Source organism: Oncorhynchus gorbuscha, linkage group LG21 (assembly GCF_021184085.1).
Source record: "Oncorhynchus gorbuscha isolate QuinsamMale2020 ecotype Even-year linkage group LG21, OgorEven_v1.0, whole genome shotgun sequence".
Taxonomy (NCBI): Eukaryota; Metazoa; Chordata; class Actinopteri; order Salmoniformes; family Salmonidae; genus Oncorhynchus; species Oncorhynchus gorbuscha.
Window position 1 is genome coordinate 16,067,759 of NC_060193.1, and position 71,591 is coordinate 16,139,349.

General features: G+C 45.0%; 3 protein-coding genes across 7 annotated transcripts in view; all 3 read right to left on the reverse strand.

The window, feature by feature from the left end:
• Positions 1-526: 526 nt before the first annotated feature.
• Positions 527-47,122, reverse strand: LOC124008449 (alpha-actinin-3-like). The gene is made up of 22 exons (XM_046319734.1): positions 46,814-47,122; positions 18,493-18,607; positions 18,040-18,159; positions 17,756-17,842; positions 16,393-16,480; positions 16,059-16,137; positions 15,311-15,392; positions 14,591-14,676; positions 14,295-14,387; positions 13,791-14,021; positions 12,963-13,110; positions 12,611-12,761; positions 11,439-11,547; positions 8,207-8,347; positions 7,596-7,778; positions 6,841-6,975; positions 6,182-6,361; positions 4,907-5,053; positions 4,534-4,599; positions 3,517-3,675; positions 3,303-3,379; positions 527-2,442 (listed from the first exon to the last, which is right to left on the reverse strand). Exons 1-22 carry the CDS (start codon positions 46,946-46,948, stop codon positions 2,361-2,363), a joined length of 2,694 nt encoding a protein of 897 aa, XP_046175690.1. The 5' UTR covers positions 46,949-47,122; the 3' UTR covers positions 527-2,360.
• Positions 47,123-49,282: 2,160 nt separating this feature from the next.
• Positions 49,283-68,873, reverse strand: LOC124008735 (RNA-binding protein 4-like). Of its 5 annotated transcripts, XR_006834147.1 has the most exons (10): positions 68,752-68,873; positions 60,173-60,323; positions 59,607-59,811; positions 58,540-58,667; positions 56,997-57,982; positions 56,430-56,492; positions 55,818-55,889; positions 55,336-55,602; positions 52,838-52,921; positions 49,283-52,044 (listed from the first exon to the last, which is right to left on the reverse strand). XR_006834147.1 is itself a non-coding variant. In XM_046320260.1 (9 exons), exons 2-9 carry the CDS (start codon positions 60,314-60,316, stop codon positions 52,912-52,914), a joined length of 1,875 nt encoding a protein of 624 aa, XP_046176216.1. In that variant the 5' UTR covers positions 60,317-60,323; positions 68,752-68,873; the 3' UTR covers positions 49,283-52,911. The 5 variants fall into 5 exon arrangements, 4 of the variants coding, with proteins under 4 accessions (XP_046176216.1, XP_046176213.1, XP_046176214.1 ...); XM_046320260.1 differs by having other exon boundaries at positions 49,283-52,921; XM_046320257.1 differs by lacking the exons at positions 49,283-52,044; positions 52,838-52,921 and having other exon boundaries at positions 53,035-55,602.
• Positions 68,874-68,950: 77 nt separating this feature from the next.
• The window catches only part of LOC124008736 (copper chaperone for superoxide dismutase-like), a 7,650-nt gene continuing 5,009 nt past the window's right edge, over positions 68,951-71,591 (reverse strand). Inside the window, exons 4-8 of the mRNA XM_046320261.1 lie at positions 71,532-71,591; positions 71,167-71,227; positions 70,697-70,774; positions 70,393-70,496; positions 68,951-70,205 (exon numbers count right to left, since the gene is read on the reverse strand). The exon at positions 71,532-71,591 is cut by the window's right edge and continues 115 nt beyond it. Coding sequence (XP_046176217.1) covers positions 70,046-70,205; positions 70,393-70,496; positions 70,697-70,774; positions 71,167-71,227; positions 71,532-71,591 — 463 coding nt within the window. The 3' untranslated portion in view covers positions 68,951-70,045. The remainder of the gene's footprint in view (positions 70,206-70,392; positions 70,497-70,696; positions 70,775-71,166; positions 71,228-71,531) is intronic.

Sequence of the window (71,591 nt, forward strand, 5' to 3'; positions counted from 1 at the left end):
ATCACTCTTAGAGACTTACCCTGAAAGAATCACGGCTGTAATCACTCTTAGAGACTTACCCTGAAAGAATCATGGCTGTAATCACTCTTAGAGACTTACCCTGAAAGAATCACAGCTGTAATCACTGCCAAAAGGGATTCTAACATGTATTGACTCAGGAGGTTGAATACTTACCAAGATATATTATTAACTTGTTTTACAAATGTTACATTTTTCCTCCCACTTTGACAATACAGATAATTATGTGTAGGTCGTTAACATAAATATGACAATTATATCAATTTGAATACTTTCTGAAAGCACTAAGTCTTATTAATCTTACAGTCACATTACAGTGTTTACATTCATACAAGTATTACAGTTCTTGTATTTATTTTTAATTAATTATTTACTAATTTACTATTTACTAATTATTTAAACTATCCTGGATTGGTTGTACTTGTGAACAGTTGCAACTGGTCTAAAGTCAACAGTATTGCCACTCCTTTTATGGTGAACAATAGGAAATAAAAACACAACACAAAACTTCACATAGTAATATAGTTTCCCTTTTTAAAATTTATTCCAAGGTGTGTGTCTTTAACTTTGAAATGGATGGTGTGGAAGCAAGCTCTTGGACTGGGTGATAGAACAGAATAACGTGAGGAGGAGAGGAGGGGCATAATAGAGAAGACAGATGAGGAAAATAAAGAATTCATACACATGGGAGTTACAGATGCTGTCTCTGTCCCAAATGACACCCTCTTCCCTACATAGTAAATTTGGTTACTTTGGATCAGGTCAAAAGTAGTGCACTACATATGGAATAGGGTGCCATTTTGGACGAAGTCTGGGGCCTAACTATGGTTCACCATATCTCTTTACCTGATGTCCTGTCTCCCGCCCTCTCTCTCTCTCTCTTGCGTTCTGTCTCATTCTCGCTCTCTCTCTCTCTCTCTCTCTATTTAACACCTCTCTCTGTCTTTCTCTCTCAGACAACTGCAATACGAAGGGAGTGATGATAGAGGGTGGCAGAGGAGAGAGGTGACGTCCTGTCCTTCAAACAAAATGAGCTTTCCTGTCTGTAGGGTGACGGGTGACCAGTGGTTGACTAACTCTTATCCACAATGCATTACTCAGGTTGCTCTCTCTTGTTGGGCCTATTGTTGGGGGGGGGGGGGTCATCAGATCTACTGCATTCATTTAGGGTGCGTCCAAAATAATCCCTAAAATCACAGGCTAAATTTGATGATTGACAACTAATGTTAACATAACATTAATGGTTGACAACAGGTACTACGGTCTGTCTTTGTCTGTCTGAGTTGAAGGTGAGCTTGAGACTGCATGGCTTTCTTACACATAATATAACTCAACATGTATATCTTGGATAGTTGGGATACCTACTTAATGACAACGTTATGAAAACATTGGCACAACGTTACAAGTTTCTATGGAAAGGGAGGGGCATGTCTTCTGGGATAAGGGGTGCTATAAAGAAGTTGGGGTGTAAGGGGGGATTCAACCAATCAGATTGGACAGCATTTCCACTACAGTATAAACACAATATGCATCTGCAACAATACATAACCAACCAATCTTCTTCCACATTTTTGTAAGCCATTTTACCAAAACATATTTTAATATTCTGAGAGGAGGACAGGTGTAAATTCTTAGAAAAAAAGGTGATATCTGGAACTTAAAAGGGTTATTCAGCTGTCCCTATAGGAGAGCCCTTTGAAGAACCCTTTTTAGTTCCAGGTAGAACCCTTTTTAGTTCCAGGTAGAACCCTTTTTAGTTCCAGGTAGAACCCTTTTTAGTTCCAGGTAGAACCCTTTTTAGTTCCAGGTAGAACCCTTTTGGAACCCCTTTTCCTAAGAGTGTAGGGCCAGAGGGGCTGTGCTCCAATACTCTGCTACTGTTCAACCATTTTAGTATTTTTCTTTATTTCTCTTCTTCCTTTGTGATCTCTCTGTCCTGTTGATCATACTAAAGGTTAATGTGAAGCGGATTATCGTGTGACTGCAGGTGTTCTGGCTCATCAGGCACTTGGTGCAGTACAGATGACAGTATGAATGAGAGAGGGATGACAGTTAAACAGTAAGATATCCAGACAGACCTAAACAGGACATGGTGAGTCTCTGAGTTTTGATTTGAGTAAAGCCTCCCACCGTCTCTTCCTCTCTGGGAAGTGTGGACAACATGGAGGAAGGTTTAGAATGAGGGAAACTTCAGATGACTGAGAGGAGGAGGATAGAGGGAGGACAAGTAAGGGGAAAGAGGAGGAGAGGAGAAGGGAGAGGAGGGAAACAAGTCGCTCTCTCCATACAGGAGAGGGGGAAGATAAAGGGAGGAGAAAAGGAAGAGGAGGAGGAGAGGGGGTTTACAAGTCGCTCTCTCCGTAGAGAGCGCTGGAGAAGGAGATGTAGTCGAGGGCTCCGGCTGGGCCGTCAGCTCCAATGTACCTGGTAATAGATATACATTACATTACTAGAGAGGTCTAATGTACCTGGTTATAGAGATACATTATATTCCTAGAGATATCTAATGTACCTGGTCATAAAGATACATTATATTTCTAGAGGTCTAATGTACCTGGTTAAAGAGATACATTATATTACTAGAGAGGTCTAATGTACATGGTTAAAGAGATACATTATATTACTAGAGAGGTCTAATGTACCTGGTTAAAGAGATACATTATATTACTAGAGAGGTCTAATGTACCTGGTTAAAGAGATACATTACATTACTAGAGAGGTCTAATGTACCTGGTTATAGAGATACATTATATTACTAGAGAGGTCTAATGTACCTGGTTATAGAGATACATTATATTCCTAGAGATATCTAATGTACCTGGTCATAGAGATACATTATATATCTAGAGGTCTAATGTACCTGGTTAAAGAGATACATTATATTACTAGAGGGGTCTAATGTACCTGGTTAAAGAGATACATTATATTACTAGAGAGGTCTAATGTACCTGGTCATAGAGATACATTATATTCCTAGAGATATCTAATGTACCTGGTTATAGAGATACATTATATTCCTAGAGAGGTCTAATGTACCTGGTTATAGAGATATATTATATTCCTAGAGAGGTCCAATGTACCTGGTTATAGAGATATATTATATTCCTAGAGAGGTCCAATGTACCTGGTCATAGAGATACATTATATTCCTAGAGAGGTCTAATGTACCTGGTCATAGAGATATATTATATTACTAGAGTGGCCTACGTCATAGCTGATTATGTTTTACGTTATGTTGCTAGGATGCCGATGTCCATTCTAGTGTTGTATGTAATTCTGTGTACCTGGTCATGCGGCTGATGCAGTACTCTGCCTGCTCTGGGGGCAGCTCCCTGCGTAGCTCATCAACCGTGATGTAGGACTGGAAGAGAAGAGGCGTATATTTATTTCATTTATTCCATTTGTATGTATTTATTTCATTTTACCAGGTTGTCCCACAGAAGTGCAAAGACCTCTTTCTCAAGGGAGACCTGGCCACATTACAATGTTCTAGGTCACCTTGTCTGAGGCCAGGATCTTGAAAGAGGCCATGACCTGATCGGCTGTGTCTGTCTCGGCTGTCTCGCGGGTCATGAAGTCGATAAAGGCCTGGAAGGTGACCACTCCAGTGTTGTTGGAATCCACCAGCGTCATGATGCGGGCAAACTCCACCTCACCCTATTGGACAGGACAACACATTAGAGTAAATTAGAACACCTCACCCAATTGGACAACACCTTAGAGTAGAGTAGAAAACGTTATTATCATTAAAGCTGCATTATGTGACTTATTGAGCGACCTGACCAAATTCACATAGAAATGTGAGTTATAGATCTCATTCTCATTGAATGCAAGTCTAAGAAGTGGCAGATCTGTTCTATGTGCACCTTTTCTATGCTTCACGTTCTTAAGTTTCGTTTTTGCATCTTTTGACTTTCGGTTTGGTACACCAGTTTCAAACAGCTGCAAATACAATAGTGTACGTTATTGAAAACATATTTCACAGCAGTTTATATGGTACAATGATTCTCTACACTTGCTTGTTTTGTCACATAAACTGAAATTAGGTGCACTATTAGAATTAGAATGGCGGAGTGATTTCTGCATATTGCACCTTTAAATTGTTTGTTATTGATTAAAGCATTACAAATATAGAAAAGGTCAATCAATATACAGCAAACACCACCTCACCCTACTGGTCAACAAGTTAGAATACATTACATCTTCATATCATTGTTTTGGAACATGTCTTGAATGGAAACTAATGTCATTTTATACTATAGCTGTATATAGCCAGATAGACTAAAGTCATTTCATAAAAAGGGAGCAAAGGTGGCTGGTGGCATCTAAATTGGGGAGGACAGGCTCATAATAATGGCTGGAGCAGAATAAATGGAATGGTATAAAACATATCAAACATACCATTCCATTGACTCCGTTCCAGCCATTATTATGAGCTGTCCTCCCCTCACCAGCCTCCTGTGAAAGGGACCGTTGTATGTGAGGCTACTTCCTGTTGGTAGCTAGGCTACTCACCAGATCGTAACCCATGGAGATGAGACAGGCACGGAAGTCGTCTGGGTCCATCATGCCGTTTCTCTTCTGAGAGAGACAGAACACAACCATCAGTGTTTATGATTGGACATTATGACCAATGTAATGATCCATTATGTGAACGCTACACGCTAGTGATACAGTAACACTCTGTGAGGAGGAGCCACAATGATGGCAAGAAACCACTGAATATTCCAACATTCACACTTAAAACAACCACATTTCACAGTCATTGCAAGTAAAAACCTCTTCAAAATGGCCGCTATCTGCAAAATCAGAGCCAGGACGAGAGAAAAGACACATGTGAGATCGAGAAAACAAGTCCAAGAACATGAAACTGTTTTAGTTTCATTACCCTGTCGAAGTGGTTGAAGGAGGCACGGAACTCGTTGAGCTGCTCCTGGCTGATGCCCTTGGCGTCGCGGGTCAAGATCTGGTTCTCCACCTCGTTGATGGTGCGGGCGATGGTGGTCAGGAGCTGCTCCCAGCCCACACGGATATGCTGCCGAGGTGAGAGGGGTGAGGGAGGAAGAGAGGGAGAGAAGAAGAGGAAGGGAGATGAAGGGGTTGGATAGTTGGTAAGCATCATAGGTCTACCAAGTTGGGGGTTAGTATGTGAGTGTCTGGGATGGTTGTACATCTAGACTAAAGTAGCACAGGTGTGTACATTCATATGCATAGGGATCTTCTCCAGAGTAGTTTATATGGTGTCAAATATTTACGTTACTTGGGTTAGGTTCCTTTACACCAGGGCTCTCCAACCCTGTTCCTGGAAAGCTGCTGTCCAGTAGGTTTTCACTTCAACCTTAATCTAGTGCATCTGATTTGAATAATTAGCTACTTAATACACTGAATCAAGTTATAACTGGGTTTGGAGCAGAAACCTAAAGGCCGGGAGCTCTCCAGGAATAATTCAGGAAGTATACAATACTTGATACGACTTCCATGATGTATTTGGTTGTGTTGCGTAGTTGTCTAGTTGTCTAGCTGTGTATTGTGTGTGTGTTTATTTGTCTAGTTGTGTGTTGTGTAGTTGGTTGTGCTATGTAGTTGTGTGTTGTGTAGTTGGTTGTGTTGTCTAGTTCTGTGTTGTGTAGTTGTGTGTTCTGTAGTTGGCTGTGTTGTGTAGTTGTCTAGTTGTCTAGCTGTGTGTTGTGTGTGTGTTTATTTGTCTAGTTGTGTGATGTGTAGTTGTGTGTGGTGTAGTTGGTTGTGTTGTGTAGTTGTCTAGTTGTCTAGCTGTGTGTTGTGTGTGTGTTTATTTGTCTAGTTGTGTGTTGTGTAGTTGTGTGTGGTGTAGTTGGTTGTGTTGTCTAGTTGTGTGTTGTCTAGTTGTGTGATGTGTAGTTGGTTGTGTTGTGTAGTTGTGTGTTGTGTAGTTGTGTGTTGTGTAGTTGGTTGTGCTATGTAGTTGTGTGTTGTGTAGTTGGTTGTGTTGTCTAGTTTTGTGTTGTGTAGTTGTGTGTTCTGTAGTTGGTTGTGTTGTGTAGTTGTGTGTTCTGTAGTTGGTTGTGTTGTGTAGTTGTCTAGTTGTGTGTTGTGTAGTTGTGTGTTGTGTAGTTGGTTGTGTTGTGTTGTGTAGTTGTGTGTTGTGTAGTTGGTTGTATTGTGTAGTTGTGTGTTCTGGTACCTCCATAGTGTAGTTGGTGTGCTTGTTATCGAAGATGAGGGACTCCTGGCTGAGCTGATGGTCTCCCTCCAGCTTGTCAATGTTACACTTGTAGTTGATAATGTTTTGTTCATACTGCTTCAGGCTGTTCATCTGTTCCTCTAGAGATCCAGCAATGTCCACAGACACATGACCAATCTCCTGTAGAGGGAGAGGGGAAGGAGGAGAGGAGAGTGGGGAAGGAGGAGAGGGGAGAGGGGAAGGAGGAGAGGAGAGAGGGGAAGGAGGAGAGGAGAGAGGGGAAGGAGGAGAGGAGAGAGGGGAAGGAGGAGAGGGGAGAGAGGAAGGAGGAGAGGAGAGATGGGAAGGAGGAGAGGAGAGAGAGGAAGGAGGAGAGGAGAGAGGGGAAGGAGGAGAGGGGAGAGGGGAGGGGGATGAGGGAAGGAAGAGAAGAGAAAGGGGATGAGGTAGAGGGGGAGAGGGGGAAAGAAAGGAGAGAAAGGAGAGAGAAACATGATGAGTGTTGAAGGTTTTGTGGTTGAGGTTTACAGTATGCAATAATACAACACAACTTTATTCACTTCTTTAGTGAAATTAGCCCAGTGTCCATTAATGGCACATTTTGGAGGAGGTGGTGAACCCCTGCGTGTTCAGGGTTCGGGTTCTAGCTGTACTTGTACCTCCATCTTAGTCTGGATCCAGGGTCCGATAATGTTGGCCTGGGCAGCGAACTGGCGCCTCAGCCTCTCGTTGGCCTGCTGTCTGGCTACCTCCTCCTGCAGCATCTGGTCCCTGAGAGGAACAAGGTGCTTCACCTATGGAGGAAGACAGGGACATTGGTCGTCAAAACACTGGTAGAAATGAAATCGCGTTACTCTGTTACTCTAGAGACTAACCCTTTGCCATGAAGCAACTTATATCTTCAATCTGGAGTGCACAGACCTAGCTAGGGAAAAATACATCCTTCTCTTTTGGCTTCTCAGTGTGTTTTAGTCACAGCCTTAGTGTAGGGGTTCACTCCCGACAGATTAATACTACTACTACTACTACTACTACTACTACTACTACTACTACTACTACTACTACTACTATTGCTACTACTACTACTACTATTGCTACTACTACAACAATAACAATACTACTACTACTTCTACTACTATACTACTACTATTAGTACCACCACCACTACTACTACTACTATACTACTACAATACCACTACTACTACTACTACTGCTACTACTACTACTAACACCACTACTGCTACTACTACTACTACTACAACAATAACACTACTACAACTACTACTACTACTACTATTATTAATACCACTACCACCAGCACTACTACTACTGCTACTATTATACTACTACAATACCACTACTGCTACTATACTACTACAATAGTACTACTATACTACAGTAGTGTTGTACTCACGGTCTCCCACTTGTTGGTGATATCCTGGGGTGAGAGGTTGGTGTAGGGGTTGACTCCTGACAGCTTGATGCCGTAGGTCTGAGCGATCTTTACGATCTCACTCTGGATGCCCATGGTGGCCATGCGCTCCTTATCAGCCTCTGGCAGGGTGGCCTTGAACTGGTCATGGGCTGTGATCAGAGACTGGAGAGGAGAGGGGGATGAGAGGAATAGAAGAGGAGAAAAGGAGTGAGAATGGAGGGATACAGTGGGAAGTAGTGTTCGAGAGAGAGAGGAGAGTCCATCACACCGTTAATGTTACAGTACGTATTGTACACACACACACACACACGCACACGCAGACACACACACACACACACACACACACACACACACACACACACACACACACACACACACACACACACACACACACACACACACACACACACACACACACACACACACACACACACACACGCACACGCAGACACACACACACACACACACACACACACACACACACACACACACACACACACACACACACACACACACACACACACACACACACACACACACACACACACACACACACACACACACACACACACACACACACACACACATACATGGATCTCCTCGGTGCTGTGGACGATGAACATGTCCTGCAGATCCTCCATGGCTCCATCCATCCAGTTGTTGAAGGGCGCCGCCCTCTTGGCGAACTCCAGGTAAAGCTGGTCGATGGTCTCCCACAGTTTCTCCACACGCTGGGAAACACACATAATATTACTACTACAACTCCAGGTTTCTCCACACGCTGGGAAACACACATAATATTACAACTACTCCTCCTATAACTCCAGGTTTCTCCACACGCTGGGAAACACATAATATTACTACTACTCCTACTATAACTCCAGGTTTCTCCACACGCCGAGAAACACATAATATTACTACTACTCCTACTATAAGTCCAGGTTTCTCCACACGCTGAGAAACACATAATATTACTACTACTCCTACTATAACTCCAGGTTTCTCCACACGCTGAGACACACATAATATTACTACTACTCCTACTATAACTCCAGGTTTCTCCACACGCTGAGAAACACATAATATTACTACTACTCCTACTATAACTCCAGGTTTCTCCACACGCTGGGAAACACATAATATTACTACTACTCCTACTATAACTCCAGGTTTCTCCACACGCTGAGAAACACATAATATTACTACTACTCCTACTATAACTCCAGGTTTCTCAACACACTGGGAAACACATAATATTACTACTACTCCTACTATAACTCCAGGTTTCTCCACACGCTGAGAAACACATAATATTACAACTACTCCTCCTATAACTCCAGGTTTATCCACACGCTGGGAAACACATAATATTACTACTACTCCTACTTTAAGTCCAGGTTTCTCCACACGCTGGGAAAGACCAGGACAAGATGTAACATCAGTACACAGTATGAAGCCATCACTACTACTACAACTGCTACTACTACTAGTAACTTGACTAAGTAGTCCCAGTAATACATGTAATAGCTTGACATGACCCCCACTAGTTGTTATCACTAGTTGTTATCACTAGTGGTTACCACTAGTTGTTACCACTAGTTGTTACCACTAGTTGTTACCACTTGTTACCACTAGTTGTTACCACTAGTTGTTATCACTAGTTGTTATCCCTAGTTGTTATCAATAGTTGTTATCAATAGTTGTAGTTGTTACCACTAGTTGTTATCACTAGTTGTTACCACTAGTTGTTATCACTAGTTGTTACCACTAGTTGTTATCAATAGTTGTTACCACTAGTTGTTATCACTAGTTGTTACCACTAGTTGTTACCACTAGTTGTTATCACTAGTTGTTACCACTAGTTGTTACCACTAGTTGTTATCACTAGTTGTTACCACTAGTTGTTATCACTAGTTGTTACCACTAGTTGTTACCACTAGTTGTTATCACTAGTTGTTACCACTAGTTGTTACCACTAGTTGTTATCACTAGTTGTTACCACTAGTTGTTACCACTAGTTGTTATCACTAGTTGTTACCACTAGTTGTTATCACTAGTTGTTATCACTAGTTGTTACCACTAGTTGTTATCAATAGTTGTTACCACTAGTTGTTATCACTAGTTGTTACCACTAGTTGTTACCACTAGTTGTTACCACTAGTTGTTACCACTAGTTGTTATCACTAGTTGTTACCACTAGTTGTTACCACTAGTTGTTATCACTAGTTGTTACCACTAGTTGTTACCACTAGTTGTTATCACTAGTTGTTACCACTAGTTGTTACCACTAGTTGTTATCACTAGTTGTTACCACTAGTTGTTACCACTAGTTGTTATCACTAGTTGTTACCACTAGTTGTTATCACTAGTTGTTATCACTAGTTGTTACCACTAATTGTTACCACTAGTTGTTATCACTAGTTGTTACCACTAGTTGTTATCACTAGTTGTTACCACTAGTTGTTACCACTAGTTGTTACCACTAGTTGTTACCACTAGTTGTTATCAATAGTTGTTACCACTAGTTGTTACCACTAGTTGTTATCACTAGTTGTTACCACTAGTTGTTATCACTAGTTGTTATCACTAGTTGTTACCACTAGTTGTTACCACTAGTTGTTATCACTAGTTGTTACCACTAGTTGTTATCAATAGTTGTTACCACTAGTTGTTACCACTAGTTGTTATCACTAGTTGTTACCACTAGTTGTTACCACTAGTTGTTATCAATAGTTGTTACCACTAGTTGTTACCACTAGTTGTTATCAATAGTTGTTACCACTAGTTGTTACCACTAGTTGTTATCACTAGTTGTTACCACTAGTTGTTACCACTAGTTGTTATCACTAGTTGTTACCACTAGTTGTTATCACTAGTTGTTACCACTAGTTGTTATCACTAGTTGTTACCACTAGTTGTTATCACTAGTTGTTATCACTAGTTGTTACCACTAGTTGTTATCACTAGTTGTTTATCACTAGTTGTTATCACTAGTTGTTACCACTAGTTGTTACCACTAGTTGTTATCACTAGTTGTTACCACTAGTTGTTATCAATAGTTGTTACCACTAGTTGTTATCACTAGTTGTTATCACTAGTTGTTATCACTAGTTGTTATCACTAGTTGTTACCACTAGTTGTTATCAATAGTTGTTTTCACTAGTTGTTACCACTAGTTGTTATCACTAGTTGTTATCACTAGTTGTTATCAATAGTTGTTATCACTAGTTGTTATCACTAGTTGTTATCAATAGTTGTTATCACTAGTTGTTATCACTAGTTGTTACCACTAGTTGTTATCAATAGTTGTTATCACTAGTTGTTACCACTAGTTGTTACCACTAGTTGTTATCACTAGTTGTTACCACTAGTTGTTACCACTAGTTGTTATCACTAGTTGTTACCACTAGTTGTTATCAGAAGGGCCACATGGTCAGAAAAACGCTTGGCTCATGGTGGCTCAATTGGTTGAGGGTTCAATTCCTGCTGGGATCACATTCTCCAACTAAAAGTGTATGTACCTTCTGTCCGGTAAGTTGCTTTTGATAAGAGTGTCTGCTAAGTGGCATAATCAATATGACTATAGTGTGTAGTGCAGAGAACCTCCTGTAGCCTCTTCTGGGTGATGGTACCCAGGTTGTCCCACTGTGTGTGTGTGTGGGGTGTGTGAGTGAATGTGTGTGTGTGTGTGTGTGTGTGTGTGTGTGTGTGTGTGTGTGTGTGTGTGTGTGTGTGTGTGTGTGTGTGTGTGTGTGTGTGTGTGTGTGTGTGTGTGTGTGTGTGTGTGTGTGTGTGTGTGTGTGTGTGTGTGTGTGTGTGTACCTCCAGAGAGTCTCTTCTCTTCTGGGTGAGGGTACCCAGGTTGTCCCACTGGTCACAGATGCCCTGGCAGCGGGTGTTCACTGAGGACGCATCATGGTAGTCCAGCTCACTAGGAGTGGAACACACTGATCACTATCACTATCACATCATGGTAGTCCAGCTCACTGGGAAAGGAACACACTGATCACTATCACATCATGGTAGTCTAGCTCACTGGGAGAGGAACATTCTGATCACTATCACATCATGGTAGTCCAGCTCACTGGGAAAGGAACACACTGATCACTATCACATCATGGTAGTCTAGCTCACTGGGAGAGGAACATTCTGATCACTATCACTATCACATCATGGTAGTCTAGCTCACTGGGAAAGGAACACACTGATCACTATCACATCATGGTAGTCTAGCCTACTGGGAAAGGATCACACTGATCACTATCACATCATGGTAGTCTAGCTCACTGGGAGAGGAACATTCTGATCACTATCACATCATGGTACTCCAGCTCACTGGGAAAGGAACACTCTGATCACTATCACATCATGGTAGTCCAGCTCACTGGGAGAGGAACATTCTGATCACTATCACTATCACATCATGGTAGTCCAGCTCACTGGGAAAGGAACACACTGATCACTATCACATCATGGTAGTCTAGCTCACTGGGAAAGGAACACACTGATCACTATCACTATCACATCATGGTAGTCCAGCTCACTGGGAAAGGAACACACTGATCACTATCACATCATGGTAGTCCAGCTCACTGGGAAAGGAACACACTGATCACTATCACATCATGGTAGTCCAGCTCACTGGGAAAGGAACACTCTGATCACTATCACATCATGGTAGTCCAGCTCACTGGGAGAGGAACATTCTGATCACTATCACATCATGGTAGTCCAGCTCACTGGGAGAGGAACATTCTGATCACTATCACATCATGGTAGTCCAGCTCACTGGGAGAGGAACATTCTGATCACTATCACTATCACTATCACATCATGGTAGTCCAGCTCACTGGGAGAGGAACATTCTGATCACTATCACGTCTTCTATTACACACTTCTATCCCTTTTTCTTTAACTTTACTACGTTTATCACTTCTTCCTCCTCCGTTCTTCCACACCTCCCTCACATCATCGCTCCCTCCTCCCCTCCTTACTTGAGCTCCTGTGCGATAGCAGCGATCTGCTCCACTCTGTCCTGGTGGGCGGCCAGGTCAGACTCAAAGGCCTCATGTTTCCTCATCAAAGCCCTGATCTCCATCAGAGAGGCCGACTCATAGTCCTTCATGGACAGCAGCTCCTCCTTACCTGGACACACACATGGACACGGACGTACACACACACACAGTTTATACTCCATCACAGAGGCAGACACAGTTGTTCTCCCCTTCTCTCTTTCTCTCTATTTCCCCATCTAGCTCTCTCCCTCTCTCTAGCTCTCTCCCTCTCTCTAGCTCTCTCCCTCTCCCCATCCCCTCTCCCTCTCTCTCTCTCTCTCTCTGTTATTACCCGAGGTCCAGGACTGGTGCAGGGAACACTTCTGTTTGAACTTCTCAGCCAGGTGGTCCAGTCTCTCCAGACGTCTGATCTCAGTAAGTAGCCACTCCTCATATCCCTTCTCCACCTGCTCCAGACCCTTCCAGGCATTGGCTATGTCCTGGGGGAGGAGAGGAGAGGGGAAGAGAATAGAAGAGAATAGAAGAGGAGAGGAGAGGAGAGGAGAGGAGAGGAGAGGAGAGGAGAGGAGGAGAGGAGAGGAGAGGAGAGGAGAGGAGAGGAGAGGAGAGGAGAGGAGAGGAGAGGAGAGGAGAGGAGAGGAGAGAGGAGAGGAGAGGAGAGGAGAGGAGAGGAGAGGAGAGGAGAGGAGAGGAGAGGTAGAACATGGGTGGTTAGTTGGCTGATAAGGCGTCATAACTAATGTCCACTTTGTATTGATATTGTATTTATGTTCAAGTTGAAGTTTTTACCGGTATCCACATGTGAGTCAAATACATACAAATAAATACATACAGTACATAATAAAACATTTAAGTTCAAATCAATGCAATTCATGACAATATGTACATTTACGGGACTTGTTTTGTTGATGGATTTGCATAGGTAGGGGATGGTCAAATCTTTATCTCTCTTATTCCTGGCCTGTGGAATGAAGAGCGGCTCTACCATACGTGGTTGACTCTACCTGGTGTTGTGAGGTTGGTGGAACAGTCACATATCTGGGAGGTTATTCTCAAAACCACCACTGTAGATTAGCTGTGGTGTCCTGAATAACCTGGGCTGAATGTGACGGTGCCAGGGCTACCGTGCCACGTGGACGTGATGTGTGCCGTCACCTACCGAGACCATCTTTCCCTCGGAGGGCATGAAGGCGGGCCGGTTGCTCAGCCTCAGCTTGGTCTGCAGGGTGTTGAAGTTGATCTCCAGCTGACACTTCTCCTGGACGCGGGGCGGCTTGTGGACGCGGCGGTAGTCCCTGAAGTCCTCCAGCTTCTGCTGCATGGCTCTCATGTGATGCTCCGCCGTGCGGTTCTCCAGCCACGGGATGGTTTTGCGGATCCACTCCAGCAGCTAGGGAGAGGTCAGAGGTCAAGTGGTTAAAGGTCAAAGGTGTGGTTAAAGAAGAATTGGTTCGTTGGTTGGTTGAGTTTTTACTTCAGATCACCTAGTTCACACAGGTTGTACAGCTCATATATAACACTTTTAACACAACAGATATTTTGGATGTGTTTTTCTGCAGTGTGAACTAGGCCTTTGAGAGGTTACATCTCATACTGTTTATCATAAGAAGGTGCATAGCATTGCTTCTCTGGATGGGCTTTGGAAAGTAACATTAACTCTCACCTCACTGGCCAGCTTCTCATACTCCTCCATGAGTTTCTCATTCTCCTGGTTCACAGCCAGCACTTTACAGATCCTGTTAGCTGCTGTCTCAGCCTGAGACAGAGAGAGACAGAGACAGAGACAGAGACAGAGAGAACAAGAGAGCAAGAGAGCAAGAGAGAGAGAGTAATGGGGGTGGGAGACTGTGACAAGTTTAGACAGTCAGTAGTGGATCTTAGATGTTGCTGAATAAAATGGAGATGCTGTTACTTGTTTCTCCTATGGGACCAGCAGAGACAGTGGAAGATGTGAGTTACCTGCTCAGCACCAGCGAAGGCGTGGTAGAAGCAGGACACGTAGGTCATGATGGCCTTCTCATCAGGCTTGGGGGTGTTCACAATGTCTGAGGGGTGACAGACAGGAAGAGCTCAGAGACATGAAATTAACTAAGACCCTGCAACTCCAGCGAAATCACTGGGGAGCAGAGAAGGCTGGTGAAGGGAGGACAGCTCATAATAATGGCTAGAATGGACTTAATGGAATGGTTTCAAATCAAATCACATTTTATTTGTCACATGCGCCGAATACAACAGGTGTTCCTTCCCGTGAAATTTTTACTTACAAGCCCTTAACCAACAATGCCGTTCAAGAAATAGAGTTAAGAAAATATTTACAAAATAAACTAAAGTAAAAAATGTAACACAATGAAATAACAATACCGAGGCTATATACAGGGGGTACCGGTACCGAGTCAATGTGCGGGGGTACAGGTTAGTCGAGGTAATTTGTACATGTAGGTAGGGGTAAAGTGACTATGCATAGATAATAAACAGAGAGTAGCAGCATTTCCAGGTGTTTGATGTGTTTGAGACCATTCCATTAATTCTGTTCCAGTCATTACTGTGAGCCCGTCCTCCCCAGTTAAAGTGCCACCAGCCACCACTGCTGCAGAGAGTCGGCAGAGACGAATGCTAGGGTTGAACATTTCCTGAAACATTCCCAAAATTCCCTGGTTTGACAGAAAAAAATGTACTCACCCTCAGCATCAAGCATCTTGGGGATGTCCAGGTACTTCTCAGCCACCTCGAAGGCAGTGTTGAGGTTACCAATGGGGTCATCCTGTTAGGGACAGACACACAGACAGAGAGAGAGGTTTACACATACAGAGAAAGATATAGGTCAGGGGTTGTTGGTTTAATTCCCACTGGGGCCACCCATACAAAACATATGCACATGCATGAAAGCGCCCGCCAAATGGCATATATTATATATATATGACTTATAGATCATAAGAGTTCTACAGAAAACAAGATAAAGGGTAATAGATGTATAGAGAAATTATAGAAAATAGTAAGAGGCTATGACTGGTGTTGACCCTAGTGGACTCTAAGAGGAGAGGGGACTGGTGTTGACCCTAGTGGACTCTAAGAGGAGAGGGGACTGGTGTTGACCCTAGTGGACTCTAAGAGGAGAGGGGACTGGTGTTGACCCTAGTGGACTCTTAGAGGAGAAGGGACTGGTGTTGACCCTAGTGGATTCTAAGAGGAGAAGGGACTGGTGTTGACCCTAGTGGACTCTAAGAGGAGAAGGGACTGGTGTTGACCCTAGTGGACTAAGAGGAGAAGGGACTGGTGTTGACCCTAGTGGACTCTAAGAGGAGAGGGGACTGGTGTTGACCCTAGTGGACTCTAAGAGGAGAAGGGACTGGTGTTGACCCTAGTGGACTCTAAGAGGAGAATGGACTGGTGTTGACCCTAGTGGACTCTAAGAAGGGGAGGGGGGCACCTTTTTCAGTTTGGAGTAGTCAATGAGGTCAGGTCTGTGTCTGTGGATCAGGGCACACAGTGCCAGGCCATCTTTCCAACTGAATCAGTCACCCAATGGAGGAGAGGAGAGGAGGCGAGGACGACCCAAAGGGAGGGAGGGAAGAAGGAGGGATGAGGAGAAAATATATAATGGAGAGAGAGATGAGAGGAGAACAATGAGAAAGAGGAGGAGACAGAATACAAGAGAGGAGAGGAAAAGCATTAGGACAAGGAAAATGTTGGAGGTAAAGTTTAAAGCAAGTGAAAGATGAAAGTAAGACAGAGATGACCACAGGGTGGCGCCCAGTGCTTGCCTGATGTGGAAGTTCTGAACGTTAACGTTCCTGTAGGGGGCAGTCTTCCTCTGGCACCATAGAAGAAGACCCTCTTTAGCAGAGGTCTCTGCATGGGGGGAGAAAGAGGAGAGACAGGGGGAGAGAGGGGGAGGCAGGGGGTGAGAGTGTTATCCTAAAGGAGGAGACTAAATATGTTCCAGTAACCCTGTGCTGTGAAGGTGTCGAGCTTAGTGACCTGTGTGTGTTTGTGTGCGCGTGCGTGCGTGTGTGTGGAGCATTTGCAAAGTGTGTATGTAGCTGAGGCTTGAGTAATATTTGAGTAATATGAATATGTTAACATTGTGTATTAGACTGAGAGTAGGCTATACAGTAGCCAAGTGGTTCTGCTATAAGAGTCATGTTATTTAGAGTGAGCCACATGTAGAAAGTGTCTACATCGTGAGCCTATGACACCTTTATGAATGTGTGTGTAATTCATGTGTTGATATGTTAGTGGCAGGCTATGTATAATGTTGTATAGTGCATGGGTAAAGAGTGGACAGAACACACGTTGGGTTATTTTGAACCCAGCCAGTTGGGTTACTGAGCTATGATCCACTGGGTCAGATTTTTTTTTTAAACTGGAGGTGTGGCTTAGTAGGGGCGTGTCTTTCAGATAGTTATTTTTGTCCACCCATTAGAGTAAATGTCATTCCGGTTCATCTGTTCTGTTGTATTGCCAACATATGTTGAAAGCCATAATCTGAAAACCATGTCCCTACTCAACCACACCTCCAGTCTTCTGATTTGACCTGGTGGATTATAGTTCAATAACCCAACATTAACAACCCATCTTGAAGAGAGCAACAACTGACTTGGTCAAAATAACCCAACGCGTGTTCTGTCCAATATTTAACCAAATTGTGTTGCTTTTAACCCAGCATTTTTAAAGTGTGTAGTCACAATGTTAATGAATAGCGTATGAATAGACAGTGCTACTGTGCGTCTGATAGCTGTGTAAGTCTATGTAGACTCAGTGTAAGTACTGTTCAACTGTGTTTACGTTCAGTGTGTGCACTGGTTTGGAGTTAGTGTTTATGAGTTTATGACGGGTGGAACTGAGGGGAAATGTTTGGTAACAAAGTCGCAAAAATGTATTTTTTAAGATGAATTGAATGACCATGTTCCAGATCCAAGAGTAACCAAGTCCACGCCTGCATATACACACACACACACACACACACACACACACACACACACACACACACACACACACACACACACACACACACACACACACACACACACACACACACACACACACACACACACACACACACACACACACATACACACACACACACACGCCGACCCATCCACACACACACACACACATACTGACCTTCCACGGAGATGTCCTGGATGGCGAAGCGCAGGATGATGGTCCAGATCATTCCCAGAGTCATCTTCGTGTTACCGTCGACGATCTCTGCAAGTCAATCACAGAGCCCCGTCAGAAACCATGGCAACATGGAGCACTGACTAAAACTCAGTCTATGCTGGCCTACTGTTCAGTTGTCTCTCAGATATAATACCTCACTCTATCCTTTAACAAGTATATAAACTCCTTTGGTAAATGGGACTCTAGAACCACAAATAAAGGATAAATCAAAAATGAAGTGTCACCCTCAGCTCCGATGGACACCAGCTTGACTCCCTTGCTGCAGATGAAGTCCAGGGCTTTGTTCACGTTGGCGATCTTGTGGAAACGCATCTTGCCTTTGTCAGGTTTGGGCAGTCTCTCACCTGTATACAATTTTTTAAAAATGCTTTAAACTTCTCTCTGCAACACAAAATGATTGGTGAAGTATTACTCAATTAAGAGAGGTCTGTGCCATTCTCCATTCATTTCTGCTGTATTTGACCTGATACCATCTTAAAGTGACTCAACGGTGGCATAGCAGTGACTTACAGTGACTTTAAGTGGCTTAAGAGTGACTTAAGAGTGACTCCACTCCACTGTGACATAAATAACTTGCCAGAGACTTAATAGTGACTTAAATGAATTAACAGTGATATAATGTGACTTTTTAGAGTAACTTTGCAGTGAATTTGCAGTGACTTAAGAGTCAGACCCACCTGAGATGACCTCCAGCAGCAGCATGAGCTTGAGGCCATTCCTGAAGTCATCCTCTATGTTCTCGATCTGTGTCCCTGCCTTCCTCAAGTGGGAGTTACACCAAGCTGTGAAAGTCTGGGAGTGAGGGAGGGCGGGAGGGAGGGAGAGAGAGGGAGGGAGGGAGGGGAGAGAGAGAGAGAGGGAGGGAGAGAGAGAGAGAGAGAGAGAGAGAGAGAGGGAGGGAGGGAGGGAGGGAGGGGAGGGAGGGAGGGAGGGAGGGAGGGAGGGAGGGAGGGGGAGGGAGGGAGGGAGGGAGGGAGGGAGGGAGGGAGGGAGGGAGGGAGGGAGGGGAAGAAAGGGAGAGAGTGAGGGGGAGGGAGGGGAGGGAGGGAGTGGAAGATAGGGAGAGGGAGGGGAAGATAGGGAGAGAGGGATAGAGGGAGGGAGGGAGGGAGGGAGGGAGGGAGGGAGGGAGGGAGGGAGGGAGGGAGGGAGGGAGGGCGGGGGAGGGAGGGAGGGAGGGAGGGAGGGAGGGAGGGAGGGAGGGAGGGAGGGAGGGAGGGAGGGAGGGAGGGAGGGAGGGAGGGAGGGAGGGAGGGAGGGGGAGGGAGGGAGGGAAAGAGATAAAAAGAGAGGGAGACAAAAAAGGGATTAATTAATATTCTCTCTCAAACAAACAGACAGAGACTGAGCTTCACTGACAATGCCCGATAGCACCAACAGACCCCAACTTGAACCCTGTCCCACACTGATAAACAAGCCCTTAATAAACATCAAGAAACAAATACTCTAATCTAAAGTGAATCCTTAAGCACTCCCTTTAAAAGACTGGTCAGTGTTTTCTTTCCCCAGCCTCTCTGACAGGTCAGAATGATTGGCAACACCCGAAGTGTCCAATCACATCTATAACCTTGTTACAGCATTACTGTGCTGCTCTGTGTCTGTATCTGTGATAATAAAACAATGGGGAGGAGTGGCTATTTATGTAAGATCTTCTCTTATGGCATAATGCTCTCTTATCATCTCTATGCCCAAAATGTGTGAGCTGTTGGTTATAAAAGTGGCCATAAGCCAAAATATGAATATATTCATTGCTGCGGTCTACTGCCCCCCAAGTCGCTTCGGCAGAGGCTGTTGGTATTATTTCTGATTATTTAAAACCCTTTCTGCTATCTGAACTGGCTGTGTTGGGAGATCTAAATCTTGATTGGCTTATGCCTCAGATCAGTTTAACAATATCTGTCTTGAGTTCAACTCAGCTGATAACGAAACCCACCCGGGTGAATGTAAAAAACGTAGCAAAGTCGTCATAGATTGACCCTATCTTAACTAACCGTCCCGATAAGTATTTGGCTAGTGGTGATTTTGCAAATGATATCAGGGACCACTGTCCTATTGCTTGAATTAGAGATATCAAATAGAAAAACTCTGACCCCTCGTATAGTTGTGAAGAGAAATGTAAAAATGCATTCCTTCATGATTTATATTGTTCAGAGCTTTTTTCTACTAGCTGCACACCAGACCCTGTTTCGGCACTTCCATTTTTATCAGCCATTTCCACCTCTCTGGCTGATAAACATGCTGTTATGCAGGTGAATGAGGACCCAAAAGCGACTTAACGAAAACAGAGTCTTTATTCCAGTCTTAGACAAAAGCGATAATCCTGGATATTATCTAGGTGAAAGCAAAAACAGGAAAACTGAAATCCACTCGTCAGTAGAGAGGAATGACTGGAGACGCGACCACAGACTGCAGGTCGCTTCGGGAAGGCACAGGCCGTAGCTGACATAGACACCTGCTCACACGCAGCATCTGAAGAAGGTAAAACACGACAGGGCGGAACAAGGACACAGAACAGCGAACATCATACAAGGATCCGACAAGGACAGAAGCGGAAAACAGAGGGAGAAATAGGGACTCTAATCAGAGGGCAAAATAGGGGACAGGTGTGAAAAGAGTAAATGAGGTAGTTAGGAGAATGAGGAACAGCTGGGAGCAGGAACGGAACGATAGAGAGAGAGAGCGAGAGAGGGAGAGAGGGAGGGGGAGAGAGAGGGATAGAAAGAGGGAAAGAACCTAATAAGACCAGCAGAGGGAAACGAATAGAAGGGAAGCACAGAGACAAGACATGATAATCAATGACAAAACATGACACATGCCCCTTTCAAGCAACTCAGGGTCAAAAACGGAACTAATCCATGGTATTCTCCTGTACTCTCAGACCTCTATTTGATAAGAAATCAAGCCTGGGCCAAGGCTAGAACAACTGTCTTGTTAGCTGATTGGCAGCTATTTAAGCAATTGAGAAATAGGCTCAACACATCGGTTAAACAGGCCAAATCAAAGTACTTCCTTAGCCCTATGGCAGACTCTGTTAGTGATCCCTCTAAATTCTGGAATACCGTTAATTCACCAAGGCGGGGTCATTCCTCTACTTCCCTGCCTAAGCAAGTCTTTTTAGACTCATGCATCATTACTGAAAAAGTTACGATTTGTGATGCTTTTACTCAGCATTTTATCTCCGCAGGTTTCCTAATTGAAAGAAGTGGTGCTCATACTGGTCTTGTCCATTCAGTTGACTGTTCATCCCACACACCGCCTCCCGTTGCCTCGAATGATCAGTCAACCTCACGTGACTCATACTGGTCTTGGCCATTCAGTTGACTGTTCATCCCATACACCGCCTCCCGTTGCCTCGAATGATCAGTCAACCTCACGTGACTCATACTGGTCTTGGCCATTCAGTTGACTGTTCATCCCACACACCGCTTCCCGTTGCCTCGAATGATCAGTCAACCTCACGTGACTCATACTGGTCTTGGCTATTCAGTTGACTGTTCATCCCACACACCGCCTCCCGTTGCCTCGAATGATCAGTCAACCTCACGTGACTCATACTGGTCTTGTCCATTCAGTTGACTGTTCATCCCACACACCGCCTCCCGTTGCCTCGAATGATCAGTCAACCTCACGTGACTCATACTGGTCTTGGCTATTCAGTTGACTGTTCATCCCACACACCGCCTCCCGTTGCCTCGAATGATCAGTCAACCTCACGTGACTCATACTGGTCTTGTCCATTCAGTTGACTGTTCATCCCACACACCGCCTCCCGTTGCCTCGAATGATCAGTCAACCTCACGTGACTCATACTGGTCTTGGCCATTCAGTTGACTGTTCATCCCACACACCGCTTCCCGTTGCCTCGAATGATCAGTCAACCTCACGTGACTCATACTGGTCTTGTCCATTCAGTTGACTGTTCATCCCACACACTGCCTCCCGTTGCCTCGAATGATCAGTCAACCTTGCGTGACTCATACTGGTCTTGTCCATTCTGTTGACTGTTCATCCCACACACCGCCTCCCGTTGCCTCGAATGATCAGTCAACCTCACGTGACTCATACTGGTCTTGGCCATTCAGTTGACTGTTCATCCCACACACCGCCTCCCGTTGCCTCGAATGATCAGTCAACCTCACGTGACTCATACTGGTCTTGTCCATTCTGTTGACTGTTCATCCCACACACCGCCTCCCGTTGCCTCGAATGATCAGTCAACCTCACGTGACTCATACTGGTCTTGGCCATTCAGTTGACTGTTCATCCCACACACCGCCTCCCGTTGCCTCGAATGATCAGTCAACCTCACGTGACTCATACTGGTCTTGTCCATTCTGTTGACTGTTCATCCCACACACCGCCTCCCGTTGCCTCGAATGATCAGTCAACCTCACGTGACTCATACTGGTCTTGGCCATTCAGTTGACTGTTCATCCCACACACCGCCTCCCGTTGCCTCGAATGATCAGTCAAGCTCACGTGACTCATACTGGTCTTGGCCATTCAGTTGACTGTTCATCCCACACACTGCCTCCCGTTGCCTCGAATGATCAGTCAACCTCACGTGACTCATACTGGTCTTGGCCATTCAGTTTACTGTTCATCCCACACACTGCCTCCCGTTGCCTCGAATGATCAGTCAACCTCACGTGACTCATACTGGTCTTGGCCATTCAGTTGACTGTTCATCCCACACACTGCCTCCCGTTGCCTCGAATGATCAGTCAACCTCACGTGACTCATACTGGTCTTGGCCATTCAGTTGACTGTTCATCCCACACACTGCCTCCCGTTGCCTCGAATGATCAGTCAACCTCACGTGACTCATACTGGTCTTGGCCATTCAGTTGACTGTTCATCCCACACACCGCCTCCCGTTGCCTCGAATGATCAGTCAACCTCACGTGACTTGGGAAATGTTATCAAGGGTTTTTAATTCACAGAAACTAAAGTTCTTGCAGTTTTTGTGCTACCACTCCATGAGGACGGGGATAGTCGTGATCTTGATAATTACCGAACAATTTCCAGGCTACCCTGTCTTGCGAAAATCCTAGAATCATTGGTCAACAAACAGCTATGTTATTTTCTATCTGTAAATGGTATTCTTAATGTTAATCAATCCAGATTCAGACCTAAACATACCACTACGGCTACCATGCTTGATGTAAATGATATTGCAAATGCCTTAGATGATAGAAAGGATTGTTTGTAGACTTGTCAAAAGCTTCTGATACTGTAGACCGTGTTATTCTGCTGAATAAACTGTCCTCCATAGGGTTGGGTACTGATGCTTTCAGATGGTTTCATATTTATCTTAATGACACAACTCATGCCATTGAGGTAGATGGGTCAAACCTGAGTTCCTTGAGTTACGTAAAGAGGAGCCCCAAGGTTCCATACTCAGCCCACTACTGTTTACAATCTATATAAATAACATTGGTAATGCTGTAAAAAAAAAGTTATATTCATTTATATGCAGATGATACAGTGTTGTATTCCATTACCCCATCTGTTGGCCAAGCGTTTTCACATTTGATTTTCAACCACTGTTGAATCTAAAGTTGCTGTTGGATCTAAAGTTGCTGTTGGATCTGAAGTTGCTGTTGGATCTAAAGTTAGCACTAAATGCAAACAAAACAAAACGCATGTTTTTTCTAGGTCCCATAACTCAGATGTAAATGCATTTGTAATGACTAGTTTGAACAGTACATAAATTGAGCGGGTTCCTTCCTATAACTATCTTGGTATCTGGCTTTATGAAAAACGGTAATTTAATGTCACTGAGCTGGTGACGAAGTTGAAATTCAATGTTGCATGAGTGTAAGTTTGTATATTGTACTGTATATTGTATGTGTTGGATGTATATATGTAGGGCTCACCCTCGTCTCAGTATGACTTTCCTGTCAAAATAATAAATCTTATAATAATAATATACACAGTGACACTGATGCCACTAATATACTGGGCTAGAACACCCATCCTGACCTCAGATAGTCATTCTGCCTTGACAGCTTTGATAGATTAAATCATTGACGGATTGATCTGAACCTCAGTCCGCGCTGAGGGGGCGGAAAGAAAGAAAACCAGCAGCTTCGGAACGACCAACTACAGAGGAGTGTGTGGGAGAGAGAGAAAGAGAGAAAAAAAGATTCCATTAATCAGTAATGAAGCACGATGTGTGGTTTGAGACAGAACACAAAGGCAGAGTTCTCCATTAATGCAGTGTGTGTGTGTGTGTGTGTGTGTGTGTGTGTGTGTGTGTGTGTGTGTGTGTGTGTGTGTGTGTGTGTGTGTGTGTGTGTGTGTGTGTGTGTGTGTGTGTGTGTGTGTGTGTGTGTGTGTGTGTGTGTGTGTGTGTGTGTGTGTGTGTGGGCAGAGAGTGTGTGTGTGGGCAGAGAGAGCCATTTAGCATGACAGAAAGGCAGAGAAGAGGAAGAAAGAGACATTCAGAAAGACAGAGAGAGAGAGAGAGAGAGAGAGAGAGAGAGAGAGAGAGAGAGAGAGAGAGAGAGAGAGAGAGAGAGAGAGAGAGAGAGAGAGAGAGAAAGAGAAGAGGTAGAAATTCCCTACAGAGTGCACTACTTTTGACAAGAGCCCTACAGTCCTGTCCCAGCAGGTGTCCCCCCTAGTCTCTACAGACCAAAACTGACACGACCCTCCTCACATCTACGCATTACCAAATTTAGACAGGCTCCACATACAGACCACACGGCCTGCTAGTCTAGAAAGACCACTAGACCAGAGTCTGCTGGAGAAAAGGGGAGGAGAGGGAGGTAGGGGTAAAAGGGAATAAGGGGAGGAGAGGGAGGTAGGGAGGGAGGGGTAAAGGGAAGAAAGGGGAGGAGAGGGAGGTAGGGAGAGAGGGAGGTAGGGAGGGAGGGGTAAAGGGAAGAAAGGGGAGGAGAGGGGAGGTAAAAGGGAAGAGGAGGGGTTGAAGGAGGGGGAAAGTGGACAGGCTCCACATACAGACCACACGGCCTGCTAGTCTAGAAAGCATTAGGTCTGCTGGAGAAAAGGGGAGGGAAATTTAGGGGTTGAGAGAAGAGGGAGGGAGGGAGGGAGGGAGGGAGGGAGGGAGGGAGGGAGGGAGGGAGGGAGGGAGGGAGGGAGGGAGGGAGGGAGGGAGGGAGGGAGGGAGGGAGGGAGGGAGGGAGGGAGGGAGGGAGGGAGGGAGGGAGGGAGGGAGGGAAGAAAGGGGAGGGGAGGTTAAAGGGAAGAGGAGTGGTTGAAGGAGGGGGGAAAGGGCGGAAGAGAGGAGAGGGAGGCTAAATCGGGTAGCAGGATTCCTAAGGTTGAAAGAGGGAGAGAAGGAGAGAGAGTAAATTACGACATAATGAGTGATGTCAAAACTCATAACTTGGTTTTTGGTGACCTCAGTTCAACATTTTTCATACACTCTCATCCAGAGTGATATACCTTTCTTCATACTGGTCCCCGTTGGTATCAAACCCACAACCCTGGCGATACAAGCATGATCTACCCAGTGAGGACATTCAGATGCATGTTTTTTAAGGATTCACAGAAATGGTGTGACAACAAAATAACACATTGCCTTTAAACAGGAGACATTGGGATATCCTGCCTCTCAAATATAGGAAATCATTAGAAAGATGCCCGACTTAAATCAAGTGAAGGCCTCTTAAGAACAATTGAGTACAAAACGCTATTAATTGTACTGAAGAGGTTATACAGCAGAGACCATGGTTACACCAATATCCATTCTAACCAATTACCTCAACTCTTAACATTGACTGGAGATGTCTGTAGTCAACTAGAGTGCCATGACTATGAAGTCACCCCTCTTATCCTCTATTTCCCCCTTTCCCCCTTCTGTTCTGTTGTGTGTCTCCCCTATTCCTCTCCCCCTTCTCCTGTCCCACTGACTCCCGCTCTCCTCTGTCCCAATGTCTCCCCCTCTCCTCTGTCCCACCTCCTCCCTCCCTCCCTCCCTCTCTTCTGACTCCTCTCTTCTCCCTGTCCCCCCACCCCCTTTCCCCTCATCTCCACTTGTTGAACTGCCCCTGAACACACACACGCACCTACACACACACAGTCATCCTGCTAAATGCCTGTCATTACTAAAGGAGGGGGGCAGAGGAGTAGGGGTGCCTTATGACCCTCAGCACAGCCGGGAGGACAAACACACACACCTCTCCTCCCATCCCAGACGTAGCCTCTGACACCACCTGTCCGTCAAGTATGTGATGCAACCACTTTAAGAGCCAATTTATGTTTGATCCCAAAATGTGGTCGGAGGCTCCGCTCCGTACCGGATCACTGTGGGCCTCCCAAACGTTGTAGTAAACACAGTCTGTGGGAGCGAGTGCAGTAGGTCTAATACATGATCATAGCACGTTGGCTATATGCCTGGCTTGCCAATACTGATCTTCTCAGACCATATTTTATTTCAGAACTTGAGCTTTGATAACAAAATAAAAAGCTTTTTTTATTTTACTTGACTGATGGTACTTGCATCAGATGGTCATGGTGCTTTCAATACAACTGGGGGGGGGGGGGTCCAAATCATAATATATCAGTGATCCAGAGCTCAAGAAGGATTTCCGACTTGGAATTCCGATTTAGTCCAAACCAATCTAACCCTGATTATAGCTGTCAGTCCAAACCAAACAAACCCTGATTATAGCTGTTAGTCCAAACCAAACAAACCCTGATTATAGCTGTCAGTCCAAACCAAACAAACCCTGATTATAGCTGTCAGTCCAAACCAAACAAACCCTGATTATAGCTGTCAGTCCAAACCAAACGAACCCTGATTATAGCTGTCAGTCCAAACCAAATTAGCCCTGATTATAGCTGTTAGTCCAAACCAATCTAACCCTGATTATAGCTGTCAGTCCAAACCAATCTAACCCTGATTATAGCTGTAAGTCCAAACCAAACAAACCCTGATTATAGCTGTCAGTCTAAACCAAACGAACCCTGATTATAGCTGTCAGTCCAAACCAAATTAGCCCTGATTATAGCTGTCAGTCCAAACCAAACGAACCCTGATTATAGCTGTCAGTCCAAACCAAACCAACCCTGATTATAGCTGTCAGTCCAAACCAAACAAACCCTGATTATAGCTGTCAGTCCAAACCAAATTAGCCCTGATTATAGCTGTCAGTCCAAACCAAACGAACCCTGATTATAGCTGTCAGTCCAAACCAAACAAACCCTGATTATAGCTGTCAGTCCAAACCAAATTAGCCCTGATTATAGCTGTCAGTCCAAACCAATCTAACCCTGATTATAGCTGTCAGTCCAAACCAAATTAGCCCTGATTATAGCTATTAGTCCAAACCAATCTAACCCCGATTATAGCTATCAGTCCAAACCAAACGAACCCTGATTATAGCTGTCAGTCCAAACCAAACAAACCCTGATTATAGCTGTCAGTCCAAACCAAATTAGCCCTGATTATAGCTGTCAGCCCAAACCAAACGAACCCTGATTATAGCTGTCAGTCCAAACCAAACGAACCCTGATTATAGCTGTCAGTCCAAACCAACCGAACCCTGATCCACCTGGTTGCTAATGCTAACATCCCATTCCAGATTCCATATCTGCTGTTTATATCTGTCACGCCCTGGTCGAAGTATTTTGTGTTTATCTTCATTTATTTGGTCAGGCCAGGGTGTGACATGGGTTTTTGTATGTGGTGTGTATGTAGTGGGATAGTAGCTTGGTGAGGTGTTCTAGGTAAGTCTATGGCTGTCTGAAGTGGTTCTCAATCAGAGGCAGGTGTTTATCGTTGTCTCTGATTGGGAACCATATTTAGGCAGCCATATTCTTTGGTTGTGTTGTGGGTGATTGTCCTTAGTGTCCTGATGTCCTTGTTAGTTTACACAAAGTATAGGCTGTTTTGGTTTTCGTTACGTTTATTGTTTTGTAGTGTTTGTGTTTATTCGTGTCTATGTTGTTTATTAAACATGGATCGCAATCTACACGCTGCAGTTTGGTCCGACTCTCCATCACCACATGAAAACCGTTACAGAATCACCCACCACAGGACCAAGCAGCGTGTCAACAGGCAGGAGCCGCATGAGAAGCAACAAAGGCAGCAACAGCGGCGCAATGAGGAATGGACATGGGACGATATATTGGATGGCAAGGGTTGCTACACATGGGAGGAGATCCTGGCGGGAAGGGATCGCCTTCCATGGGAACAGGTGGAGGCAGCGAGGAGAGCAGAGGCAGCCGGAGAGAGGAGCCGGCGATATGAGGGAACACGGTTGGCAAGGAAGCCCGGGAGTCAGCCCCAAAAATGTATTGGGGAGGGGGCTCACAGGGAGTATGGCTACGCCAGGTAGGAGACCTGCGCAAACTCCCTGTGCTTACCGGGGGGCTAGAGAGACCGGGAAGGCACCGTGTTATGCTGTGGTGCGCACGTTGTCTCCAGTGCGGGTGCATAGCCTGGTGCGGTATATTCCAGCTCCGCGTATCGGTCGGGCTAGATTGAGCATCGAGCCAAATGCCATGAAGCCGGCTCTACGCATCTGGTCCCCAGTGCGTCTCCTTGGGCCGGCTTACATGGCACCAGCCTTGCGCTCGGTGTCTCCGGTTCGCCTGCATAGCCCAGTGCGGGCTATTCCACCTCGCCGCACTGGCAGGGCGACCAAGAGTATTCAACCAGGTAAGGTTGGGCAGGCTCGGTGCTCAAGAGCTCCAGTGCGCCTGCACGGTCCGGTCTATCCAGTATCACCTCCACACCCAAGCCCTCCGGTAGCAGCTCCCCGCACCAGGCTTCCTGTGCGTGTCCTCGGTTCAGTACCACCAGTGCCAGCACCACGCATCAGGCCTACAGTGCGCCTCGCCTCTCCTGCGCTGTCGGAGTCTCCCGCCTCTCCAGCGCTGCCGGAGCCTCCCACCTGTTCAGCGCTATCAGAGCCTTTCTCCTCTCCTGCGCTACCGGAGTCTCCCGCCTGTTCAGCGCAGCTAGAGCCTTCTTCCTCTACAGCGCTGCTGAAGTCTCCTGTCTGTTCAGCGCAGCCAGAGCTGTCAGCCTGCATGGAGCAGTCAGAGCTGTCAGCCTGCATGGAGCAGCCAGAGTTGCCAGTCTACATGGAGCAGCCAGAGCTGCCAGCCTGCATGGAGCAGCCAGAGCTATCAGTCTGCAAGGTGCTGCCAGCCTGCATGGAGCAGCCAGAGCTGTCAGTCTGCAAGGAGCTGCCAGTCTGCAAGGAGCTGCCAGTCTGCAAGGAGCTGCCAGTCTGCAAGGAGCTGCTAGTCTGCAAGGAGCTGCCAGTCTGCAAGGAGCTGCTAGTCTGCAAGGAGCTGCCAGTCTGCAAGGAGCTGTCAGTCTGCAAGGAGCTGTCAGTCTGTAAGGAGCTGTCAGTCTGCAAGAAGCAGCCAGAGCTGTCAGTCTGCAAGGAGCTGTCAGTCTGCAAGGAGTTGCTCGTCTGCAAGGAGCTGCTCGTCTGCAAGGAGCTGCTAGTCTGCAAGGAGCTGCCAGTCTGCAAGGAGCTGTCAGTCTGTAAAGAGCTGTCAGTCTGCATGAAGCAGCCAGAGCTGACAGTCTGCAAGGAGCTGTCAGTCTGCAAGGAGCTGCCAGTCTGCAAGGAGCTGCCAGTCTGCAAGGAGCTGCCAGTCTGCAAGGACCTGCCAGTCTGCATGAAGCAGCCAGAGCTGCCAGTCTGCAAGGAGCTGTCAGTCTGCAAGGAGCTGTCAGTCTGCAAGGAGCTGCCAGTCTGCAAGGAGCTGCCAGTCTGCAAGCAGTAGCCAATCTGTACGGAGCCGCCAGAGCTGTCAGCCTACATGGAGCAGCCAGAACCGCCAGTCAGCGTGGAGCAGTCAGAGCCACCAGTCAGCATGGAGCAGCCAGATCTTCCAGATCTGCCAGTCAGCCAGATTCTTCCAGATCTGCCAGTCAGCCAGAATCTTCCAGATCTGCCAGTCAACCAGGCTCTTCCAGATCTGCCAATCAACCAGGCTCTTCCAGATCTGCCAGTCAACCAGACTCTTCCAGATGTGCCAGTCAACCAGAATCTTCCAGATGTGCCAGTCAACCAGAATCTTCCAGATGTGCCAGTCAACCAGAATCTTCCAGATGTGCCAGTCAACCAGAATCTTCCAGATCTGCCAGTCAACCAGACTCTTCCAGATCTGCCAGAACTGCCAGTCGGCCAGGATCTGCCAGTCGGCCAGGATCCGCCAGAATCTGCCAGATCCGCCAGTCAGCCAGGATCTGCCAGTCAGCCAGGATCTGCCAGTCAGCCAGGATCTGCTGAGACCACCAGCCAGCCAGGATCTGGTAGATCTATCTACCTGCCTGAGCTTCCTCTCACTCCTGAGCTTCCTCTCTGAGCTTCCTCTCACTCCTGAGCTTCCTCTCACTCCTGAGCTTCCTCTCACTCCTGAGCTTCCTCTCACTCCTGAGCTTCCTTTCACTCCTGAGCTTCCTTTCACTCTTGAGCTTCCCCTCAGTCCCAAGCTGCCCCTCAGTCCCGAGCTGCCCCTCAGTCCCGATCTGCTCCTCAGTCCAGTGGGGTTCTGGGTGAGGACTACTAGGCCATGGTCGGCGGCAAGGGTGGACTATCCAAGGACGCGAGGAGGGACTATGACAGGTTTTGAGTGGAGTCCACGTCCCGCGCCGGAGCCGCCACCATGGATAGACACCCACCCGGACCCTCCCTATTGTTTTGCGGTGCGTTCGGGAGTCCGCACCTTAGGGGGGGTTCTGTCACGCCCTGGTCGAGGGTATTTTGTGTTTATCTTCATTTATTTGGTCAGGCCAGGGTGTGACATGGGTTTTTGTATGTGGTGTGTATGTAGTGGGATTGTAGCTTAGTGGGGTGTTCTAGGTAAGTCTATGGCTGTCTGAAGTGGTTCTCAATCAGAGGCAGGTGTTTATCGTTGTCTCTGATTGGGAACCATATTTAGGCAGCCATATTCTTTGGTTGTGTTGTGGGTGATTGTCCTTAGTGTCCTGATGTCCTTGTTCTGTGTTAGTTTACACAAAGTATAGGCTGTTTCGGTTTTCGTTACGTTTATTGGGTAAACAACAGGGTAAAAATAGTCTGGCAACAATGTCTGCACACACCTGTGTGTGTGTGTGTGTGTGTGTGTGTGTGTGTGTGTGTGTGTGTGTGTGTGTGTGTGTGTGTGTGTGTGTGTGTGTGTGTGTGTGTGTGTGTGTGTGTGTGTGTGTGTGTGTGTGTGTGATGTGCTACCCCACCTGTTCTATAGTAATGTGCTGTCCTGTCCCACCTGTTCTATTGTAATGTGCTGGCCTGTCCCACCTGTACTATAGTAATGTCCTGTCCCACGTGTTCTATAGTAATGTACTGTCCTGTCCCACGTGTTCTATAGTAATGTGCTGTCCTGTCCCACCTGTTCTATAGTAATGTGCTGTCCTGTCCTACCTGTTCTATAGTAAAGTGCTGTCCTGTCCTGTCCCACCTGTTCTATACTAATGTGCTGTCCTGTCCTACCTGTTCTATAGTACTGTGCTGTCCTGTCCCACCTGTTCTATACTAATGTGCTGTCCTGTCCTACCTGTTCTATACTAATGTGCTGTCCTGTCCCACGTGTTCTATAGTAATGTACTGTCCTGTCCCACCTGTTCTATAGTAATGTGCTGTCCTGTCCCACCTGTTCTATAGTAATGTGCTGTCCTGTCCTGTCCCACCTGTTCTATAGTAATGTGCTGTCCTGTGCTGTCCTGTCCCACCTGTTCTATAGTACTAATGTGCTGTCCTGTCCCACCTGTTCTATAGTAATGTGCTGTCCTGTCCCACCTGTTCTATAGTACCTGTTCTATGTGCTGTCCTGTCCCACCTGTTCTATAGTACTGTCCCACCTGTTCTATAGTAATGTGCTGTCCTGTCCCACCTGTTCTATAGTAATGTGCTGTCCTGTCCCACCTGTTCTATAGTACTGTGCTGTCCTGTCCCACCTGTTCCCACCTGTTCTATAGTACTGTGCTGTCCTGTCCCACCTGTTCTATAGTACTGTGCTGTCCTGTCCCACCTGTTCTATAGTACTGTGCTGTCCTGTCCTGTCCCACCTGTTCTATAGTGTTCTATAGTAATGTGCTGTCCTGTCCTTCCTGTTCTATAGTAATGTGTCCTGTCCCACCTGTCCTGCTGTTCTATAGTAATGTGCTGTCCTGTCCCACCTGTTCTATAGTACTGTGCTGTCCTGTCCCACCTGTTCTATAGTACTGTGCTGTCCTGTCCCACGTGTTCTATAGTAATGTGCTGTCCTTTCCTTCCTGTTCTGTAATGTCCTGTCCCACCTGTTCTATAGTAATGTGCTGTCCTGTCCCACGTGTTCTATAGTAATGTGCTGTCCTGTCCCACCTGTTCTATAGTAATGTGCTGTCCTGTCCCACCTGTTCTATAGTACTGTACTGTCCTGTCCCACGTGTTCTATAGTAATGTCTGTCCTTTCCTTCCTGTACTATAGTAATGTCCTGTCCCAATGACTTAAATGTAAATGTAAATGTTCTATAGTAATGTGCTGTCCTGTCCCACCTGTTCTGTTCTATAGTAACTGTCCCACGTGTTCTATAGTAATGTGCTGTCCTGTTCTATAGTAATGTGCTGTCCTGTCCCACCTGTTCTATAGTACTGTACTGTCCTGTCCCACGTGTTCTATAGTAATGTGCTGTCCTTTCCTTCCTGTTCTATAGTAATGTGCTGTCCTTTCCTTACCTGTTCTATAGTAATGTGTGTCCTGTCCCACCTGTTCTATAGTAATGTGCTGTCCTTTCCTTCCTGTTCTATAGTAATGTGCTGTCCCCACCTGTTCTATAGTAATGTCCTGTCCCACCTGTTCTATAGTAATGTGCTGTCCTGTCCCCTGTTCTATAGTAATGTGCTGTCCTGTCCCACCTGTTCTATAGTAATGTGCTGTCCTGTCCCACCTGTTCTATAGTACTGTACTGTCCTGTCCCACGTGTTCTATAGTAATGTGCTGTCCTTTCCTTCCTGTACTATAGTAATGTCCTGTCCCACCTGTTCTATAGTAATGTGCTGTCCTGTCCCACCTGTTCTATAGTAATGTGCTGTGTCCCACGTGTTCTATAGTAATGTGCTGTCCTTTCCTTCCTGTACTATAGTAATGTCCTGTCCCACCTGTTCTATAGTAATGTGCTGTCCTGTCCCACGTGTTCTATAGTAATGTGCTGTCCTGTCCCACCTGTTCTATAGTAATGTGCTGTCCTGTCCCACCTGTTCTATAGTAATGTGCTGTCCTGTCCCACGTGTTCTATAGTAATGTGCTGTCCTTTCCTTCCTGTACTATAGTAATGTCCTGTCCCACCTGTTCTATAGTAATGTGCTGTCCTGTCCCACGTGTTCTATAGTAATGTGCTGTCCTGTCCCACCTGTTCTATAGTAATGTGCTGTCCTGTCCCACGTGTTCTATAGTAATGTGCTGTCCTGTCCCACCTGTTCTATAGTAATGTGCTGTCCTGTCCCACGTGTTCTATAGTAATGTGCTGTCCTGTCCCACCTGTTCTATAGTACTGTCCTGTCCCACCTGTTCTATAGTACTGTGCTGTCCTGTCCCACCTGTTCTATAGTACTGTGCTGTCCTGTCCCACCTGTTCTATAGTACTGTGCTGTCCTGTCCCACCTGTTCTATAGTAATGTGCTGTCCTGTCCCACCTGTTCTATAGTAATGTGCTGTCCTGTCCTGTCCCACCTGTTCTATAGTAAGTCCTTCCTGTTCTATAGTAATGTGCTGTCCTGTCCCACCTGTTCTATAGTAATGTGCTGTCCTGTCCCACCTGTTCTATGCTGTCCTGTCCCACCTGTTCTATAGTAATGTGCTGTCCTGTCGTGTTCTATAGTAATGTGCTGTCCTGTCCCCTGTTCTATAGTAATGTGCTGTCCTGTTCCTTCCTGTTCTATAGTAATGTGCTGTCCTGTCCCACCTGTTCTATAGTAATGTGCTGTCCTGTCCCACGTGTTCTATAGTAATGTGCTGTCCTGTCCCACCTGTTCTATAGTAATGTGCTGTCCTGTCCCACCTGTTCTATAGTACTGTACTGTCCTGTCCCACGTGTTCTATAGTAATGTGCTGTCCTTTTTCCTTCCTGTACTATAGTAATGTCCTGTCCCACCTGTTCTATAGTAATGTGCTGTCCTGTCCCACGTGTTCTATAGTAATGTGTCCCACCTGTCCTGTCCCACCTGTTCTATAGTAATAGTGCTGTCCTGTCCCTATAGTAATGTGCTGTCCTTTCCTTCCTGTTCTATAGTAGTCCTTTCCTACCTGTTCTATAGTAACTGTCCTGTCCCACCTGTTCTATAGTAATGTGCTGTCCTTTCCTTCCTGTTCTATAGTAATGTGCTGTCCTGTCCCACCTGTTCCTGTTCTATAGTAATGTGCTGTCTGTCCCACCTGTTCTATAGTAATGTGCTGTCCTTTCCTTCCTGTCCCACGTGTTCTATAGTAATGTGCTGTCCTTTCCTTCCTGTTCTATAGTAATGTCCTGTCCCACCTGTTCTATAGTAATGTGCTGTCCTGTCCGTGTTCTATAGTAATGTGCTGTCCTGTCCCCGTGTTCTATAGTAATGTGCTGTCCTGTCCCACCTGTTCTATAGTAATGTGCTGTCCTGTCCCACGTGTTCTATAGTAATGTGCTGTCCTGTCCCACCTGTTCTATAGTAATGTGCTGTCCTGTCCCACCTGTTCTATAGTACTGTACTGTCCTGTCCCACGTGTTCTATAGTAATGTGCTGTCCTGTCCTGTTCTATAGTAATGTGCTGTCCTGTCCCACCTGTTCTATAGTAATGTGCTGTCCTGTCCCACCTGTTCTATAGTAATGTGCTGTCCTGTCCCACCTGTTCTATAGTAATGTGCTGTCCTGTCCCACGTGTTCTATAGTAATGTGCTGTCCTGTCCCACCTGTTCTATAGTAATGTGCTGTCCTGTCCCACCTGTTCTATAGTACTGTACTGTCCTGTCCCACGTGTTCTATAGTAATGTGCTGTCCTTTCCTTCCTGTTCTATAGTAATGTGCTGTCCTTTCCTACCTGTTCTATAGTAATGTGCTGTCCTGTCCCACCTGTTCTATAGTAATGTGCTGTCCTTTCCTTCCTGTTCTATAGTAATGTGCTGTCCTTTCCTACCTGTTCTATAGTAATGTGCTGTCCTGTCCCACCTGTTCTATAGTAATGTGCTGTCCTTTCCTTCCTGTTCTATAGTAATGTGCTGTCCTGTCCCACCTGTTCTATAGTAATGTGCTGTCCTGTCCCACCTGTTCTATAGTAATGTGCTGTCCTTTCCTTCCTGTTCTATAGTAATGTGCTGTCCTTTCCTTCCTGTTCTATTGTAATGTGCTGTCCTTTCCTTCCTGTTCTATAGTAATGTGCTGTCCTTTCCTTCCTGTTCTATTGTAATGTGCTGGACTTGACACAGGCTGCTTATGGTGTGTTTATAAGGTCAACATCCTCACACTTCGCTCACATACAGGCACGGACGCACACACACCTTTACTATGGGGTCACAAACTCCACAGGAGCACTCAACTATGCAAAATACAGCGTGTTTCTAATCTTCAGGCACTGCTACCCTGATGAGGTCTGATGCTGTGGAGAAAAACAGAAGCAGCCTTTATCATTATAAATAGAGAAGACTGCCAGACAGACAGACAGCCAGCCAGACAGACAGACAGACAGCCAGACAGACATACACACATATACAGACACACACAGACACACACACACACGCATACACATTAACACACATTAACACACACAGACACACACACACACACATTTACGCACACTGGAGAGCAGCCACCGTCTGAGGGCTGTTTGATGCTAACAATTGTTAGAGGAGTCTGAGAAACGTGTGGCCTGCAAACCTTCACACAGTGAAAAGGCACCAGTTCCCCTTTGGCCGCAGTACATTGCTGCTCTCCCAAACACACAGGTGGGGGAACAATGAGAGAGAGAACAACCACTGTATGTACTCACACACACACACACTTACACATGTTCACAATGCAATGCTATACGCCCCCACGGTGACCCCACGGTGACCCCACCTGACCCCTAGTACATCCTAATACGCCACTGAAGCTCAACCTGTAAAGTGTAATTTTATAGACATTTTGCCTTTATAGCAGTCAGATTATTAATAGTATTTAAGTAAGTAAGTAAGTGTACATTGTGTAAAAACTCAACTCCTGATCCAGTCTTCTTCATCGCTGACTGCACTCTAAATAAATATGACATATTGTGGCACCTGATCTACAGACTCCATCTCAACTGTTTCTGCTCTACACCAACTAAGTAAAATGCTGACTTTCTTGACAGTGACTATAGCCATACAGTAACGTTTTAGTTTTTTGACAGCTGACAGAAAGAGTGGTCAATGCTTATATTACCAGTTGTCAGTGGTTACTTGTAATGTATGTATGTGAAATGTCTATTTTTTTTATTGAGTTTCATTATACAGTATAATGTAGGGGAGGGGGGCTAGGCCATACAACAGGTGTGACAGCACACCCCTCCCCACATCGCTCCATCCCCTCATGAGGGTTTTAAATATCCCTGAGGCCTGAACTTGGTTGCCTGAGGCCTGAACTTGGTTGCCTGAACTTGGTTGCCACCCCACCAGGACTCTTTGGGACAATGATATAAGAGTAGAACTGAGACCCCTAGCCCCCCTGCTCATCCCACCCCACCTTCCAACCTCAAATTCCAGCAATTCCACTTCCCATGAATCCCAAACAACCATTACCTCAAACACAACAGGACAAGAATAACACACATCATCAAATATATTCTCTTTTTTAAAATAGATCTTCAAAATAGATTTCAATTCAAAAGATGTCCAATGGTGCTGTATATCAGGAAATACATTTCGATTTTTGAAGCCAGTTTCCAAAAAAATGAGGAATCGTTTAGATTCTTTAGACCTTTTACAAGTTCCGCTTCTTCAAGTCACCAGATTTTCAGATTCCTACAGGGCCCGACTCTGGTCAAAGGTATGCACTATTAAGGGAATAGGGCCTCTGGAGGCCAGCATCCTAAACCCCAGGCCTAAAAGTTCTACATTTGGAGGATCAGGGGCTTTGGCTTGCCTTCGCTGCCATGCTGAATTAGCAGCATGGAGCCCTCCTCGTCAAAGCCCCCCCTCACACTCTCACATCTGATTGAATTGTATTTTTTTACCAGGTAGGTTGACTGAGAACATGTTCTCGTTGAAACCAACAACCGTGCAGGGACAGAGATGGAAGGAAACAGAGATAGGCCTCTAGCTACAACATCATCAGGATGAACAATGCTGCACTTTGACATTAACTCTGATCCCCAAACAATTATTAGACAGGAAATCGGAAATGGACAAAATGCTACAGGTTTAAAATGTGATTCTGTGTTCATGTGTTGCTTATTTATGTGTGTGTGTGTGTGTGTGTGTGTGTGTGTGTGTGTGTGTGTGTGTGTGTGTGTGTGTGTGTGTGTGTGTGTGTGTGTGTGTGTGTGTGTGTGTGTGTGTGTGTGTGTGTGTGATAAAGAGAGAGGGGGGGGCAGTGAGGGGAGGTTCATTAATGTGCCGTGGGCTCTGTGATTAATGATTGCAGAGGGGATAAATTGCTTAAATAGGGGAGTAGGATTTACAGCTGAGCGCCTGTCTTATATGAGGAGGGGAGCGAGGGGGGGTTCTAATTTCAGCAGGCGTGTCTCCTGTCAATAGGGCTAAACTGCTAGGACCTGTCTAGGATCAGTTCATCCAGGGTAAATGCTAGCCTTGACCATTAGGAAGTAAACACAATACTGATCTTAGATCAGATCATGACCTACCTTTTGTCTTTTACTTCCTGATGTCATGGGCCCCAATGTCCTGAGTTGTAACTTGTGACCAATGATGAATCTCTCATAAACTACAGCCTATCACTGGAACAATACTCAATCACAGCTCTTGTAACTGCCAGACTGAGGATTACCATGTTGTCAAATGTGAATAATACCAAACTCAATCTAAGATATACACTTTCAGTGTGAATATTACCAAACCCTATGTAAGAGATGTGCCATTTATATTTTCAGTGTCAACATTACCAAACGCAATGTAAGAGATGTGCCATATATATTTTCAGTGTGATGTGCCATGCCATTCCATTTTTATTTAACCTAAGGCAAGTCAGTTAAGAACAAATTCTTATTTACAGTGACAATCTACACCCGCCAAACCCGGACGACGCTGGGCCAAATGTGCGCAGCCCTATAGGACTCCCAATCACATTCGGTTGTGATACAGCCTGGATTTGAACCAGGGTGTCTGTAGTGACGCCTCTTGCACTGAGATGTAGTGCCTTAGACTGCTGTGCAACTCGGAGCCCTGAGTAATTACAGTATTCCAATTGTTAGAGATTGAACGGGATCTTAAGCACTTACAAAGTCATAACATATTGTATGAATTGGAATCCGTAACATAATATACCATACAAATATTTTTTTGCAGGATGCAACATATCAAATGAAATGGATGACATTGTACACAATAGTCCACAATTTTCAAGGGACCCGTTTTGGCTCCTGAATGCTACTTTCAAAAGTTATACAAAAGTCTGAAGATATACAAAACCTCTTTAAAGGGAGGTATGACTATAGGTGTCAGTGTAAGTGTTGTCGCTGAGTCACAATCACCAACCTCCTCTGAGCTAGCAGTTCTATTTTGTTATGACCTCATAAAACAGGATTCTGATATCAGATTATATACACACGCAGAAAGGGATTTACTGCTGAAAGTGGCGATGGTGTTTCACACACATACAGACACACAGACACAGACACACACACACGTACAGAGAGAGAGCGATACACAATACACACACACACTCCTCAGCCCCCCCCACACACACACACACACACACACACACACACACACACACACACACACACACACACACACACACACACACACACACACACACACACACACACACACACACACACACACACACACACACACACACACACACACACACACACAGAGAGCGATACACAGTACACACACACTCCTCAGCCCTTCCTGCTCCCTCCCAGGACTCCTAGCTCCACTAAGGTAGTTTATAGAAGCCTCCCTACATGGACACAGCTTCTGGAATAGCAACTGCCATCTGATCTCACTACAAGCTCTCTATCTCTCTCTCACCTCACCTACACACACACTCTCTGTTCGGTTGGCCAGTTCAGTTCTGTCTTGCACTCACTTGCAGTGCGGGCAGTGTCAGACGGACAACTTATATCAGTGAACAACGCATTCTCAAGCAAGTACCATTGAACTCTGGTCCCACATCTGTTTGCGCTGCCTTTAGTCCAGTGGTCGAAACACTCATTGTCAAATACTCAACATCATTTCCTGACTCTCATAGACACATAGACACCCTAATCTCATTCAGTCTATCCTATCTCCCCTAGTCTATCCTATCTATCCTATCTCCCCTAGTCTATCCTATCTCCCCTAGTCTATCCTATCTCCCCTAGTCTATCCTATCTATCCTATCTCCCCTAGTCTATCCTATCTATCCTATCTCCCCTAGTCTTTCCTATCTCCCCTAGTCTATCCTATCTCCCCTAGTCTATCCTATCTATGCTTTCTCCCCTAGTATATCCTATCTCCCCTAGTCTATCCTATCTATGCTTTCTCCCCTAGTCTATCCTATCTCCCCTAGTCTATCCTATCTCCCCTAGTCTATCCTATCTATGCTTTCTCCCCTAGTCTATCCTATCTCCCCTAGTCTATCCTATCTCCCCTAGTCTATCCTATCTATGCTTTCTCCCCTAGTCTCCCATAGTCTATCCTATCTCCCCTAGTCTATCCTATCTCCCCTAGTCTATCCTATCTCCCCTAGTCTATCCTATCTCCCCTAGTCTATCCTATCTCCCCTAGTCTATCCTATCTCCCCTAGTCTATCCTATCTCCCCTAGTCTATCTATCCTATCTCCCCTAGTCTATCTATCCTATCTCCCCTAGTCTATCCTATCTCCCCAAGTCTATCCTATCTCCCCTAGTCTATCCTATCTCCCCTAGTCTATCCTATCTCCCCTAGTCTATCCTATCTCCCCTAGTCTATCCTATCTCCCCTAGTCTATCCTATCTCCCCTAGTCTATCCTATCTCCCCTAGTCTATCCTATCTCCCCTAGTCTATCCTATCTCCCCTAGTCTATCCTATCTCCCCTAGTCTATCCTATCTCCCCTAGTCTATCCTATCTCCCCTAGTCTATCCTATCGGCTACATTCTGTATTTGCCTCTTTTTTGCACTAACTCTCTTTCACTGACTAATAACATGCACACATATGCATACAGCCACACACACACGTTCACACGCTGCTGCTAGTCCCTTTACCCCTATCTATACGTACACTACATACAGTGCCTTCAGAAACCCCTTGACTTATTACACATTTTGTTGTGTTCAATAAATACAAAATCTCACCCATCTACACACAATACCCCATAATGACAAAGTGAAAACATGTTTTAATAAATGTTGGCAAATTTGTTGAAAATGAAATATCAAATCAAATCAAATTTATTCATATAGCCCTTCGTACATCAGCTGATATCTCAAAGTGCTGTACAGAAACCCAGCCTAAAACCCCAAACAGCAAGCAATGCAGGTGTAGAAGCACGGTGGCTAGGAAAAACTCCCTGGAAAGGCCAAAACCTAGGAAGAAACCTAGAGAGGAACCAGGCTATGTGGGGTGGCCAGTCCTCTTCTGGCTGTGTCCCGGGTGGAGATCATAACAGAACATGGCCAAGATGTTCAAATGTTCATAAATGACCAGCATGGTCCAATAATAATAAGGCAGAACAGTTGAAACTGGAGCAGCAGCACAGTCAGATTAGAAATATCTCATTTACGTAAGTATTCAATACATGCTAGAATCACTTTGGCAGCGAATACAGCTGTGAGCCTTTATAAACTCAGCAACAAAAGAAACGTCCCTTTTTCAGGACCCTGTCTTTCAAAGATAATTCGTAAAAATCTGAATAACTTCACAGATCTTCATTGTAAAGGGTTTAAACACTATGTCCCATGCTTGTTCAATGAACCATAAACAATGAATGAACATGCACCTGTGGAACGGTCGTTAAGACACTAACAACTTACAGACGGTAGGCAATTAAGGTCACCGTTATGAAAACTTTGGAGACTAAAGAGGCCTTTGTTCTGACTCTGAAAAACGCCAAAAGAAATATGCCCAGAGTCCCTGCTCATCTGCATGAACGGGCCTTAGGATGCAGCAAGGAGGCATGAGGACTGCAGATGTGGGCAGGGCAGTAAATTGCAATGTCCGTACTGTGAGACGCCTAAGACAACACTACAGGGAGACAGGACGGACATCTGATCGTCCTCGCCGTGGCAGACCACGTGTAAACGACACCTGCACAGGGTCGGTATATCCGAACATCAAACCTGCGGGACGGGTACACGATGGCAACAACAACTGCCCGAGTTACACCAGGAACACACAATCCCTCCATCAGTGCTCAGACTGTCTGCAATAGGCTGAGAGGGGCTGGACTGAGGGATTGTAGGCCTGTTGTAAGGCAGGTCCTCACCAGACATCACCAGCAATAACGTCACCTATGGGCACAAACCCATCGTCACTGGACCAGACAGGACTGGCAAAAAGTGTTCTTTACTGACGAGTTGCGGTTTTGTCTCACCAGGGGTGATGGTCGGATTCACGTTTATCGTCGAAGGAATGAGCGTTACACCGAGGCCTGTACTCTGGGGCGGGATCATTTTGGAGGTGGAGAATCTGTCATGGTCTGGGGCGGTGTGTCACAGCATCATCGGACTGAGCTTGTTGTCATTGCAGGCAATCTCAACGCATATAGCCATGTTATTTTCTACTCACTACATATAGCCATGTTATTTTCTACTCACTACATATAGCCATGTTATTTTCTACTCACTATATATAGCCATGTTATTTTCTACTCACTATATATAGCCATGTTATTTTCTACTCACTATATATAGCCATGTTATTTTCTACTCACTATATATAGCCATGTTATTTTCTACTCACTATATATAGCCATGTTATTTTCTACTCACTATATATAGCCATGTTATTTTCTACTCACTATATATAGCCATGTTATTTTCTACTCACTATATATAGCCATGTTATTTTCTACTCACTATATATAGCCATGTTATTTTCTACTCACTATATATAGCCATGTTATTTTTTACTCATTATTATTCGTTATTCACTTTGCCAATATTCCAATTTTGATCTTTAACTTATCGTTAACTCTGCATTGTTGGAAAAGGACCCGTAAGTAAGAATTTCACTGTTAGTCTACACCTGTTGTCCACAAAGCATGTGACAAATAACATTTTATTTGATTTCAATTGATATCTACTTCTCTACCAACACACACACAGACACACACGGACACACATGGACACACACGGACACACACGGACAAACACAGACACACATAGACACACACAGACACACATAGACACACACAGACACACACAGACACACACACACCATCAAAGCCTACTTCCTTGGGCTCCCTGAGCAGCTTACAGGCCTTACAGAAAGACAGTAACCACAACAACAACCAGTGATCGTTTTCTTGATGGATCAATATCTACTACTCAAAGATAAGCTCTCAAGCGTCCACGCCAAGCCTATGAACACTGACTGAGGTTGCAAACATAGTGCACTACAGGTCCATAGGGCTCTGAAACTGAATCTGGTCAAAAGTAGTGCACTATATAGGGAAAGGGTGCCATTTGGGACACAGGTATGAGAGTGATCCTCTTCCTACGGGAATAAGCCCAATGCGGAGTGGTTCACATTACATAGGCCCCTATAAAATCAGTTTCATTTTTAGCCTGATTCCATTTCCTTTTTCCCCAATGTATTTTTCTCCGTTTGTGTTTCCAGCTTTCCGTTTCCCCCAGTTTCTTCAGCTTCCCGTTTTCCCCGTTTTTTCAGGTTTTAACTCTCAAAATCACACTTTAAAAAAAGAAAAACAACTAAATTGGATGTTCTCAGTCCACAACAATGCTTAAACTGCATCAGGAGACCAATTTTGAGGTCTGGGATAAATGTTTTTATTCCATTTTTTAGTATGTAGTTACCCTTTAATGGGAGTGACCACCAGCAAGAGAGTGTTGTTTGGTTAGCGATGTTTCTGGGACGCTCATATGATTGCAGAGTTTGCAAAACAAACGGCTACTGGATTGATGCAAATAATCATGATATCATTTTGCCAGGTACACAAAAGCTACTTTGTAGTTAACATTTAATTGAGCGCAGATTTTATAGAGCCCTAATTGCATACTCTGGGTTTTCAGCTACTAACTGGCTAGCTAGCTGAATAACTGCTTGGCATCTCAGTAGCTCATCCTAACACTATGCGAACCTATATATAACCTATTACATATAACGGCAGCAGCCTCAGCCTCACATTCTGGGTTTCTTAGAAGGGGAAGGTGTAAGCTTACCATCCACAGGGGAATGGCCTCCCTGATCATATTAAGTTGACGTCTGTTGTTTCTGAGTGTGAAACTGTGAATAGTCCACATCCTGTCATCACTGTGGTGATGAGGGCCCTCCTTGGCCAACTTAACACTCTGTGGTGATGAGGGCCCTCCTTGGCCAACTTAACACTCTGTGGTGATGAGGGCCCTCCTTGGCCAACTTAACACTCTGTGGTGATGAGGGCCCTCCTTGGCCAACTTAACACTCTGTGGTGATGAGGGCCCTCCTTGGCCAACGTAACACACTGTGGTGATGAGGGCCCTCCTTGGCCAACGTAACACACTGTGGTGATGAGGGCCCTCCTTGGCCAACGTAACACTCTGTGGTGTAAATTTACGTTCATTTTTGTTTCGTTAGGGAGTAAGTTATATGTGTTTCAACTTAAACCTAAAGTGTTGCGTTATATAATGTAGTCTGTAAACTGTGTCTATTTTATGTTTTGCCTTGGGGCTTGAGTGCCTCCCGAGTGGCGCAGTGGTCTAAGGCACTGCATTGCAGTGCTGGAGGTGTCACTATAGACCCTGGTTTGTTCCCAGGCTGTGTCACAACCGGCCGTGATCTGGAGTCCTATAGAGCGGCGCACAATTGGCCCAGCAACGTCCGGGTTAGGGGAGGGTTTAGACAAGGTAGGCTGTCATTGTAAATAAGAATTTCTTCTTAACTGACATGCCTAGTGAAATAAAGGTTAACAAATATGCTTAATAACATTATAGTAACCTTTTTTATTGCATCAGTTACACAGAACTTGAAATACAGTAGAAATGTACAATACACTATTCCTTCTTAGGCTTACGGCACTTTCACATAAAAGTATTGGATCAAATCATACAAAATAGCTCCCTAGCTCTCTATTTGCAGAAAAGAATGGCTGTGACAGAGGTAAAGCCAGAGAGGACTGGGTATGTGAAAAGACATCGTTTACACCTTCCTCTCATCCATCATCCTTTCATTCTGAAATTCTTAGGTGGCCAACGCTCAGATACAATATATCACACCACTGTAACATGCTAATGACACTAGTGGCTTGTAAACTTAGTGACAAAAAACCTTGCCTTGAGACCTGAAGACTGGAGTTAGCGCCTCGTGTTAGGCTATTACCTAGGCTTTAGCTCAACGGGCTAACACAGTCTTGCGGCACTGGTTCGAACCTTGGTCAATCGCACTACTTCTCCACTTAGGACCAAGTGAAATATCAAAATCCGACCCTATACATGAAGGTTATATAGATAAATATACACCCAAAGTCAAAATGTACAAGTCACCGGCAGTGGCAATAAACTAAAATGAGTGTGTCGTCCATTTCTGAAGCCGTATCATGTTCAACAGAGTCACAGTGTGTTGACAAACACTTTATTACTGAGCCTGTCTGCAGCCAAGGGTTTTTCCACTGAAATCTGGAGCATGGGGTTAGAACAGGTGCCCAGAGCCTCTTTCAGATCCATTTCACCACGGAATGATGCAGCTTTCTATATTTATTACATCAGCTTCTTGAGCTGTTCCTTAAAGTGTGTGGGGGGTTGGGGGGTGAGTGTGTGTGTGTATTCTTGTGTGTGTGTGTGTGCGTGTGTGTGTGTGTGTGTGTGTGTGTGTGTGTGTGTGTGTGTGTGTGTGTGTGTGTGTGTGTGTGTGTGTGTGTGTGTGTGTGTGTGTGTGTGTGTGTGTGTGTGTGTGTGTGTGTGTGTGTGTGTGTGTGTGTGTGTGTGTGTGTGTGTGTGTGTGTGTGTGTGTGTGTGTGTGTGTGTGTGTGTGTGTGTGCGTGCGCGGCTGACAGGCACATATCGACTTACGCTCTATGAAGATAAACAGCTACACAACAACTTGTTGAGAAACAGAGAAGGTGTGAGAAAGACTGTTGGAGAGGGAACTGTCCAGGAGGTAGAAGAGAGAGAGAGAGAGAGAGAGAGAGAAGAGAGAGAGAGAGAGAGAGAGAGAGAGAGAGAGAGAGAGAGAGAGAGAGAGAGAGAGAGAGAGAGAGAGAGAGAGAGAGAGAGAGAGAGAGAGAGAGAGTGAGAGAAAGAGGGGGAGAGGGAGAGGAAGAAGAAGGGAGTAGAAAAGACAGCGAGAGATGGGGGAGGAACAGAAAGTGTTCAGGAGTATTTTTAGGACATGTTTATTCGTGGGCCTGAAACGAACCGTTGGTGTACTTCTATACGAGCCCCGTCTCTCCTCTCCTCCATTCCTCCTCTCCTCCATTCCTCCTCTCCTCCATTTCTCCTCTCCTCCAGAGTGGCCATCTGTTGACGTCTCTCACCCTTAAGGCCCTGTGAGCTCCTGTACATTCACTGTGTGAAGGAAACTGTCCCATCATAGTGAGACAGGGGAGTTCCATAGACTCAAACTAAGAAATAGAATATAGAATGACTGACTTCTATGGACTCAAGACCTGAAATGACTCCATACATTACCTAATGAATGCTTGTATGCATATACAGAGTTATTTTTGTATTCTGGTAAACTAATGGTAATTAAGTATACATAGGCCTAACCACAGGCCAAAGCTATGGGTGCCCAAATATAGAAATGTAAGCCTATGACAGCTTAGCTGACAAACGGTCATGTATGGCCAGTTTGGTCATATGCTCAATGAATTCCCTATTGTAGTATGGTTGTCCCCATCCAGGTTTAGGCCAGACCATAGAGCATATGCAGGCGAGGCGGACGTCATCGCTAACTGTCACATCAGACCATTTGACTTTTAGGTTTGACAGCTAAAGTTCATTAAATGCACCTGTCAACCTCTTTCGCGAGTAGGGCAAGGCCAACTGATCGCTAAGACAACGGGTGGGCCCAGGTCCCTTCACAACTCTCTACTCTAGGCTACACGACACTTCCTCAAGCACAGACTAATAATGGACACTCTCCCTTAGATAGACAACTTGCAGTTTTGAGAGATAGAGTTTAAAAAGCATTCCGTTTCTAATGTATCAACGTATATCTCTATGTGTATAGGCCTGCTTTTATTGTGTAGGTCTAACTATTGACTGGTAGGCAGAAACATAGCTTAGGATTTCTGTAATTGGTCAAGTTGTGCCTATAGTGCATTGTGACCTGTTGGAAAAGTCGTGCGTAAAAGTCCCTATTTGTTGTATTGGTAAGCTTAAATATGTGGGGGTGGATATATATAAGTGCCTCTGGCAGGGAAATAAGTGAAAGTCAACAAATATCTAACCGCTCTGCTCATAGCTTCCAGGACTGAGAGGGGCAGGTTCGTGCTCCAACTCCTTAGCTCAGCAGCCAAGACGCAACCACCCACTCTCTCTCTCTCGGTCGTTTATGCTGTTTCATATGACAACTTTAATAACTTTTAAATGGGATTTAGTAGCCTACGTGACATCCATTTGGTTCTGCCCGTGGGTACGTGTTGAACTCATAAAACACGCGCAACGAGTGGGCTAGACTCAAGCCAGACACACAAGCGCCCGTAACGCACAACGGCCGCTCCAGCCAACACTCAACCGCCACAGTGACTTCACTCACCCACCGCCCGATCCCAAAGGGGGCCTACCTTTCGCTGCTGTTTCTCCCAGGCGGGGTCCAGCAGTAGGTCCCTGTCCCACTCATCCTCTGGCGTCATGTACTGGTGTTCCTCGTTCATCATATAAGAGGTGGTGTATTGCGCTTGGGTTTCGACAGCCATCATCACGCCTTGTTGGGGTTTCTAGTACCCCCTTCTGATTATGTAGAAAATAAACGAGAAGGAACCCTCCTTGGGCTTGAAGAGTCGCTGTCTGTCAGGTGTGCTGGTCAGGAGAAAGAAGAGGCAGAGGCAGAGTACAGACTGCGGCGGAGGTGCAGCTCCCACTACCAGAAGCTCTGCTTGGCGGGTGCTTCTTTCCAAAAGTAGCACACGTGATCGCACCCCAAAAAGTGAGATACCGGGCGCACAGGTATCGGATTCACCCTAAAAAGGTGCAATGGGCGGGGTTGTGGTTGGGGAGTTGACCTATCCTGGGGCAGGGAGGACTGAGCGGGATGGAGACGTCAATCACACCGCTTACTGACATAATTTATAAGCAAAAGCTTGTGGAGTGCACCTGTTGCTTCTGGTAGGCACCACTATCCGGGAACCTTGGTACATCTGTCCCCTACACCCTAAGCTTAACCTCTACCCTTACCATAACCTTAAAGGGAAATAACACCACTTTTCAACCTCATATTCATCATCTCCAGCACCACCCCAACATCAACATACACTACATGATCAGAAGTATGTGGACACCTGCTCCTTGAACATCTAATTAAAAAATCATGGGCATTAATATGGAGTTTGTCCCCCCTTTGCTGCTATAACAGCCTCTACTCTTCTGGGAAGGCTTTCCACTAGAAGTTGGCACATTGCTGCGGGAACTTGCTTCCATTCAGCCACAAGAGCATAAATGAGGTCGGGCATTGATGTTGGGTGATTTGGCCTTGCTCACTGTCGGCGTTCTAATCCATCCCAAAGGTGTTCGATGGGGTTGAGGTCAGGGCTTTGTGCAGGTCAGTCAAGTTCTTCCACACCGATCTCAACAAACCATTTCTGTATGGACCTCGCTTTGTGCACTGGGGCATTGTCATGCTGAAACAGGAAAGGGCCTTCCCCAAATTGTTGCCACAAAGTTGGAAGCACAGAATTGTCTCGAATGTCATTGTATGTGTAGTGTGTAGTGTTAACATTTTTCTTCACTGGAACTGAAGGGCCTAGTCCGAAATATGAAAAACAGCACCAGACCATTATTCCTCCTCCACCAAACTTTACAGTTGGCACTATGCATTGGGGCAGGTAGCGTTTACCTGGCATCCGCCAAACCCAGATTTTTCTGTCAAACTGCCAGATAGTGAAGCGTGATTCATCACTCCAGAGAAGGCGTTTCCACTGCTCCAGAGCCCAACAGTGGTGAGCTTTACACCACTCCAGCTGATGCTTGGCATTGTGCCTAGTGATCTTAGGCTTGTGTGTGACTGCTCAGCCATGGAAACCCCTTTCATGAAGCTCCCGACGAACAGTTCTTGTGCTGACGTTGCTTCCAGAGGCAGTTTGGAACTCAGTGTGTGTTGCAACCGAGGACAGACCATTTTTACACGCTACGCGCTTCAGCATTCAGCAGTCCCGTTCTGTGAGCTTGTGTGGCCTACCACTTTGCGGTATGTGTATGTGAAAATGTTGCATTTATATGTTTTGTAGTAAAAAAGATACAAAAGTATTTCCAATGTCATCAACCAATTAGTGGACAATAAGGAGTCAATTAATAATTACTGCTTACTCATAATTGTTTAAAATCACGATGCATACTGATGACTTAGATTCTTCCTCTATACATTTTTAATACAAAACATAGAAATGCGCCATTTTCACATAAGGTTGATGTTGGGGTGGTGCTCAAGAGGATGAATATAAAGTTGAAAATTTGTGAAATGTCCCTTTAATCGTTTTAAATTTCAACTGCAGTGAACTGACTTCTGAGTTGGGACATCCCAAGGATACCGTTTAGACTTTTGCGGTCGCTCAGGCTCCATACCCCTCACGCCGACTCCAATGATAAATACAGACCTCCGACAACTTAAATGTCCGTACGTACAGCTACATCTTCTCCTGAAGATACAGATGTGTCCTTATAAATCATACAGACACAGTGTATCTTAAGATGTAGAAAGATATCATTCTGAATCTAGCGAACTGACTTAGGCTTGTTGGAATAGGCTTATTGCATCCATTTCCAAACCTGACGTCGGGGACGCCCAGCCGTGCAATGTATTTTCCATCTATACATTCCATATGAATGTCAGAAGGCTAAACAGCATAATACAGTCAAACAAAGTGATTTAGGCCTACAGTATAACATATATCTCAAATGTTTTATCACAAAAAAATATAATTAAATGGCACGTCACTACTTATTAAAAAAGTGGCTACAAGTTGTTTGCCAAAAGCTTTTTAAATGAGCCTTATTGTGATTATTAAAGAGAGAATAAAACATGACGTTTATTTCAAAAACTCATTTATTTGGGAATGCCATGCAGACGGTACAGTGCCTCAAGACATAAGCAAGGCAAGGAGAAAGGGAGTATACATTATAGTCAATTGGGGTTATTCATTAGTCATAATACATTATGGGCAACATTTTCATGGTGCAAAAATCCTTTAAAACTCATTATCTGGAAGTGTGATTTAATTGGACACTTATTCAGCAATGTGCGTTATAAAAAGGCCACTTTTCATGCCTTGCTTAGTATAGTAAACTAGTTTATGCACTTTCTTATAATGCACATTGAAGAACAATGTCAAATTAAAATCACACTGCCAGATTATAATGTGTTTTCAGGTTTTTCTTTTGACAGATGTGAACCATTTTGCACCGTGGAAATGTCCCCCTTCATCTCCGTCAAGCATGCTGATTCTTTGTTTGAGTTTTTCCTATAAATGTGCTTAAAGTAACAAATGACTCAACATCGATCCATTGCAAAACATCGCCAGAACAATCCAGTTTGGTGTACAATGATGCTCTTTCTCCCTAAAAATGTCTCCTCCAACACCAAGAGAACTGAAAGGCCTCAGAGTAAGATCATAGGTATTAGATAACAATACGAGCTAGCACTACATCAAGCTGCCTTTATACTGTAAGTCTATATATAGCTTCTTCCATAACCACATGTAATCACACACCATTACACTGTAACTACACTTGACTGGGCCCAGATTCTCAATTAAGTCAACTTAGTTACAGCATAGTTACAAGTAAGTTCTTGATTGTGAGAATATAATATTTGATGTGACTAGGTAGCATTTGGGCAACAACGGTATTAAGTGTGAACGACAGTAGACTTGGGTGTCGACCCAGGGCACAAAACTGTGGCCCAATTCCAATTCTGTCCCCTCCCTTTGAAATGTGCACTCGTTCACTCCGTGAGGATTTAAAACCATGGGATTGGTATTGGAGACATGGTATACTTTGAGTGTGTGTCTATGTGTAAGGCAGCATTGATGGCTTCCCTCTCCTGTACTGTGAAGAGAGAGGGAGCAGCCATGAGGTTGTCAGTCAGTGTGAGACAATAGAGAGCAGACCAGGAGAACTTCTTGGCTGGCTACATTTACTCAAACACCAGAGAAAGTCAGACTCCACACATCCAGGTCAGAGTGCGAGGTGTCTGTGTGGGAAAGAGCATCACATCCTGATCATGGAGATTGAAGAATCAGTTGTATTTTGGTGAACCTTAAGGGGGGATTTGTATCGATTACCCCCCAAAACGCATTAAAAACCATCTGGTGCAGTGGTAGACGACTCAGTTTATTTTGTGCAGCACCAGTGTTTATGACTTTCGTGTAGGGCCCCCCATGGTCAGGATAGAAGAGTTAGGGAACAGGGATGGATCAGAGCTGGAGATCCCTACATTACCAACTCACCTTCCTTCCATCCATCCATCCATCCTTTCCTTAACTTCATTCATAAGACAGAGGTGGAGACTCTCGTCTCTGCCCCCCACCGGCAACACACTACTCAGCTGTTCATGCCGGACACCTCAGATGAGTGGGTGTGTGTGTATTCAATCATCTCAACAGGAGGAGGAGATTCAGAGATACGCATTGCAACCCACAGGTACAGCGGGTTGGTGTAGGGACAGCAGCTACCTCGAGGAGAGAAAAAGTCCCCATACCAAAGAAGTCCTAGGAGTCCTGAGATTACAGTGAATCTGCAGGTAGTTGGGCCCTTATTGGGCCGGTCTATCTTATAGGACGTTTTTGATAGGGCGAGAGGGCCATAGGGAACTTGCTGTTAAAAAACCTATTCCAAATGTTATCCTCCAGAGCAAGGTCAGTTTATCGGATTTAATTAGATAAGTTTGACTTGAGTCATTCAACTGCAAGGAGGTGGTGAATAGTGATTAAACTCCCATACACAGCCATGGCAAACCCAGCATCACAGTTTTAGCAAAGCAAAAAAACTCTCGCCCTACAAAGTGTCTGATGAGTTTATACTCTGTCCAGCCGTGTGACCCCACTAGGCCACCATACACGGTGTCCATTGTCATTCACTAGGTCTCTATGGTTACAGCATTAGCCAGGGGTGGGTGTGGCCAGTCGGGGGCTGCTGATCCACAGAGCCCAGCCTAGATCCAAGATGGCGGCAGGCGGCGGCGGCAGCAAGCTGTGTACGGCGGACAGGCGCAGAGGGGGATGGGTTGGGGGGAGGGGCGGCGAATACGGCGGTGTAGGAGTCACTAGCGAGGGCGGGGGATCCACATGTATCAAGCCTCAAAACACCAACGACATCACACACACACTCTCTCAGACACGGAGATTCAGTGACACACTCACTCACTCTTTGAACTACACACACGGTCTCTGGCTCCCAAACATGTAGTCACAGTCAGTCACACACACACACAGTCTCTCTCAGACACACATCAGCACGACAGAGAGAGACTGACAGCCCAGTCACTGTAGGTGCTGCATGGTGAGAGACAGGACAAGTCACTGGAAGTCTGGTAGAAGACATCACAGCGTGAGCAGTGACCCCCAAAAGAAGCCCCCCGGGCAATGTCAACGCAGGTGAGAGGGGAGCTACAGAGGGGGGGAGGGGGGGTGATGGCGGACGAGGAAGGGGTGTTTCGGTCAAGGCACAGTCAGAGAGGGGGACAGTGCTGTTTCATTACCTTGGTGGAGAAGATTGAGTTCCCACTTCCCATTAGCCTGCGCGAAGTTTATTGTCTTCCCACTCTCACCTCACACCTGCTGGGTGGTGTCTGGGCGGCCGGTACCTATTTCAGTTGGAATAGTAGGTCAGTATGTACGGGGCTTTGGACAGAGAGCAGAGTGACATGCACATCCAACACAGCAGAGACAGACACATGGTGTTGGTGGTGAGGTTGTTGGGTAGGAGCAGACACACAAGCCCCCCCCCCCCCACAATCATTCTATCTGTGTGCCTCTCCCCAGGTCTCTGATGTTTTGTGTTTGTCCACCCATTGTTAAAACAAGGAGTCATCTGCAAGCAAGTATTGCGCGCCACTCTACTCAACAGTGAATCTGCAATTAAAATGACATGAAATCGACACTAGTTTGGCACGAAGTGGAAATCAAAAAGATCAGAGGTGACGGAAGCTGTTTTCAGACATGAGCGCATGGTAACAGCATGGTAACACAGTAGATGCCTTGTTGATGTACCTGCGAGGGGTTATGTCCCAGGTCTCTTTCCTCCTAAAGTATACACTTGTTCATTAGCAGAGACATGGCCTAGAACCCTCAAACTCAACTCTGGATGTCAAAGCCTGGTTTAGACCTGGGACACCAGGCGGGTGCAATTAATGATCAGGTATAATAGAACACAAGCAGGACCCGGACATCGTAGGGTCAGAGTTGAATACACCTGGCCTAGGAGTTGGCACCATAAAAACATCCTAATTTCCTCTCGCAACAGTAAAGGGATGTGAACAAGTGCACAGTTGAGGAGAAAATATATATTATTGGCACCCAGGGTCTGTCTCACTGCGCTATAGGCCTAGAGTTTGGGTGAGGCTGGAGAGAGAAGCGCTGACCCCAGACCAGACTTACCCCATCCACGAGGCAGACTAGGGGGGGCACACACAGACGCTACTCCTCCTTGTCTCTGCCACCCTGGTCCCCAGTCATATGTGTCTGGTCATTACAACAAGGAAGGAGAGACAGGAAGGAGTAAAAAAGATGGAAAAAGACGGAAAAACAAGAACGGGGAGATACATCCGAAACGCAGATTTTTCTCTTCCTCACAGTAGTCAGAAACATTCTTTATTGTTTAAATGCTGGGTATGTGTAGTATACATATTAAAAAGCATGCCTTTTTCCTTTTTGTTAAAAAAAAGAAATATTTTAAATAGTTCTAAAAATACGGTCAGAAACAAGGCAAGCAACAAGCATAACAAGAAAGGGTGGGGTTTTTTCCTGATCGCCGAGATCCCACAGATGAAACTCGGTGTGTGTGTGTGTGTGTGTGTGTGTGTGTGTGTGTGTGTGTGTGTGTGTGTGTGTGTGTGTGTGTGTGTGTGTGTGTGTGTGTGTGTGTGTGTGTGTGTGTGTGTGTGTGTGTGTGTGTGTGTGTGTGTGTGTGTGTGTGTGTGTGAGACAGAGATTATATGCAAGATAAAATAGTAAATCACTAAAATCACAGGGATAAGAGGAAGGACACAGCGAAGTACGGGGGTAGTGAGTCGTCTTACAGCGGGGTGCAAGGATACGTCGGAACAGGGAGACTGAAAGATACTGCTCCATCTCTCATCACCATATCATCGGTGTGAACGTTACCGCACCACATTATCCTAACCCCCTTTCCCTCCATCGCAGATTAAAGAGACTGACATGTAGGGGGAAAAAAGCCCTTTAAAAAGGAGATCTTCCCTCCGCTATACGCACTTCACACAAAGTTTAGGCACAACGTTAAAGGGAAATTCCCACCCAAAAACAATATGTTCGTGTTTGTTTCATTAGTCCATTGTTGACATAGTCCCACAATGTTTTGCTTGTCAGCAATCGAGATATGTAACTTTCAAAACGCCGCATCATATGATGCTAAATGGATCATACAGGGATGACCTGTATTTTGAAAGTGACATATCGTTGAAAATGGATTAATGAAACAAACACCAAAATATTGTTTTTGGGTGGAGTTTTCCTTTAAACCTCATTGACACTCATGATTCTCTAGCAAGTCTAAAAAGTTAACTTACTTATAAATCCATAAAATAATTCATACTTGATCTGAGGGGTTAGAATGTACTCTTCATCGACCCGACAACCAGTTACATTACAAAAAAACTAAACTAAAATATTTCATACTTTAAAAGGCCTCTCAAGATGCACTGATGCAGTAAGACTCTAGTAGTACAGTACATAGAAAACGTTGTCCCTATTCTTCTCCAAACTATTGACCAGGGATGGGGTCAATTCCATTTGAAATTAAGCTGAATTTGATTGAAATGGACCTCCAAGCCTGCAACTGACACTGGCTGATATGGATAGAAGGCAGACCATTCATATTCTAACCAGCTAACCTCAGGGCTCTCATTGTCAGAGGTAGGTATAGAGAGACTGAATGTTAAACCCTCTACTGTTCCCATGGTGATCCCGGCATCTCATTTGGTTTACCCAGGCTAAGGTATAGACAGAGTAAATAAGGGCAGAAATGCAGCAGTGTCTTTCAGTGTTGGGGGTTACAGCGGTGTGAGGGAAGGAGGGGGTTGGAGGGGGTTACAGCGGTGTGAGGGAAGGAGGGGGTTGGAGGGGGTTACAGCGGTGTGAGGGAAGGAGGGGGTTGGAGGGGGTTACAGCGGTGTGAGGGAAGGAGGGGGTTGGAGAGGTAGAGGGTAGTTTCATATAGTACAGTGTGCCTATGTTCCTCGAATCTCCCCGGGGTGAGCTCATGAGGGAACAAGGCAGCACGTGTGGGAGTGTGTGTATTACATCGTAACAACAGAAAGCCAACATCACTCTCCCACTCCCACACACACACACTCGCACCACAGTCCCGACGCATACAAGACACACAGACCCCTCCAACCCTGGAGCTACGCAACACACCACAGCGCAGACAGTACAAGAATCGGTTGTGATATTTTTGACCTCATCTCTATGTTGAAGGCATCGACTGTCTGCTACTGGCACCTGTCTACCATTGAGAAAGTCAATAGCTAAACATTGTGTGGTGGTAAGATGACAGAATGTCTCCCCTTCTTTAACTGCACTGTTAGTGTGGTACCAGTACCAAGTTGGGGTTGGGTTTTTACTGTAGTCAAAGGACAACTCCTAAACTCCAAACACACTCTCACACACACAAATCCCCACCGCCACAGTACACACACATATACCCACACACACAGATATACACAGACACACACAGCCGCTGAGAGTGAGGAGGGGTACGAGGGTGGTATACAGTGGTAGGCGGGGGGGAAACAGAGGAGGGGTACGAGGGAGGTGACTATCTGAAGGGGGGCTCAGGCGTGTGAAGGGAGAGTTCGGGGGCTCGGCGGAGGACGGCCTCCTTGCGGTTCGGTGGCGGCGGCAGCGGCGGCTCATACACTCTGGGCGCTGCCACCATGGCGGCGGCCACGGCGGAGGCGGGCACCACTGGCCTGAGGGCGGCGTCCAGCGCCGTGACGTGGGCCGGTTGGCCGTGGTGGTGGGCGTGGCCCGCCATGGCGTGGGCAGGGATGGCAGCCATGGCGTGGTGGTTGGGAGGCGGGTAGGCATACTGGAGCTGTTGGAGTTGCTGGTACTGTTGGAGTTGCTGGTACTGCTGGAGTTGCTGATACTGCTGGTACTGCTGGTAGTACTCTGCATAGTACCTGGGGGAGAGAGGGAATGAGAAGGAGAGAAGGGGGAGGGAGAAGGAGAAATCGAGTGAGACGGGTAGAGCGAGAGAAAAAAGGGTAGGGAGACAGACAGACAAGAGGGTTTGGGATTATCTACTAGGGATTGTATATTAGTCTTTTACACACAAAAATTTGAGTGGGGGTACAGAGAGCCTTTCGGGGGGCGGTAGGTAGGGTAGGTAGCATACTGTAGCTGCTGGAGCTGCTGGTGCTGTTGGTGCTGCTGGTGGTAGTACTCAGCATACTGTTGGTACTGCTCTCTAAGATACACACGGAGGGAGGGGGAAAGATAGAGCGATTTAGATCATTTACCAGTAGGGAATTGTAGTCTTTTAACACCAAGGCATTGACTAGTAGGAAACTGTAGTCTTTTTACACAAACAGCCTTTCAGAAAGAGCGTTTTTAGATCATCTACTAGGGAATTGTAGTCTTTGCACACAAAGAACAGGCTTTCAGGAAATGTACATGGGGTTAAGAGTCTGATGGCATTGAAAGATAATGTCTTGAGAAATTCAGTTCCAGGAAGTATGTCCACTACCACTCCTGAAGTCTGAACATCAAACAGAGGGTCACGTAGTGAAAAGGAGGAGAGGGTGTAGTGCATTGGGGAGGGTCAGAGAGGATTCAATATGGTTAAGTGCTCCTAAAAACTATTGTGGCGAACCCTAACCTCCACTGAAGTCAGCGTTTCACTTAGCCTTGCACTGACGCAAATGGAAGACTAAGTCGAAATTGGACTTAAAGTGGACTTTCTTGACTTAAAGAAGTTTTGACTGGAAATTAGGATTCTCCTAATTACTGTAAGTGCTGGAGCTGCTGGTACTGTTGGTGGTTGTATTCAGCGTACTGTTGGCACTGCTCTCTAAGATCCACACGGAGGGAGGAAGGGAGGGAGAAAGGGAAGGGGACAGATAGAGCATTTAGATCATCTACCAGTAGGGAATTGTAGTCTTTTCACACAAACAGGCTTTCAGAAAATGTACAAGGGGTCAAGCAAGTCTTTGATGGAAATTAAGGATAATGTACTGAGCAATTCAGTTGCTATAAGTACTGTATGTCCACTACCACTCCTGAAGTCTGAACACTGAGGAAGGTTTGTAGTGAGACAGGGTAATGTAGTGAGAAGATAGTGTGTAGGGTGTAGTGCATTGGGGAGGGTAGAAGAGGCTTCAATAAAGAGATTAGGGTTAAGGGCTCCTAAAAGCATTGGGGCGAATACTAACTTCTACTTTAGTCCAGCACTGATGATGTCAATGGGAGACTAAGTCAAAATTCTACATCGTGGACTTTCTTAACTTGTAATTAGCTGTAAAGTTAACTAAATCGTGAAGGGTCAAAGAATCAGAAGAGAAGGAAGTGGTAGTACCTAGCCATGGGGTCCTCTCCAGCCTCCGCTGCTTCCTCTGCAGCTCGCCCGGCGGGGGTGGGGAGCAGCGGCCGGCGTTGCTTAGGGGCTCTCTGGTACATGAAGGGCTTCATGACGGGATCGGGCAGCAGAGACCCCGCAGAGCGCCTCAGGGGACTCCGGTCCCGCTCTCCAGACTTTGCCGCTTGTGCCGCAGCCACTGCCGCCGCGTTCTGCTGCTCGGCCAGAACCTGCTGTCCCTGGGCAAAGTAGTGCTGAACCCTCGCCGCTTCAAAGATGGCCGCCGACGGGTCCGCCGATGCGCTCATGGCGGCACCCATCCCCAAGTGGCCGTAGGCATGCTGGGCGCCCCCATAGAGCGCCGGCGCCATGGCGTAGGCCTGGTTGACTGCCGCGGCAGCCGCAGGCATCTCTACGCCAGGTGCAGCCAGGTAGATGGCCCCCGGGTGGTGGTGGTTAGCCATGGCATGCGCGTAAACTGGCGTGGAGTAGGCGGCAGCAGCGGATGCTGCAGCGGGGCTGGCGGCAATCTGACTGAGCTGACCGTAGAGAGCGGCGTGGCTGGGGTTCATGGAGCTGGCGTACACCTGCGTGGCGCCCGCCTGCGTCAACGCTGCCGCCTGATTGGCTGCCTGGACCCCATAGAGCTGATTGGCCACGTTAGCGCCGTAGACCTGCGTCGCCAGGGCACCATACACCGCCTGGTTGACGGGGTTTCCTTCCGCCCGCGTGCCGGTGGTGAGGCCCGTCAACGCTGCGTAGGTGGGGTCAAAGGTCGAGGTGTTGTAGACAGAGTTGTGGACGCTTTGCTGGACCTGGAGGGGCAGACCGGCTGCGGCGGCGGCGGCTGCAGCTAACACAGCTGCCTGGCTCTGGTACTGTTCCAGAGAGGACTTCCCTACAGGGCACTCCCCGGCATAGTGGCCCTGCTTCCCACAGCTCACACAGGGGATCTTCCCCGTCGGGGTCTGCTTGGAGGGCTGCACCTGTATGGAGACGGACACCATTTGTTAGCGAGCTTCAGGAACTGTCTTTACTAAGAGACAACCAGATCTAGCCTACAACTCAGAGCATTATAGGCACGGTAGTGGTTCTCAAACCTATCCTCGGGGACCCCCAGACATTTCGCAATTTTGTTGCAGTCCTAAACTAACTCACCTAGTCAAGGGCTTGATGATTAGTTGACAAGTGGAATCAGGTGTCCTAGCTGTGGAATAATTCAAATACATGGAATGGCTGGGGATCTGCGAGGAGAGGTTTGAGAACCACTGCGGTTGTACACCATGCTAAACCTTCAGGAACGCCTTCACCATCATAGAACTGGATATACAAGACAGGGCAGTATGGGTAATGTAGTACACAAAAAATAGAATCACTAGAACAGGCATCACCCCTCAGACCACAGCAATTTGGCTGCACCCTCATGGGTACACTCAAAATGGTCACCGATCCTCATTTAACAATGCCAATTGACTTGAATGGAGGAGTGGGGGGTGCCAGTCAAGGGATTCTATCTCCATGCCAGTGCATCGTGCTACAGCACCTTGGAGAGCTCCACGGAGAGCGGGCGTCCCTTGAAGGAGGTGCCGTGAAGGGCCTCGATGGCCTGAAGAGCCTCCTCCTTGTTCTCCATGTGCACGAAGGCGTAGCCTGCAGAAGAGGAGAGCCTGGCTGTCATTGAGCACAGGGACACCAGTTAGAACCACACCGGGCATGCCACACACACATCTTACCACTCTATACACACACGTTTCTTCCTGCTCTATACAACTACACACAAACCTTACCTGATTGTCAAGTTGCACAATGAAAAAGCCCCAAACAACTTAGAATACCTTGGATCTTTACACTTTCAACTACCCATCACCGGTATGCAGTGCAATGACATAGGTGACGGTACTCATTTTGGGTGCTGGTACCCGTCATATATGAAAGCCAATGGCCTGTTCTATAAGAGGTGCAGCACTCCAGAGGTAGAGTATTAGGTGTCTGTACTCCGTACTAGACGACACCGGCCGGCCTACTTCAAGCACTTGTACGCCATAATGTACTGTAAGCTCCACGGTGAGATTCCCTCTAGGTACAGATCTAGGATCAGTTTCCCTTCCCCCAAACCTAACCATTAAAACATACACATATGCTTTATTGTGACATTCACCAGATTGGTGGAGTGAAATGTGTTGTTTTACAGGATCGGCCAAATTAGTGTTAAGTGCCTTGCTTCAAGGACACAGACACTTCACCTTGTCGGCTTGAGTATATACGAACCAACGACCTTTCGGTTACGGGCCCAACGGTCTGACCACTAGGCTAGCTGCCGCCCTAGTAGTGGGGGAAATGCAAACTGACCCAAGATCAACATCTAGGGTCAACTTCACCCTTCGCCATACTGAGCAATCTCTCCCTTCACCCTCATGAGTACCATTATGATAACGTTATTATTTTGGTGGGTGCTTATATTTGTCCTATTTCACACGTGTACAAGTGTGTATTACATACATGTGTGAAGTGGAAATGTGTTCATTGCATATCCCAAATCCCCCTGAGACACCCTCGTAGGGATACTCCCTTCTCGTGGAGTACCCCTCAATGAGAAGGGGCGTGGCTCACCTTTGACTTTGTCGCACTCCAGCACTTTACCAAAGGTCTGGAAGAGCTCCTGGAGGTCCTCGGTGGTGCACATGCCCGACAGGTTCCCCACAAACACCTTGGTGGAGTGGAGCGGTCTGCCCCGGGACTCCTCCACCACCAGGTTCCTCCCCCGGAACTCCCTGCCGTTCAGCTCCCTGATGGCCCGCTCTGCAGCCCCCTCACCCTGGGAGTAGATTTGATTAGAAAACAAAGTAAATGTAAAAATAATAAGACATTCATTTAGATTAGGAGACTTTAAAGTGAGGAAAACTCAATGAGGAAATACATTTTGTACCATATCAACTCAATGTAGCCTATGAACACACAAAAACAATCACCATTTAAAAATGACAAACACACAGTTCTGTAGTGCACTCGCCGCCGGGGATTTAAAAGAATAGGATCGGTTGGTGTAAACATTGGCTGGAAGGCGTTTAGATCATTGTTATATCCATGACGAAGAGTGTGCAAGTTTACACTTTAGAAGAACTGAAGAGAATTGGGACTTAGACCTTAGTCCTCCCTATGGGATATCTATAGCCTACCTGTAGGTGTACGAAGGCGAACTGTCGGAGAACGCTGCAACTGACCACCTGGCCGTACGCCTCAAAGATGGCCGATAGCTCCTCCTGGGTGGTGTCTAGAGCCAGGTTGCCCACGAAGAGCTTCACCGTGTTGCTCTTGTCCATAGTGGAGCTGTGGTGGGACATGCACAGATACGGGCAGACAGAGATAGATACAGGCAGACAGGGGAGGGGACACAAGGGAGAGAGAGAGAGACAAGTGAACATACTGTAAAAGACAAAACATTCGGAACTTGCACTTGTCCACAATGCTGGAAACACCAAAAACCAAACAGTCCAAGATACGCCCATAAGGGAGAAAGCAAGAGCTGACAAAATGAATGAGGAGACCACAGGGGAAAAGGAAGTATGTGTCAGGAAAATATTTGACAATTGACCACCAGGCAGAATAACAATATGGAAAACACCAGAGTTCTAATATGTAATTATATGGAAGACACCATAGATGTCTAATATGTAATTATATGGAAGACACCATGGAGTTCTAATATGTAATTATATGGAAGACACCATGGAGTTCTAATATGTAATTATATGGAAGACACCATGGAGTTCTAATATGTAATTATATGGAAGACACCATGGAGTTCTAATATGTAATTATATGGAAGACACCATAGATTTCTAATATGTAATTATATGGAAGACACCATAGATTTCTAATATGTAATTATATGGAAGACACCATGGAGTTCTAATATGTAATTATATGGAAGACACCATAGATTTCTAATATGTAATTATATGGAAGACACCATGGAGTTCTAATATGTAATTATATGGAAGACACCATGGAGTTCTAATATGTAATTATATGGAAGACACCATGGAGTTCTAATATGTAATTATATGGAAGACACCATAGATTTCTAATATGTAATTATATGGAAGACAACATGGAGTTCTAATATGTAATTATATGGAAGACACCATAGATGTCTAATATGTAATTATATGGAAGACACCATAAATTTCTAATATGTAATTATATGGAAGACACCATGGAGTTCTAATATGTAATTATATGGAAGACACCAAGAGTTCTAATATGTAATTATATGGAAGACACCATGGAGTTCTAATATGTAATTATATGGAAGACACCATGGAGTTCTAATATGTAATTATATGGAAGACACCATGGAGTTCTAATATGTAATTATATGGAAGACACCATAGACACTTGGTTATGTAGCCTTACTAGCCTATTCTATTATCATGCAACATGTTGAATTCTGACCTTACTTCTTTCAGGTCAAGAAGCACTAGGCTACCCTGCAGGTTTATCACAACAGTTTAGGGCCAGTTGCTATGCTAGCTGTAAATCGAAAAGCACAAAAATGTACTTTTCTGTGCCAAGCGCATGTATAGAATACTGGAAATGCTCTACATGGTAGCCTTTCCGCTGAGATCAGATCCATTTTTTTTGTACATGGTATACGAAAAGCTTATATTTCCATCACTAAACCGACTTCAGTTGAGGCATCACTGGAGCGGGGAAAACTATTTATTTCTAATGGCGCAGCACGAGACAAAGTTTAAAAAATAAAAATTATAAAAAATGCTTGAACCATTGGGCAGTGTTGCCATGTTCACGATTGAATTCCGGTAAATTGGGCTACTTTGAAAACAATGAACTGGACGACATATACAACGATATAGCACAGGGTGCCTTCATCCATTCAAAGGCCAAATGGATTGAGAAAGGTGGAAAAAACACATCTTATTTCATTCATTTGGAGAAAAGTAGGCAGACTAGGAATAGTATTTCATCCATTTATGTAAACAACACTATATCTGATGATCTTGAAGTGATTCATGAGGAAATACACTCTTTCTAGAGTTCACTGTATCAATCTCATCTTTCGGAAGGCGACTTGGATTCCTTTTTTGATTCTGTTAATAACTCTGTTAACCCTATAGTGGTGTGGGGGCTGTGCTTTGGCAAAGTGGGTGGGGTTATATCCTTCCTGTTTGGCCCTGTCCGGGGGTGTCCTCGGATGGGGCCACAGTGTCTCCTGATCCCTCCTGTCTCAGCCTCCAGTATTTATGCTGCAGTAGTTTATGTGTCGGGGGGCTAGGGTCAGTTTGTTATATCTGGAGTACTTCTCCTGTCCTATTCGGTGTCCTGTGTGAATCTAAGTGTGCGTTCTCTAATTCTCTCCTTCTCTCTTTCTTTCCCTCTCTCGGAGGACCTGAGGCCTAGGACCATGCCCCAGGACTACCTGACATGATGACTCCTTGCTGTCCCCAGTCCACCTGGCCGTGCTGCTGCTCCAGTTTCAACTGTTCTGCCTTATTATTATTCGACCATGCTGGTCATTTATGAACATTTGAACATCTTGGCCATGTTCTGTTATAATCTCGACCCGGCACAGCCAGAAGAGGACTGGCCACCCCACATATGCTCTCTCTAATTCTCTCTTTCTTCCTCTCTCTCGGAGGACCTGAGCCCTAGGACCATGCCCCAGGACTACCTGACATGATGACTCCTTGCTGTCCCCAGTCCACCTGACAGTGCTGCTGCTCCAGTTTCAACAGTTCTGTATTATTATTATTCGACCATGCTGGTCATTTATGAACATTTGAACATCTTGGCCATGTTCCGTTATAATCTCCACCCGGCACAGCCAGAAGAGGACTGGCCACCCCACATAGCCTGGTTCCTCTCTAGGTTTCTTCCTAGGTTTTGGCCTTTCTAGGGAGTTTTTCCTAGCCACCGTGCTTCTACACCTGCATTGCTTGCTGTTTGGGGTTTTAGGCTGGGTTTCTGTACAGCACTTTGAGATATCAGCTGATGTACAAAGGGCTATATAAATAAATTTGATTTTGATTTGATATAGAAGAAAAGTTTAAGGAACTCTGTGATTCCGATATAGGTATTACTGAGTTGGACCAAGCCATTAAACAAATTCCTATAGGTAAATCCCCTGGACCGAATGTCCTGACAGCTGAATTCTATTGAGATTTTTGGCCTGATATTAGAGAGTTGTGCTTTCTTACCTCCTTTGAGACGGGGACAAATAGTTCTAATACCCAAACCAAAGAAGGACAATTGGAGAACAATCATGTTGGTAACTGACTATAAGTTACTAGCCCATGTCTATGCCAATAGGCTGAAAAAAGCCCTTGGTGATATACAGTTGAAGTCAGAAGATTTACATACAACTTAGCCAAATACATTTAAACTCAGCTTTTCAAATTCCAGACATTTAATCCTAGTAAAAATACCCTGTCTTAGGTCAGTTAGGATCACCACTTTTTTAAAGAATGTGAAATGTCAGAATAATAGTAGAGAGAATGATTTATTTCAGCTTTTATTTCTTTCATCACATTCCCAGTGTGTCAGAAGTTTACATACACTCAATTAGTATTTGGTAACATTGCCTTTAAATTGTTTAACTTGGGTCAAATCTTTTGGGAAGCTTTCCACAAACTTCGAACAATAATTTGGGTGAATTTTGTCCCATTCCTCCTGACATAGCTGGTGCACCAGTCCCTCCTGCAGCAAAGCACCCCCACAACATGATGCTGCCACCCCCGTGCTTCACGGTTGGGATGGTGTTCTTCGGGTTGCAAGCCTCCCACTTTTCCCTCCAAACATAACGATGGTTATTATGGCCAAACAATTCTATCAGACATTTCTCCAAAAAGTACAATCCCCAAGTGCAATCCCCACAATCCCCTTTGTTCCCATGTGCAGTTGCAAAGCGGAGTCTCGCTTTTTTATGGCGGTTTTGGAGCAGTTGCTTCTTCCTTGCTGAGCGGCCTTTCTACTTATGTCGATATAGGACTCGTTTTACTGTGGAAATAGATACTTTTGTACCTGTTTACTCCAGCATCTTCACAAGGTCCTTTGCTGTTGTTCTGGGATTCATTTGCACTTTTCGCACAAAAGTACATTCATCAGGGCCTCCCGGGTGGCGCAGTGGTTAAGGGCGCTGTACTGCAGTGCTAGCTGCGTCACCAGAGACCCTGGGTTCACGCCCAGGCTCTGTCGTAACTGGCCCCGACCGGGAGGTCCGTGGGGCGACGCACAATTGGCCTAGCGAGGGTTTGGCCGGTAGGGAAATCGGCCTGGACGCAGTGTGCGCGAACCAAGGTTGTGTTAAGAAGCAGTGCGGCTTGGTTGGGTTGTGTATCGGAGGACGCGTGACTTTCAACCTTCGTCTCTCCCTAGACCGTACGGGAGTTGTAGCGATGAGACAATATAGTAGCTACTAAAACAATTGGATACCACGAAATTGGGGAGAAAAAGGGGTACAATTTCAAAAATAATAATATATATTTTTGTAAAGTACGTTCATCTTGAGGAGACAAAACGCGTCTCCTTCTTGAGCGGTATGACGGCTGCTTCATTTGTACAGGAGTTTGGAAATTGCTCCCAAGGATGAACTAGACTTGTTGAGGTCTACAATTGTTTTTCTGGAGGTGTTGGCTGATTTCTTTAGATTTTCCCATAATGTCAAGCAAAATAGGCACCGAGTTTGAAGGTAGGCCTTGAAATACATCCACAGGTACACCTCCAATTGACTCAAATGATGTCAATTAGCCTATCAGAAGCTTTTAAAGCCATGACATAATTTTCGGAAATGTTCCAAGCTGTTTAAAGACTGAGTCAACTTAGTGTATGTAAACTTCTGACCCACTGGAATTGTGATACAGTGAATTATACGTGAAATAATCTGTCTTGTAAACAATTGTTGGAAAAATGACTTGTGTCCTGCACAAAGTAGATGTCCTAACCGACTTGCCAAAACTATAGTTTGTTAACAAGAAATTTGTGGAGTGGTTGAAAAATGAGTTTTAATGACTCCAACCTAAGTGTCTGTAAACTTCCGTATTTTTATTTAAGATACATTTCAGTCAATTTGCAGATGATACTGCCCTTTTCCTAAATTAAACTTTTGAAATGACATCTGTCTAATCCTACCACTATGTGGTATCATATCCCTAACAGTCTGTTTAATACACTCAAACTTGAATTCCAAAATAAATGACCCTCCAAAATTACCCGTGAAATTGTCTAAGTTAGACCAGAAAAAAAAATTCTGGAAAAAGATATTCAAGAACAATTTCCCCCTCCATAAAACAGTGATTTGAATAATAGCACTAATAAAATGAATAGGAAATCCACTTATTAAGAACACTGTTATATTATGAGGTTGTTTCCACTTTACCAAGTTTACAAATGAATGACTTGAACCTTTTGGATAAAAAATTAATGATAAGTGGATACAATTGGCAGTTAATTAAGTATTTTTTGTGATTATAATTCAGTATATTGCTATGGAAGTGACCAACCCAAGCTATGGTCAAAAGCCATGACCTTTTACTTTAATTGTCCAGTTATCGCAACATTTAAAGAAACTAATTTTAAAATATTTTCTCACATCTACCCTGTTAATTACTTATTGGACAAAAGGTTACATTTTGACAAAGAAAATGCTCCTCTGATTCAGAATCTTTAGAACATGTATTTTTTTCATGCTGCCATTCTAGTAAACTATGGATTGAAATTCATGGATGGTTGTGTATACACATCTCCAAAATTACCTTTGATGACATTAAACGGCATTATGCTTATCCTTGTCAATTCCGATCATAACTATTTTATTAACATTACTATTCTCTTGGTCAAATATCATATTCACAAAATGTAAATAGGGTGGGAAATTTCCATTTGATTTTTATTGAACTTTTACAATTTTACAAATCCCTCAAACTTGTGAAACTTAAAAAGTAGGGAAAAAATACTAGAAGTCATTTCTCTGGATGTTTGTGAATGTCTCATTGCCTTGTCACATCTAAAATGTCCTGAATTATTATTTATTTTTATGGTCCCTTGGTGTTTTATTATTTGATTTTATTCACAGGAATGTCCCTGTATTGATGTGTAAAATTGTTATTGTTGCAATAAAAATAAAACAATTTGCGGGGAAATTTTATTGGAGCGGGTGGTAGGTTTTTTGGTCTACTTCTAAATTGCACCGCGGCTGCTGTGGCATTTCTAAAATAAAATAATATATATGTTTCACTGTGACCTGCTTACTGTGTATGTGAATGAATGGTGGAGAGGGGGAGGGCCGGAGGGGTGTGTGTGTGTGTTGAGGTCGCTGGTTGAAGAGAGTGCTGCAGCAGAGGCAGCTGAGTCACCGCGACAGAGTAGCACGCGCGCACGTCGTGATAACTTTTGACCAGTTGTAGGTAGGCTATTTAGAATCCTCATTATGGAGACACCCTTTTTCCCAAAAACATTTTAACGTGCTAGAACTGATACAATGGCGACCACGCATTGGAAAACGACGTAATGCGCACTAGAGCTCTTTAGATAAATTCGCTCAGGAGGTGGCCTAAAGTAAACTGCATTCTGATGTAGACTTTTCTTATGGATAACAGTATCGAAGGGTTTAACGCATGCTCAGTTCAAGGGTCTGCAGGACTGCGCGAGTGGAAATGGTTATGTAGCTTGTGTAATGGAAAATGTCCACAATGAAAATTCCATTAATTGTAGAGAATGATTGGTTGCATTTTCATCTATTGGCCATCAAGTAGGCTATTAACTTCTATGTCATCTACCATTTAAAATCAAATTGTAAGTGTCACATGTGCCGAATAAAACAGGTGTAGACCTTAACGTGAAATGCTTACATTACAAGCCCTTAACCAACAATGCAGTTCAAGAACTAGAGTTTAAAAAATACTTTTAAAAATATATATATATATATATATATATATAAATACAATAAATATATATTGAAATGACGATATCACTGGAGTCATTGCAAATACATTTGTGCCATTTGTGAAGCCTACCCAGAGCTGGCAACCAGATGTAATAAATTGCCTAGAATTCAGTTTGTTGTTGTAGCCTTGTGATCATGGTCACAGCTCTATTGTAAATGTACCATTCTCCACATTTAATGTCAGTTTCATTGTGGATTTTTTACCTGAAATTAGATTTTGGCATTTTTTTTTTACCTGAAATTAGATTTTGGCATATCAGGGGCAGCGTAGCCTAGTGGTTAGAGCATTGGACTAGTAACCGGAAGGTTGCGAGTTCAAACCCCCGAGCTGACATGGTACAAATCTGCCGTTCTGCCCCTGAACAGGCAGTTAACCCACTGTTCCCAGGCCGTCATTGAAAATAAGAATATGTTCTTAACTGACTTGCCTGGTTAAATAAAGGTTAAAAAAAATAGGCTACCTGCATCTAGCTCAGCAAACCACGGCAAAGTTGAATTGCAATTATAACCCCTGATTTGTGTCAGTAGCCTATGAAATAACAAGTACCTCTTGCAAATAGGCCATTTATAACGGTTTGTAGTCTTAACATCTGCCACAATTGCCAGAAAATAACATAACATTTAAAACAAGGACATTCATCCAAGTGATTCTTGCAGAGATTTCAAGATCCTCTGTCCAACTTTCATCACTCAAACTCTCCTGTCTAATTTATCTATAGTTATGCACATGCTGCAAACTGGATTTATTCACAATTATAAACTGGCTGGTTTGAGCCCTGATTGCTGATTGGTTGAAAGCCATGGTATATCAGATGTGTGTCAGGGGAATGACAAAAACATACTTTTTACTGTTCTAAGTTGGTAACCAGTTTATAATAGCAATAAGGCACCTCAGGGGTTTTTGGTATATGGCCAATGTACCACGGCTAAAAGCTATGTCCTAAGAACAGCCCTTAGCTGTGGTATATTAATAAGGGTGGTTTATCTTTTCTCTTGCGACAGTCTTAAACTGGCAAGAATTATCATTGTGATGGGAAACCGGATTTAGCTTCTTAGCCTACGCTGTTAAAAAAATACGTCGATATTCCTTCTTAATTCGCTCAATAAGGTTATGGAAAATGGATTTTGGGTATATGTGGCAACTCCCCCCTTGCAGCTGAAAAACATTTTTGGGCTAGTTGTCAGGCCTTGTGGGCGGGTTTTCAGAGGTCACTGGGCTACAAATTTTAGCTTCACCTGGCAACCCTGCCATTGGGAATCTCCCGATGGACGTTACAGATATGTATCAAAAACGTGGTTCGGGTTTACCTGACTTTCCAATTCGCTGCTAAGACTGAGAAAACAGTTGATAGACGACACATGTTTTCTTTAAAATTACCCATATGGACTGGAGAGGATGCTTAGGTTTTGGTTGGTGTGACCGAAACTGAACAAACCTCGCGGCGAAAATGTGAGACGATTTGCCTAAGTAGCTGGAAATGGGGTTTCGATGCCATTGTTGTGTTATCATTAATCCAATCTACAAAAACAGTACACGAACTGTATCGGATGAGTGGTGGACATATAACAAAACAATGTTACATTGGAAATGTTAGTCACAGCATTTTTCCGCACTGGAACGGATACATTGCACGATAGCGAAAATGTCTTCAATGGAACGACAATACGCTTTCGTGTCATTGGTTCTTCCGCTGACGATTAAAACCTAATATTTCTACGAATCGTTACTTATATTGTTCATCTTTAGTAAATAAATCGAATAAAAGAGGTACATAAATCTACCATCTTACTTACCTAAGCAGTGCCGTGTTTCAAAATGGTAGCGCCTGCTTCCGTTTTTTAGAAGGCTTCACCAATGGGGAAGTCAGGGGGTTGGGGGGCTGCCACACCAGAATGCTGATTCTTCACAATCGCCGTACATTTTTTTAACAGATAGGCTATTATAAAAAATGGCTTTACAGCATGCTTCGATATAACAAAAGTCAGTCATTCATCAATTCATAGACTGGTTTCACCATAGTCCAAAGGGCAACTTTTATTGTAAGTTTAATTTCACTGAGAAAAGTTGATGAACTGAACTTGAGAAAGATTACAACACTAGCTACAAAGATTTTGATATGATCATGAGTCAAGTCATGGAAACTGCTCAATTTTAATCATTTAGCAGATGCTTGTATCCAGAATGACCCACAGGAGCAACTAGGGTCAAGCGCCCCACTCAAGGGTACATCACTCTTCACTTAGTCAGCTTGTGGACCCGAACCGTCGACCCCTCAGTTAGTGGTCCAACACTCAGCTACCTGCTGCCCTAAAGTATTTAATCGCTTCTCGAATCCCCCAAACTCGTTTGAGAAGATCGGAGGTGATCTTCACCTCCAATGCGACTGGAGAAGGTAGAGAGAGGATGCGAGGAAAGACCGGAGATTCACCTTAGTAGAATGGCATTCTACCAACAGGTAATTGAACCAGTGAAACAGTCACCATCTCAAGTCAATCCAATCAACACCCACAGTTTAAAAACACAATGAGCACATCCAGAGATAAAGAGAGATATTTAGACAGTAAAGCTGTTGAGATGCATATGAAATTGTAATCAAACAGAATTACAACATTGACTGCTTAACAGTACAAAACTTAGTCGACAAAAACAGAATAGTCAACATGGGATATTTGGGCTTGGAATCCTGATCTTGCCTATATGGGAGATCACTAAGTATCTAGACACCTATATCATATTATTGTGCTGTCGTTTTTCTTTAGACTTATGACAGATTTCGATCTCAAAAGAATTCTATATGGCAATTCAATAATTATTACAGCTGAATAGACAAATTTGGTTTTGGTTTCTCCTCCCCTCCCTCGCTCTCAGTGCAACTTCAGTCAGTGTGACATCATCAGCGACAGCCAGTGAGGTAGGCCGTTCATGGGTGTATTCAGTGATACGAAACTTTCTGAACGTTGCAGATAGAAATATAATGAATAGTGCTGACAGGATTCCGTGTTCCAGCTGACACACATAACCATTCTACACAATACATTTATTTTTTAAATGTTCTGTAACGTCACACCCTCCTGAACAGACGCCAGGTCACAGGTGAGCAGCAGGTGTCTCTGTAGTGGTCTTGCGGCGACCCGTCCCGGCCAGCGGTCTATCCCTCTCCTCCCAGAGAGTAACCCCGTCACACGCACAGATCTGCTTAGCGTTCTGGAACAGGCCAGCGGCACGAGCGATGATCCCACAGGCCAGCCTGTACCCAACGAGCAATAGATAGAGAAAGAGGGGGGATAGAGAGAAAGAGGGGGATAGAGAGTGAGAGAAAAGAAAGAAACAAATAGAAAAGATCAGCATTTTTCACTATAAATTTTTTAAATTCAACTTTGACCTACAGTAAGTCCATCCAAACGCTACCTATGTCACTTCTACCATGAGCTCACCTCTGGCCGGAGTTCCCAGTTAGTTTGGAGAGGGGGTGAGCCCCCCTTCCCAGGTCATCCTCCCCAGCATCCACCACCAGAGACCGACCAATCACGTCCCACACCTGCAGGAAGTGACAGGGGGGTAGGAGTGGCTACTGTCAATGGTTGGTACCACTGACCAGTGTGCTGTGCTCAGTATTTAATTGTATATTCCCCAAGCTGGTATAACACCATGTACTCAATGCCTCTACTGTAATTAATACCTACCTATGTAAATACATAGGTTTAGACCAAAAGGGGTAGGGGTGTGTGTGTGTGTTACCTTCAGCTCAGGGTCCTCTAGTCTGAATGAGGCTCGACCGTCTGGTCCGGCCACAATATTCCCCAGATCACCTACATGCTAAAAGAAAACACATTTAACTGAATATCACAACCAATACCATGAATATCACAACTATTACTTATGTAAATAAGGTATTTCTATTTGTTATTTTTAATAAATTTGCTACATTTTCTAAAACCTGTTTTCACTTTGTCATTACGGGGTATTGTGTGTAGATTGAGATGTTTTATTTGTTTAATTTATTTAAAAATAATTCTGTAACATAACAAAATGTGAAAAAATGAAAGGGGTCTGGATACTTTCGAATGCATTGTATATCGTCTCTGAGACAGTAAAAGGGTACTTCCTGAAAGCATAACATCTCAGAAAGAATGTACCCCAGTTTCACAAGGAACTAAACAGAACTATACAGTATAGCCCTACTCTAGAAGAAGGCAAGGAAACTGTACCCTGTCTGGGTCCTGAGGGGCACCATGTTGTCTCCCATAGGGGTTATAGTGTTCTCCACAGCTGTACAAACACACAGGCAGAGAAACATGAGTCATCTACTCCCACGATCCTCTGGGGCAAGCAGGTGCAACTGTGACCTTATGGGCTACAGTGCAATCATAAAGCGACTGATCTATTCAAGGGTTATTTTAAAATTGACTGAGGAAACTCTGAAGGCTGTAGAAAAATGTGGGCAAAACAATGCATACAGTACAATGACTTTGTTTTACATATTAAAAATACCTCTGCACTAATAATGAATATGATTTGCATTTGGGTTGATAATATATCATGTTTCGCACACACACACACAAAAAAAGATCACCTCTGGCAGTCCTGTGTGAGGTCTCCCAACGTGTGGACGTGGAGTCCGTGGGTGCCAGGT

What these genes read in the sequence shown, in the direction of transcription:
- LOC124008449 (XM_046319734.1), bottom strand. Translation starts at nt 46,948, where the DNA reads ATGATGGCTGTCGAAACCCAAGCGCAATACACCACCTCTTATATGATG. An exon ending in GGGAGAAACAGCAGCGAAAG is followed by an intron (nt 18,608 to 46,813) that starts GTAGGCCCCCTT and finishes CCTCACTCCCAG; the next exon opens with ACTTTCACAGCTTGGTGTAA. An exon ending in CAAGATGCTTGATGCTGAGG is followed by an intron (nt 14,677 to 15,310) that starts GTGAGTACATTT and finishes GTCACCCCTCAG; the next exon opens with ACATTGTGAACACCCCCAAG.
- LOC124008735 (XM_046320257.1), bottom strand. Translation starts at nt 60,316, where the DNA reads ATGGACAAGAGCAACACGGTGAAGCTCTTCGTGGGCAACCTGGCTCTA. An exon ending in GGAGTGCGACAAAGTCAAAG is followed by an intron (nt 58,668 to 59,606) that starts GTGAGCCACGCC and finishes GCTCAATGACAG; the next exon opens with CCAGGCTCTCCTCTTCTGCA. An exon ending in TCTCCGTGGAGCTCTCCAAG is followed by an intron (nt 57,983 to 58,539) that starts GTGCTGTAGCAC and finishes GTCTCCATACAG; the next exon opens with GTGCAGCCCTCCAAGCAGAC.